This window comes from Gigantopelta aegis, chromosome 4 (genome assembly GCF_016097555.1).
Source record: "Gigantopelta aegis isolate Gae_Host chromosome 4, Gae_host_genome, whole genome shotgun sequence".
Classification (NCBI taxonomy): Eukaryota; Metazoa; Mollusca; class Gastropoda; order Neomphalida; family Peltospiridae; genus Gigantopelta; species Gigantopelta aegis.
In genome coordinates, this window is record NC_054702.1 from 40,588,971 (window position 1) to 40,661,059 (window position 72,089).

The 72,089-nt window shown below is 35.2% G+C and overlaps 5 protein-coding genes and 3 non-coding genes across 9 annotated transcripts in view; 5 read left to right on the forward strand and 3 right to left on the reverse strand.

The window, feature by feature from the left end:
* Positions 1–1,636: 1,636 nt before the first annotated feature.
* LOC121372052 (metal regulatory transcription factor 1-like) lies at positions 1,637–20,713 on the reverse strand. The gene is made up of 9 exons (XM_041498304.1): positions 20,406–20,713; positions 17,399–17,539; positions 15,228–15,307; positions 13,200–13,350; positions 9,922–10,053; positions 7,987–8,060; positions 7,130–7,245; positions 3,753–3,825; positions 1,637–3,437 (listed from the first exon to the last, which is right to left on the reverse strand). The coding sequence occupies exons 1-9, from the start codon at positions 20,642–20,644 to the stop codon at positions 2,608–2,610; spliced, it is 1,836 nt and encodes a 611-aa protein (XP_041354238.1). The 5' UTR covers positions 20,645–20,713; the 3' UTR covers positions 1,637–2,607.
* Positions 20,714–23,924: 3,211 nt separating this feature from the next.
* LOC121370554 (40S ribosomal protein S4-like) lies at positions 23,925–34,539 on the forward strand. 2 transcript variants are annotated; one of them, XM_041495858.1, is made up of 7 exons: positions 23,925–23,996; positions 24,460–24,540; positions 25,014–25,194; positions 26,100–26,197; positions 27,066–27,237; positions 32,950–33,079; positions 34,366–34,539. In XM_041495858.1, the coding sequence occupies exons 1-7, from the start codon at positions 23,994–23,996 to the stop codon at positions 34,490–34,492; spliced, it is 792 nt and encodes a 263-aa protein (XP_041351792.1). In that variant the 5' UTR covers positions 23,925–23,993; the 3' UTR covers positions 34,493–34,539. The 2 variants fall into 2 exon arrangements, with proteins under 2 accessions (XP_041351792.1, XP_041351793.1); XM_041495859.1 differs by lacking the exon at positions 23,925–23,996 and adding an exon at positions 24,023–24,056.
* On the forward strand, positions 27,574–27,707 carry LOC121372776. Its single transcript, XR_005957990.1, has one exon. It is a non-coding gene; the product is annotated as a small nucleolar RNA SNORA16B/SNORA16A family (small nucleolar RNA).
* Positions 30,590–30,723, forward strand: LOC121372777. Its single transcript, XR_005957991.1, has one exon. It is a non-coding gene; the product is annotated as a small nucleolar RNA SNORA16B/SNORA16A family (small nucleolar RNA).
* LOC121372778 lies at positions 31,596–31,729 on the forward strand. Its single transcript, XR_005957992.1, has one exon. It is a non-coding gene; the product is annotated as a small nucleolar RNA SNORA16B/SNORA16A family (small nucleolar RNA).
* Positions 34,540–34,626: 87 nt separating the features above from the next.
* On the reverse strand, positions 34,627–40,222 carry LOC121370550 (meiosis-specific protein MEI4-like). Its single transcript, XM_041495856.1, has 4 exons — positions 40,090–40,222; positions 38,759–38,980; positions 38,035–38,441; positions 34,627–35,669 (listed from the first exon to the last, which is right to left on the reverse strand). Exons 1-4 carry the CDS (start codon positions 40,124–40,126, stop codon positions 35,286–35,288), a joined length of 1,050 nt encoding a protein of 349 aa, XP_041351790.1. The 5' UTR covers positions 40,127–40,222; the 3' UTR covers positions 34,627–35,285.
* A 4-nt stretch (positions 40,223–40,226) lies between these two features.
* LOC121370551 (CUE domain-containing protein 2-B-like) lies at positions 40,227–55,828 on the forward strand. The gene is made up of 10 exons (XM_041495857.1): positions 40,227–40,376; positions 41,385–41,474; positions 43,327–43,404; positions 45,204–45,344; positions 46,436–46,497; positions 48,041–48,213; positions 51,433–51,621; positions 53,156–53,214; positions 54,041–54,101; positions 55,680–55,828. Exons 3-10 carry the CDS (start codon positions 43,328–43,330, stop codon positions 55,824–55,826), a joined length of 909 nt encoding a protein of 302 aa, XP_041351791.1. The 5' UTR covers positions 40,227–40,376; positions 41,385–41,474; position 43,327; the 3' UTR covers positions 55,827–55,828.
* A 15,947-nt stretch (positions 55,829–71,775) lies between these two features.
* Positions 71,776–72,089, reverse strand: part of LOC121372112 (pectin acetylesterase 5-like) — a 16,549-nt gene continuing 16,235 nt past the window's right edge. Inside the window, exon 7 of the mRNA XM_041498376.1 lies at positions 71,776–72,089. This exon is cut by the window's right edge and continues 1,252 nt beyond it. The gene's annotated coding sequence lies outside the window, so the exon portion shown is untranslated.

The window sequence follows — 72,089 nt, forward strand, 5'->3', positions numbered from 1 at the left end:
GGTTACCTAGGCAGGGATAGCTCTGCCACTCCCCAAATTCGCCAATCGCAAATTTTTAGAACAATTAGCAAATTTTATTTTAATTTGGCGAAGAAAAAATAAAAGTGTAATATTTGATATTTGATTAAAAAATAGCTATAGGTTTAGCTTTTTTTAAATAGATAATTTGGCGAAATTTTCTGATTACCCAGAGCTAGCCCTGGTAGGTGAAAAAACAAATTCCAGTCATCCAAGATTTTGAAATACTGTCTCCCATACTGTCAGGCATCACTTTTAATCCTTTTAAATGTTAACTATTAAATCCAGAGAACATGACAAACAAAATACAATGTTAAGTATGTCAAATACATTCTGGTGACAGGAGTGATTCTCAATTTTTAAATGTCAATATGACACAGAGCGCAGAAATAAATAATTGATATATATATATATATGTATATGACTAATAGTTTAAAAAACAACAAAAACAAATGGATCTATACATATCATACATATGTACATAAATTCATGCTGGTATATAAGTACCTATGCACGCATACTCACAATTCATGCCTAAAAACATCCACATCATCATAGTCTAAAACGATGTGCTAAATACACATACAAATTCACACCGTCTTTAGTACAAAACTAACCTAGAGATTGAGATGATGAAAATTAAATGCATGTGCACACAATCACAAACACATAATTATGAAAGTCTGCACATACAAAATTCATATTATTTTCAGTCCAACACTATGTCTAGAATGGGGAAATATTATGATGTTAGACAATAAAACACACCTGCAATTAGAAAACAAGGTAGTAGAGCTCTTACACAAGTCGGCCGTTTTGATTTGATCTCCCATCACTATCGCTCTTTACACATCAGTAAATAGATCTGCAGTTGGCAGTTCTGCAACACGGAACACACTGCATCTAACCAGTTTGTTAACACACAAATACAACACTGTTTTTTTTCTCTAGATCTTGTTCCGAATTCTGGTACCAGGAGCACACAATGAATGATTTGATGTTTACAAAAAAAACCCACCCAACACAATCGTACTTACATGTAATATGTTACTTTGTCCAAAAAACCTGACACAGATGGGCCTCATATCAGGAATATAATAATGAATGATTCAAGTATTACAATAAATGTGACATGTAAATTTGTCCAAGAAACTTGACATGGATGGATCTCGTATCAGGAATACATAAAGAATGATTCAAGCACTAATTTTATTCAACTCTAAATCCAAGTTGCTGCTATGTCTATAACACTAACATGCTTCAACAAAGGGTCCAAGCTGAAAGATCAACATTCAACAGAACCACTTCAGTTCTATTCAGTGGTCAAGTTAATCTATGACCTAACCCACTGCTAATTGCAAGAGAAATAAATGAATGTTTTTTTTAAACCTGTATCAAAATTATACTACAATACAATTAGTGGAACATTGTTTATTTTCAGATAGAAACAAATATTCTTTACACACAATATCGCGGAATTTAAAGTATCGCAGTAGTTCAATTTAATTTCTCAATAGAATGGAACTGCTTTTTGTTATTTAACTTCAATTTGTTATTTGGCTAGAACCCACCCACCCCCCCAAAAAAAAACTATTAAGAAACCAAAAACATGACCGAATCCAATGTCAGATCTAAAAAAAATAAAACCTAAATCATACTTGCAGTCTAGTCTAAGATAATGATGTCATGCATAGCTCTGCTAACAGAACTGCACAATGGATGGTTCAACCATTAGTTTATTTAACCGTAAATACACCATGTCTATGTTCTGCAGTGAGGAAGACGTGCACATAATTCAGTGATAGAAGTCTTAGTAGAGATGTGATGGGTCATAGGGATTTATATCCCTCAGTGGCCTTGTCAGATTTTTCCCATCCCAACCAGTGGGCCACAACAGACATATTGCAAGTCATGTATCTGTTCTGCCCAATCCTGAACGGAGGAGCCGTACAGGCCAGGCACCTGCACCCATGACAGGCGTGCACTACAACAGCTTGTTCTGAATGTGCACGTAAAACCCTACGATCTGTCCTTTCTGTGGTTAAGTTGACATAAAACATTCCTTGCTGCTATTTGATAGGAATAACCTACATATGTTAAAACTACCAACATGAATGATTCTAATGTCGGAGGCACACAGAGTGATTTGCAAAAAAAAAGCAATGACTTGGATAAAGCAACAACTACCGACTAAACACCCCCCAAATTTATATATATATATATATATATATATTTTTAAAAAACCTTTCAATAAGTCAAGGACATGGTCATGCAAGAGTCTGGTGTTAATGGAACCAGCTGAATGATTGGACCAATAAATACGGACTAGACCCCCCATAAATGTTTTTTAAAACCCCTCTCAACAAGCTAAGGAGATGGACATGCAAGAGTCTGGTGTTAATGGAACCAGTTGAATGACTGGAACAACAAATACAGACTAGACCCCCATACAAAATTTAAAACCCCTTTCAACAAGCCTAGGAGATGGACATGCAAGACTGGTGTTAATGGAACCAGCTGAATGATTGAACCAACAAATACCGACTAGACCCCCTCATAACATTTTTTTTAAAAGCCCTCTCAACAAGCCTATGAGACGGACATGCAAGAGTCTTGTGTGAGTGGAACGAGCTGAATGATTGGCCCACTCTCCGTTTGGTTGACGACGGGAACGAAGATCTGACTGAGCGGTACAGATGCGCTCTCCGCGACGGCTTCTATCTGCTGTGGCATCAGCTCCACCATCGGCGTCTGCGCGTTGATCTGGGCCTCGGCATGGATCACGGGGGCCTGGCTGTCTGCCTGGTTGGCAGCCTTCTGCAGCTCTGCCGTGTTGATCACTGGAACTGGAATCATCTGCTGCTGTTTTATATGCTGCTGCTGCTGCTGCTGCTGCTGTTGTTGCTCCATGCTGGCGAAAGACATTGGCATCACTCCTTGCTCCGTCATCGCAGGACTCAGGGCATCACTCTGACCACTGCTTCTGCTGCTGCTGTTAACAGCCGCCGGGTCCATCACAGTAGCACACTGAGATTCATCAGAACACACAGCATCACACTGCTGCCACTCCGAAGGTTCCGATTTGATGCTCAGACCGCACTCTCCCCCGCAGTCGCTCGCTTCCAGACTGACCGTACAGAGGGTTTCTCCCAGTCTCTCGCCCTCGAGGCTCTTTACGTCATCCAGCGGAGCCTTGTGTTCAGAGCCCAAAAGTGATGTGGTCCGAGATGAGCACAGATTTTCGTTCTGGTTGAAGAATGGGTTTGCCATGTCAGGAAGAAGAAGAACATGTTGGGGCAGTTGGTCAGAGACAGCTGTGCAGCTGCTGTTCTGTATCGTGGGGTGCATTTCGGAAGTAGGCAGAACTAAGGGCATCACAGGCTGGAAAAGGTCTTGCATTGACAGGGTGGGCATATCTTCTGCAAATAGAAAATTAAATATTGCATAACATCAAGCAAAATGTTGATATCACAATTGCAAAATGTTACAAATATTTTTACAATTCTCAGAAGTAAAGTGCAATGGAATCACTTCATTTCCACCCACAATCAATTTTGAGATTAAAATACCAAAAACAACCCTAGTTTAATGAGAAATTTTAGAAAACCTTTAATTGTGATCTTTTTATTCACTTTTGACCAATGAATATTTGATTTGATATAAACACAAATTACATTTAAATTTTTATTTTTGTATATAATTTATTGCCAACAATTAGCAATGTTTGTAATTACCTGAGACGGAATTGATTTCGGTGTTTTGACTGCCATTGATTTCAGAAAACATAGACTTCATGAGTTGCTGATTCTACAAAACATGAACATGTGGTATATCATTAAACAACAGAAATCTTCAACATACAGTACATGCACCATTAAAGCAAGCTTTATAGTTGGTCCCACACGGAACGCTTTTTTCATATTATGGAATTTACTACAAGCTATTTATTTCTGAGCTGTTTTCTCAATGGCACACAAACATAGCATTTTTTTGTTATTTCAAAAACACTTTTACTTATCTTCTTAAGTCAAACCAAACTGAAATTATTTACAAAAAACATTTTTGTAAGAGGATAGGATGGACTACTGAAATAAAGATTTAACTCGTGAAAACTGCAAGGGGCAGTATACCCATGAATGTGTTATTTTATACTTGTTTATGGAGCAGAACCATTATTAATTAATGAAAAAAAAAAAAAAAAAAAAAAAAAAAAAAAAAAAAAATAATATATATATATATATATACTAGTGGAAAAAAATAACTGTGTAACCTAAAAAATCTGATGAAAATAAAACCGCTCAATATTTTAGCCTGATGTTTTGTACATGTTACCAGTGAACGCACCGCCACACAATAGCTGGGTCAATGCCGTATTTGCACGTGCAGTTTTTGCTTCTGGGACATGAACATGTTTGAATTTTTTTCTCCCAAATATTTTACTTTTCAAGTTTTTGTCGATCAACTGTCGGGTCATTGCATGCCAACCGTGGGGTACAGAAAAGCAGGTATTTCTGTTGAAAATTGTGTAGCAGAAGTAATGCCCAAGGCTAAACGAAAATGACGCCTTCGCGCAATTGGCATGATCCAGGCTGGTATGCGCCATCACGCTGTCGCTACGCAATTTTGTACACAACAGTATTAGGCTTTAAGACGTTATAATATCAGAGACCAACAACGTGCAGGCCGTCCACGCGTGACGTCACGACATGCACCTCAGGAATCGATTCCAAACGGCAAGTCTGACAGCGCGGACCATTCCTGATTGCGTGCCATTAATCCCAGAACTGTACGGAATCGATTACGTGCATGGTATCCGTCCGCGACGCCCGGCTGTCCGTTCAGTTTTGCTAAGACGTCATCGTGTAGCACGTTTGGCTTGGTGTAGAAGACACTTGCACTTTTAATCGCCGTGACTGGTGGGTATACTGTTTACGGACGAGTCCAGGTTTTTGGACAGCAGTGACGGCCGTTCAAGAGTGTATCGTCGTGTTGAGAACGTTTTAGTGACGCTGTGTTTAGCGACGTGCATTTGGCGGAGGCAGTGTCATGGTTTGGGGTGGCATCACGTCAACTGGACGAACACCTCTTGTGGTCATCGATGCAATTTGAACGCTGTACGCTACCGTGACGACATTATTCAGGCTCACGTCATCCCATTTGTGCAAGGACAGTAACGTCACAATCACGCTTCAGCATGACAATGCTAGACCTCACGTCGCCCGGGTGGGTAATGGATTTTCTAGCACAGCAGAACATCGATGTGTTGCAGTGGCCTGCGGTCCTCACCCGATCTTGCACCAATCGAGCACGTCTGGGATGAGATGCAACGTCGTGTACGTGCACTGCCTAACCAGCCGCTGACGTTGAGAGCGCTTGGTCAGACGTTAGTACAGATCTGGAACGGCATTCCCCACGCATTCTTCAACAATTTGGTAGGCTCTATGAGGCGACGGTGCCAGGCCTGCATCGACGCAAACGGTGGCCATACGCGCTATTAACTTTGTGAACTGTTTTTTTTACCCCCCATGTCTTTCATCCCCAATACCGATGAAATGACGGATGCTGTGACATTTTAAATGAATTGACGTTTTGCTTAATTGCCTAATAAATAATGCTATATGATCACTTTATCGTTTCATGTCTTGAAATTATGTTTTTATCAACATGATAACCATACACAGTTACTTTTTTCCACTAGTATATATATATATATTCAGGCCATAAAATAATGAAGCTTGGGTCATTAAAAAACCAAAATCAATCTTCAATTTTTGTTCACCTGCAAGAATATTAAGTGATCATCATAGGACACATTGCAAGTCAAGTATATAAGTAAATATTTTAGCTTAATCAATTTTATCAACAGATATATGCATACATTTAATTATGTATCAAGAATACATAGGGAACCACCACATAATAAAACTATCTGACCTCTTCTGCTAAACGAGAAGGCTAACAGAAGTCTTTGTCACAAATATTTTATCAGGTAATTAATTTGCAGATGAATTATTGGTTTAATTGTGTGTTAGCTAATAGCTAATATATATTAATATTGACATGATGTAATCCCATGGTGATATTTATTTCATTTCAATTTATTTTCGTGCAATTAAGGTTCAAGCACGTGTCCTGGGAAAACACTTCAGCTATCTGGGCTGTCTGTCCAGGACAGTGGGTTAGTTGTTAGTTGGTTAGTAGTTAGTTAGTTAGAGAGAAGAGGGTGTAGTGGCTTTACACCTACCCACTGAGCCGGTATCGGATTGCGAACCCTGTACCTACCAGCCTGTAGTCCGATGGCTTAACCACTGCACCACTGAGACCGGTTAATGATATTACTTTGTATGCAAGATGAGCTTTAATAAATAAACGTACATTGAAGTAAAGTTATGTCACAGACATCATGGGTTTATATAAACAAATACAAGTAATAAATATAAACATGTGTATGTTAGTATTGTTATAAACAAATACAAAAAAGAAATATAAACATGTGTATGTTAGTATTGTTATAAACAAATACAAGAAACATGGCAGTATTGTTATAAACAAATATAACAAGCATTTTGAGAGTACTGCTAAAGCAATACATGTCCCCTATACTGGTCCCAACAATTTTTTTTTATCTCCTAAATCCAAGGGACATAACTCTGAAAAGTGGGTAAATCACCATGAAAGTTAAACTTGATATATCCAGGCATTGCAAAAGCCCAGAATTTTTTTTTTCACATCTCCTAAGTTCAAAGGCCATAACTCCGTTAAAAATGGGTAAATCATCATGAAAGTCAAACTTGATCTGTTACAGTATGTGATAAACCTATACACAAAATTTCAGCTCAATATCTAAAGATTTTCTGAAAAAAAGTCTGAAAACAAATTTTCACATCTCCTAAGTTCAAGGGCCATAACTTCGTCACAAATGAGTAAATCGTCATGAAAGTCGGAACTGATCTGTAACAGCTCAATATCTCAAAGCCTTGTGAAAAAACATCTGGAAAACATTCGTGGGACAGACGGACAGAAGGACGGAGATGAAACCTATAGTCCACTCCGGTTGGACCAGTCGGGGACTAATAAATAAATATAAATATGTGCATGATAGTGTTGTTACCTCGTAAACTGCGTCTGAGTTGTCTTTGCTGTGTCGATTTTTGTGAGACTTTAAGCTGTAGTTTGTAGAAAATGCTTTTGTACATCCTTCCTTGCTGCAGGCATAGGGCTTTTCTCCTGAAAATAAAGTCAGAAATATGAGACTACCTTTTTTACCTAGGTCTCCTGAAAATAAAATCAGAAATATTCGATAACCCCTTATCTATAGTCCGTCCTATCCTCCTACAAAATGTGTTTAATAAATAATTTCAGTTTGGTTTCACGTAAGAAGAAAAGTAAAAGTGTTTTGGAAGTAACGAAAAAACCAAACTATTTTTGTGTGTACTTTTGAAAACAATTGGCTCAAAAATAAATAACTTTCAGTATATTCCATAGTATGATAAAAGGCGTTCCCTGTGGGAAGGATTATAGGTCTTTCAGTTTTAAGTAAAACAGCTTGATAATACAGGGTATATTTTTTAATTAAAATAATTTTCTTCAAAAATAAAATAAACAGGTTTTTAAATTCTCATCTATTTTGTGAAAACTTGTGAAAGGTTAATGTTTGAAAATATTTTAATCTACATCTGTTTGGTATCTAACATAGTTATTTCCAATCTTGGTCGATAGAGATAACCTGCTGCCACCACACAGGCTACTCCTACTAAAAAAAACAGTAAAGGATCCTTTACATGCACTTTACCATTGACAGGACAGCACATACCATAACCTTTGATGTTACAGTTGCGGGGCACTGGTAGGGAACAATCCAGGCAAGTCCACTGAGAGTGATTGATCCTATGACCCATCACACCTCAGTAAAGTTCTCTACCACAGGGCTACATCACACCTAATAAAACAAGAGGTAATTGAACCAACCTGTGTGAGTCCGTGAATGAGTTTTTAGATGATGGCTAGCGGCAAATGCTTTCCCACAACCATCAGCTTTACACCTGAAAGTGAAAAAAACAAAAAACAGAAACGATCTCTGCATCAGTTGTGTTCATTATCTGTGAAATAACAAGACTAGACTAAGTGTAGTTTTGAGGATGTGCTATGAAACACAATATTCTGTAAGAAGGAAGGAAGGTAGGAAATGTTTTATTTAACAACGGACTCAACACATTTTATTTACGGTTATATGGCATCAGACATATGGTTAAGGACCACAAAGATATTGATCGAGGAAACCCACTGTCGCCACTTCATAGACTACTCTTTTCAATTAACAGCAAGGGATCTTTTATATGCACCATCCCACCGACAGGATAGTACATACCACGGCCTTTGTTACACCAGTTGTGGAGCACTGGCTGGAACGTGAAATAACCCAATGGGTCCACCGACGGGGATCGATCCTAGACTGACCGTGCATCAAGTGAATGCTTTACCACTGAGCTAACGTCCCGCCCCATTCTGTCAGAAAGACCAACAAAAAAAAAGGCCCACCATTAATAATGGTGTAAAAAGTTCAGCGTGACAAAAGATCTATACAGACTGAAGTTATCTACAATGTCTTCATTTTGCACACCACCATTCACATTTGCATTCAGTTCAATATAATTTCTAAGTCAAAATATATTCTTTGAAACATACACTTGTTCCAGCCAGTGCACCACAACTGGTATATCAAAGGCCGTGGTATGTACTACCCTGTCTGTGGGATGGTGCATATAAAAGATCCCTTGATGTTTATCGAAAATAGCCCATGGAGTGGTGTCACCGGGTTTCATCTCTCAATATTTGTGTGGCCCATAACCATGTCTGACGCCACTTAACCGTAAATAAAATGTGTTGAGTATGTCATTAAATAAATTATTTCCTTCCTGCTTCTTGAAACATACAGGGCTACCTGATTGCTATTTCTTTAAGTACATTCTCTTGATAGCTACCATGAAAATAATCAACAGGCTAATCATGAAAACCCTGAGTTATCTACCCTTATACCAGAGCACGGTCTCATTTTGCTGTTATGTAAACGGCAAAATATTACTTGCACACGATACCATATGTACTGAAAATGACACACAATTTCAAACTAATGGGTTATTTAAATACTACTGAGGCAACGAAGATTTAAAAAGGCATTTCAGTATTTAATATTATTTTTTAAATAAACAACAGTTACTATACTAAGCGAATACAACAAGTAACCACAGAACAAATGCTGTTGTGGTGCCTATAGGTACTCAAAATGATCTATACAGACTACGGGATGCTGACATGACTTTTTATAATTATTTTAAAAAGACACAGAAAATATAATTTTCAAATTTATCTCACATTGCTACATAAGCATGTTTTCCTTAAAATTAAGCTGTATATGAAGAAAAAAACTAAAACTCACAACCCCCAATAAATTAAAATAATTCCTTTAAACAGCATAATGTTTATATGAAAAAACATCTGGCAAATAGGATTACCAAAAGAAGGGTGAAAACTGATGAGATTTAAATTTTGGTTTGAGCTATACAGGAAAAATGTTTGGTTTAGCCAATTTTCAGCATTTTTTTGGCAATTATGAAAATGCAGTTAATTTGAAGATAATTTAATTAACCAAATGCTAAATGTTGTAGCCACATTGTATACAAAATAGCAATTGACTAATTTGGCTATGAACAGGATGAGCTCTAGCTATACCAGGGCCCGTGCTTATAAAACTTTTAAGAGTCCAGACTCAATCTCTAATGACATCACACGCGTACAGTTTGTATGGCATTGTCATGACATTACTGTCTCAGACTCTATTAGTCTCGAGTCTCGACTCTAAACGCTTTATAAGCACCAGGCGCGATCTATTATTAGAGAACCTACATGTAAGGTTTCTCTCCCGTGTGTGTTCTGATGTGTTTCCTCAGATCACTCAGTGTCGTGAAGAACTTGGTGCAGCCGTCACCATCACACTTGAATGTGTCTCCATTGTGAATCCTCTTGTGAGCTTTCAACCTGAAACATATTTTACAAATGCCAAGGTGAAAATTAATTTGAGAAGACAAGAAATTGGTATCCATAGCTTACATAGAAATTATTATTTGAGCTTGTGTGTGGTACTGATTTTACAAAAGGAGTGTAAGGAATTTTGTACTGCCCGAGTGAGAGTCTTACATGAATGTGAGTGTAATAATTGGAGAATAACTAACAAGCTATGAGGAATTACAGATTATCTGTCCTGAGTGAATTAATGTTTTACAACATTAATTCACGAGAGACAGATAATCCGTAATTCCTCGTAAAGAGTTGGTTATTCTCTTCATTACCCATTGTCAATCTTACCAGCCATAACAATATATTCATACGCGACATGACTGGTGTACACATAACAGTATCCACAGAAGAATAGTTCCAAAAACACTCAAAATAATAAAATAAAAACCAGGTTTTTTTTTAATATTGGTACATATAATAGTGTTTATTATTTTTGAAAATGATTACAGTAATATTGTCATATAAACACACAAGCATATGTATGTACACACACACACACACACTCACACAAACTCCACCCTAAAAAACAGTCATTTTGTGACATCAACCAAGAAACCGCCAGTCGTAAGCAGGGCACACAGTGCAAAAACATTTTAGTTTAAAACATTCAAATTTGTTCTTTTCAAATTGTTATTATGGAAGAAATAGTCGGCGTTATAAAAAACGAATACAGAAAATGTGATAACAACAAAAGAACCATTACAGTTAGAAAGGTATTGGTCGCAAGAAAAAAAGACAGAAACAACTCGAAAATAACAGAACAGTGCGTGACCCTTGACATGTCCTAGTTTGAGCCAGTTTTTTTGCACATGGCTTACATGTGATTGCACGCTGTACAATTTAATCGGAATCCAAATCGGACAGTATATGTCGCTGTTTAGCCGGATTTTTTGAAGTATTTTGACGTGCGTGATTAGTTTTCATCGTTGCTTTTGGCGTTGATGGTAATGTTGAAAACACCACCATAGATGGGAACTGAAAACAGACTGTGTATCATGTTGGATACCTCGTGTGTGTGGGATACCTCGTGTGTGTGGGACATCTCGCGTGTGTGCGACGTCACAGACATTGACACGTTTGATGCAGTTATTGCTGGTACAGAGTATGATGCATTTTCCATCGATGTTGGTGTTGAATTCATAAGAATTTTGCCGTGAATGTTTGTATCGTAATAAAATATGTATAGTCTGTAGTAACAGTTTGACAGATGAATGAAGGAAGGAAATGTTTTAGTTAACGATGCACTCAACACATTTTATTTACAGTTATATGGCACTGACAGATGAATGAAAGCATGAATGAACAAAAAGTAGTGCAGGCAGTATGTAATTGCCAATCAAATCTTGTCTTTATAAAGCCAGCCAATCAGTGGCTGTAGAAGCAATCTGCACACACATGCAGAGTCTGAGCTAGGTGTGTACTAGCTGTACATATAGATCACGTAATCAGATTCTATGGTTAGGCGGTAGCCGTGCAAGCTACGGCAGGCTTTCTGTCGGAGCGGGCAATTTGATAATCTTTTTGACAAAACCACCCTTTTTGGACTGAAACGTATTTCCTAACAATAGCTTGTTTCGAATTGCAGGTCTTTTTGTTTCGTGCTAGTATAGATTTACACCCCACCCCCATGTATTTATTTATTTTATTTGTTTATTTATTTATTTATTTTGTTTGTTTGTTTGCTTATTTGTTTATTTATCAATTTATTATTATGTGTTTTAACCATTATATCTTCTTTCTTCTTCTCCTATATTTCCCAGTCCTTTCCATTATATGCGTCATAGCAATTTGTTTTATTTTTTTACCAATCTTTAATTTATACAGAAACATTACAAATGCATTTATGTATCAAATTGTTATATATGACTATATAACATTATTATACAACAAATTAGATATATGTACTTGTATATAAATTATATTACTTAGATGTAAGGCCATGAATTCAAGGCTCCCCAACCTTGATATGGTCAAAATGGACTGGGGAAAATAAATATTAAAAAAAATAAAAATAATAATTTTAAAAAACCCCCAAAAAACCCCCCACCTTTATTGCCAAAAGCGGCTTGTCTGGTGCAGTAGGCAATACACAAGAAAATACAGTGCATGTGTGCTGCGTAGGGTTTTTATTAACTGACATAATATCTAACCTGCATAGTGTATTATAGATTTCACAGCCAGTGATACCAGTCATATGTCATCTGTATACTGGTTGACTATTATACAATTTTTACAAGTGATATCACAGCCATAATAACTAATATAATCTTACCTGTGTAGTGTATCATATGATTTTTCAGAGCCAGTGATATCACAGCCATAATAACTAATATAATCTTACCTGTGTAGTGTATCATATGATTTTTCACAGTCAGTGATATCACAGCCATAATATCTCACCTGGATAGTGTATTATATGATTTGTCATAGCCAGTGATATCACAGCCATAATAACTAATATAATCTTACCTGTATGGTGTATTATATGATTTTTCACAGTCAGTGATATCACAGCCATAATATCTCACCTGGATAGTGTATTATATGATTTGTCATAGCCAGTGATATCACAGCCATAATATCTCACCTGCATAATGTATTATATGATTTGTCACAGCTGGTGATATCACATCCATAATATCTCACCTGCATAGTGTATTATATGATTTTTCACAGCCGGTGATATCACAGCCATAATAACTAATATAATCTCACCTGTATAGTGTATTATATGATTTTTCACAGCCGGTGATATCACAGCCATAATAACTAATATAATCTCACCTGTATAGTGTATTATATGATTTTTCACAGCCGGCGATATCACAGCCATAATAACTAATATAATCTCACCTGCATAGTGTATTATATGATTTTTCACAGCCGGTGATATCACAGCCATAATAACTAATAAAATTATAATCTCACCTGCATAGTGTATTATATCATTTTTCACAGCCGGTGATATCACAGCCATAATAACTAATATAATCTCACCTGTATAGTGTATTATATGATTTTTCACAGCCGGTGATATCACAGCCATAACTAATATAATCTCACCTGTATAGTGTATTATATGATTTTTCACAGCCATAATATCTCACCTGTATAGTGTATTATATGATTTTTCACAGCCGGTGATATCACAGCCATACGGTTTTTCCTGCGTGTGGACTCGCACATGTATCTTCAGACTGTAGGAGGTCAAGAAAGATTTTCCACAGCCAGACTGATCACAAATGAATGTGTATTCACCTACAGATTAAAACACAATTAGGTATTTAGAATGGAAGAGATTTACAGTGAAATTATCATATTTTCTTTCCATGAATATAATTTATAGCACACTGTATCATGTCAGTCCTTCGTGTTTGAAACTTTCAGGTGAGTGATAAATAACTTACCTCATGAACTCGAGGCGAGCGATTTGTGTTCCATAGAAACACATCTTGAGTAAAGTGTGCACATACTGACAAAAAAACTTTTACAAAGCAGTATAATGATATTCAAACACTGTTACCAGGTGGAGTTAAAGCTGATTGTTTTCAACTAGTAGGAGGCGTGCTTTTACCATATTTTTAGGTGGATGATAAAAACCGCTTCAAAAAATTAAATTAAAGAGTGCTTAGGCTTGCAAGCATGATTGCACATCTTAGATGTGAAGGACTGTTATCTTTATTTGGTTTTCACAAATTTAAGTCACGTCTGACAAAAACTCTTGATCTCTGAAGTGTCTTGGAAAGTTGAGGTTTCTGTCAACTTATCTTCTTTTTCAGGTGGTGCTAAAATCCAGAGTTAAAACAAAATCCTGTAAAAATACTTCATCTCTGTATATTTCAATATATAGAGATTATTATACGAGCTTGTGTGTCATACTGATTTTACAAAACGAGTGTCAGGATTTTTGTATTGCCCGAGCGAGAGCGAGGGTAGTACATGAATCCTGACACGAGTTTTGTAAAATCAGTACGACTCACATGCGAGTGTAATAAGTTCTTTATTATCCATATTATTATTGTTGTTGTCTTTATGAATAACAAGACCCAACTCAAAAGGTTTCAGCCACAACTAGAAGGAGACGATGAAATGACGTCATATTTCAAATGCACAGTCTGAGCTTGGTCTGAGTAACGTCATGGAATGACGTCGCTTCCCATAATTATGTCATTACACTTGTTATTACACGTGTGCTTCATATGTTTATTATTAACTTGGTTATGTTGAACCATATGGATAATAAATAAATATATATATACTTTAATATCTTCATGTAGACCAAAAATATTACATCTCTTAACTTAACACAATTTTTATGCATCTGATCAAAAATAAAATAAAAACACAAAAATAAAACCCTGCTGATATATTGTACATTTGAGGTGTACCTACCAGTAGTTTAACCCCATAACTACCATTTGGTTTTGTAAAAAAAAAAAAAAAACAAAAAAACCTCCACTAAAATAAGCATGTACATTGTATATTAGTGAGAAAACAAGTCAGTATCATCAGACCTTGCTTTTTAAGGTGCGCAGGTGTGATAACACTCGTACAGCGCACTTAATTTCAATCTGACAAGTGTGAAAAACAGCACACATTACACTCAACAAATGACGCATGTAAAATAGATGGGTGTATTTACTTCCACTGTTTATAAAAATCAAGTTTTCATAGCTCATTTAGCTGATAGGAAGGTCCTTTTATTAAAACAATAAAAAATAATAATATGGCAGTGGCTTCCATGCAGTCGTTAAACTGGTACTTCTCGGTCTTGCACAAATCGGGAAATACTGGTTTAATAGACAATTTTGTAGACGTACCAGTCAAAATCCAATCGGAGCTATGCTGCCTATTTTATTTATTTTGGAGAGTGATTTTTCACCCGCCTTAGCATATTGAGGTGTGTAATTTTTCACTTGCCTATAATTTTAAAAAACCAAGGACTGTATCATTATACTGTTGATGGGTTATTAGTTTTACTGGCTTCTTCTAATACACTATGTTAGCATGTATACAACAAACGACACATAAATCAGCAACTAAGCCATCCTTAATGATTAAGACAATAAAGAATTTTAATTTTACTGAGTAAATGTAAAAAAAAAATTCCTGACATCAAACAAAAATTCAGTTACCTGTGTGTGTTTTCTGATGAGTTTTTAGATTGCCTGGAGTTGTGTAAGTTCGGTTGCAGTCATCGTAGTCACACTGAAACCTTTAAAAAAAAAGAAAAATAATAATAAAAAAACATTTAAGAACATAAATTTTGAACTAGAAGTCAACTAAGTATTTGTGATGGCATTTACTAGTCTCATAATGCCTCGCAATATCATTTAAACGTAATTTGCAGTTTCAACACTTACATGTAATATATAGCAATAGCGACTTTTCAACAAAGCTATTTTTAATAACATTAACAGTGCAACCAAGCAGCTACTGTAAATTATGAAGTATTAGCAACTGCATATTTCTGTAAAAGAAACTCATTGACAGACATACATGTATACAGGTACAATTCAGAGATTTGCATGTTACATACCAGTTAATACCTCCAGGGCTGGAACGTAACAATGGCACCAACAGCAATTGCTGTCGTTGAGATATTAATTACTGTAGGCCGGGAGCATCGCAGATGCAGGGGTTAAAAATTTACATTGCCCGACGCAAGAGGAATATGATGGTCGGACAACTGATATTTCAGATCTAACTTACCCGTGGGCAAGTAAACTTCAAAAATAATGATAGAAAATAAAAATATAAAAATCTCATTCATACCAATTAAATTTGATTACTTTCGCATGCAAATGAAGAATAAAAACATTTCTATCAACGAGCTTTGTCATCTTCTTACCCTGTGTCAAAGAATCAATCGTAAATGTCTACCTGTATTAACCATGTATGGAAAAAGCCGACAAGTTGCGATTATGTACGAATGAATTGAAATTAGAGTTACTTACCTTTGTTCTATAAATATATTAGAGCGCTATAGCTATCTGTGCCCATGGCGACCGCGTGGTTTGACTATTGATCTGTGACATTATCATCTATGTCTCAAAAGTCAATAACAAGTTATTTTAGCGGGGAAACTAAAAGGAAATCGGAGCACACCAGTGACAATTTGAGTGTTACGAAAAAGAACAAGAAATACGACGAAGGAAAACGTGAGCGAAAATTTCAAGAAATATGGAAAGACACTTTTCACTGGGTATAATATGACGAAAAAAAGAACGTTATTATATGCACAATATGCTCCAAATACCCAACAATATCGGCAAGAAATAAAATAGATTCGTTGACGGATGCTCGACATTCCGACTTGACTATTTAAAAAGTCACAATGTATCAGCAGTGCATAGAGAATGCCAGTCATATGATCGCTCGTCAAAAAAATTGGGTTGTACCATTCATAGTGACACATCTATATCTGAATCTACTAACTGGTTGAGCAAAACTATCTTTCAGCTTGTGATAAAACACCAAACACGATTTAGTTTAGTTGATTTAATGCTTTAGATTCATGCTATATACATGTACACTTAATATATAAAATAAATAATTACTCACTGGTATGTTATACATGCTTTATTGATTTATTCACTTAAATAAGCAAATTTCTGGTTGGGTAAGTGAAAAACTATTTCGGGCAAGTAAAAATGCCTATGGCAAGTGAGTTTTCAAATAATTTTTCAACCCCTAAGATGGCACTTTTATTGTCACTGGTTAAAGCTCCTCAATAATGGCAAACTGTATATTATATACCTGGTGTATATTTTCTCTCAATTTTTAACATTTGTGCTTTTGAAATATGTCTACATACAGAAAAAATAACCTTTCAGTCATGTTGATTTGCTGCAAAAGTCACTTAAAAAAACAAATCTGCCATAGGTAGGCTCAAAATTGCCATCGGTGGGTTGTTTCATCCATGGCAATATTTTTTAAAACATTCAGGAGTTCGAGCCCTGTACCTCCATATCAAAGGAGGTATGTATGTGTGTATAAAAGATCATTTGCTGCTATTTAATAAGAATACTATATGTTGCTGATTCTATTCAGTAAAAGAAGCTGTAACTCAACATATATATAGTGGCGGTAGCACAACCACTTTTACCCACCCATCTTTTAAAATGACAGAAAAAGAAAAACTCCTGAAAGTACATGTACAACGGGCCCAAAATCTACAGGTACTTAGGTATATATATATAGTTAAAACATACTGTTTAAATAGCCCTACCAGTCTGCAATTATCTCACACATACCTGTGTTTAATTTAGGTTTAAAACTGTATCCACTTGAAACAACTGTATACCTTTTAACGTGCATTGCTTTGGTTTCAGGATCCTGGGTCTCAATAGTTAATGTTGCATGGGTAAGATTTTTTGGCATCCGTCTGTTCCCTGGGTGAATCTGCATTAAAATCTGGTCTTCTGATATTGTATGTTCAATGTACCTGAAAAATAATGCCCAGTAAAACTACGAGCCATCTCTAGTATTTCTTCCGACAATTCATGCATGCGCTTAAAAGGAAATTTGTTATGCAAAATAAACAGGTTAAAACTAAAATCAAATATGAGCCTTATGTGTTGGAAAGATGCATGCCATGCCTGGTGCTTATAAAACATTTAAAGTCTTGACCCAAAACTCTAATAGAGTCTGCAACATGAACATCATAGCAACGCCATATAAATTGTATGCGTGTGACATCTGATGAATGTTAGAGATTAGTCTGTACTCTAAACGTTTTATAAGCTTGGGCCCTGGACCACCAACACATACTGACACTTTAAGAATGAAAAACGCATAATTTTTGAGTTAATAAAAAAACTTTATTATTCCTGCTAACTGGGGGCAGCCATTTTCTTTTGTTTTCAATGCGTCCGGTATTCAAGCTTCAGGCGAAGTGATGTTGGCTCCTACCAACTCCTGTATGCACAGTGTAAACAAATGCAGTCATTTACGACAAGTCATCAACCTGCCTTGTAAAACAACATAAATGACTTTTCATGATGATATAACAAATGATTTAACTAAATATATTTCAATTTGCATTAATAGAACTAAATGGAGCTATAGTATTTCAGGCCTATTGTTCGAACCAAATTATTAACAACTACAAAAAATTACTCACCTACCTTTAATTGCCATTAGATTTCCTCCAAAGTTTGTCTAGACAGAAATCGCAAAAAACAACAACTACAAATATACAGACTCCACACACGAGACTGCAACGATGTCGCCGATATCGTCTTTGCTGAGATTGCATAGGAAAAAATACATGTAGTTTTCTGCCGTCTGCCATGTTGCTTGTTTATGGAATACTCTTCATGAGGGGTGAAAGCCTCCAAAGTATGTGACACAATTAATATGAAATCAACGATCTCTTGTGGTATCATTAAAAAAAAAAAAATAATAATAATAATTAATATGATGTCATCACGTTTGCTTTTATATCATAACATGTTATGATGTTGTTAGATTTGTCCTATCCTTTCATCCCTCTTGAAGAATATTCCAAAAAAGTCAAAATGGCAGCTGGCACAAAATTACATGCTTTTTGTTCTATGCGCTCTCAGCGAAGTTGATATAGGTGACATAGTTATCATCTGGTATGTGCAATCTGTGTCATTGTAATGTTTTTTTCAAGATTTTTGTCTGGACAAACTTTGGAGGAAATCTAACGGCAATTAAAGGTAGGAGAGTAATTTTTCTTAGTTGTTAACAATTTGGTTCGGACAATATCTCTGCCACTCGCAAAATTTGCCAATTGCGAATTTTAAAAACAACTGGCAAATAAATTACATAACTGGGTTTTTGCCATTTTTAAAGTTTAAAATGTTGATTTGGCAAAATTTTCGGATCACCCAGAGCTAGCCCTGTATTTTACTCTGTTAAAAAATCCAAAGAAAAAATGCTTACTATTAGGCCTATTGGTAGGGTACGTTGGAGCAAAAACGACCACTTGTGATAACCAAAGTAATAATGTTCTTTATGAACAATACAGAGATCCGGATAGTAAGTAAAAGCACACTTACTACATCCCTCCGGACTAGTAGGGAGAGATGGTTACTTTCTGAGGGCAAGATATAGTGGGTTATAGCGAAAACGGAACCGTGCCAAAACGGCTCCAGGTGAAAAAACGGAACCAAATTGGACAAAACGGAACCTGTGTTGGCTAAAACGGTACCAAAATCTGTGGACAAAACGGAACCTGCGTTGGCTAAAACGGCACCAAAATCGATGGCTAAACCGGCACCGAAATCAAAACCTATTTATCTCGCATTCCCAATGGGAAAACAATATATGCTATTATAACATGATTGCTCATAGTTCATTTTTATGTGAATTAAATAAATGAAATTGTTTATATACATAAGTGTTGTTATTTTTGGGCTACATAGTATGGGCCTCGATTAGTGACGTCAAGCATCATCTTAGCACGTGCTCAAGCTAAAAATAACAGTTGTACTGAAGGCACTAATTTACTCTATTACCTTTTTAAACACAGCAACAACTAACAGATCTCATGAAGGAAGTCAGACGTAATAAAGTAAAATGATGTTTATTTATTTACAAAACAAGCAATCGACTGTTGTGTACTTAACCAAGCAAGCCCAGCAAGGCTGTACAGTGAACATCGTGAGCTTTGATGTTTTGTCTGCGACACTCCGGCTAGACGGAATCGGTGATGGGGATTAACAATTAGCAATACAGGTGTAATTCTAGTAACTTAAATGCTTGATAATCAACTGTCTACAGTAATAACAACTCAAAAGATTTGGTAAGTGTTAATTCCTATCGTAGCACAATCCACGGTTTCACATGTTGAATAATACGATTTTGACCGGCTTTATTCGGCAATAAACCTTAGTCATGATTTTTCATTTTTTTCTCTCTCTCTCTCTCTCTATTATGTGTGGTTCCGTTTTAGACAATACAGTGAGGTGCTGTTATAGCCACAATCGGTTCCGTTTTCGCTAACAAAAATGGTTCCGTTTTGGTAGTGGTTCCGTTTTAGCCTGATCCCGATATAGATGGGGCAACTTGGTTGTGGGGCAAGTTAGGACCCTGCTAGTTCATCAAGATTAACCTTGCGTGCAAGCACAACGGCAAGGTTTATCCTGCCTAGCCATTAAGCACTTCTGAACGGTTCCGTGGAATTTTGCTACCTTCCAAATGAAGGAATACTCGGCCTACATGTCATGTAGCATGGCTTAGTTATGGCAACCATTAAACTGATTTTTCACCTGTTTTTTTTGTTTTCTTCTTAATAAATTAATTGATTAGTATGTTGTTTTTGATAAGCACACTGCTATTACCCATGATTGGTGTTGTCACTGCCGTTATCGCCAGTGATTAGTGATAGTTCCGGGTTTCCGTCGTCGTCGACAAATGACCCAGTCTTATTATCTTCGGAATCCCCGGGTCCGAATCCTTGATCAACCGAGTCAATATAAACTTGAGTCACTCCACTTGCATCGGTGGAGTTATCATCATCAACTAATCTCATAATATCCTCCAAGGACATCGACTCTTTCTGGTTATCTTCGAAGTCCATGGTGCCTGACACACACTTCTCAAGGAAGTTCTAAGATTTTTCTCTAATTCTACTAAAAAACTAACATAACATTTGATAGGATAACTCTTGACGCAAATAGCCAACAACCTACGTTCTTACAAACAAGACAACAAAACCCCCGGTGTTGCGTTAAATACATCCCGTGAAACGTTTCTACCGGAAATGTTTAATTTATTAAAAACATTTTATAAAAGTCTCTACATTTTTAATCGCAGCTCGAATTGACGAATGACCTTGCGTTCAAATGAAGTACAATTATCGAAATTTAATGTCAGTTTTTGTTTTTTGTTTGTTTATGTAGTTGTTATATACCGTATAAATTGAAATAATAATTTTAGCTAAAAAAAAGAAAAGTAAAAGCAACCCCCCAACCCCACCCCACACACACACAGCCGCCCATGCCCCAATTCGCCCCAACCCCGCCAAAAATAAATAAATAATAATAATAAAATAAAAAGCACAAAAAATAACCCCCAAAACCCCCAACAAAAAACAAACCAACAACACAACATCGTAAAGTAGGCTATACATGGCATATCGTCAAAGAGATCGAACATGTATATGTGTATAAAGTATATATCAAAGGCTATGGTATGTGCTATCCTTTTTGTGGGATGGTACCTATAAAAGATCCCTTGCTACTAATAGCAAAATTTAGCGGGTTTCCCCTCTAATACTATATGTAAAAAATATCAATGTTTGATATCTTGTAGCCGCTAATTAATAAACTAATGTGCTCTAGTGGTTTCGTTAAATACAATTATTTTACTTTGTTTAGTTATTAGTGGTTAGTGAGAAAGACGTCGGTGTAGCGGTTGTCTTGCACCTACCCACTGAGTCGTTAAACTTGCTCTATGTGAGAGCCAGTACCGGGAAAATAACATGGTCTAAAGCTCTAGCCTAATCTGTCGTCACCCTGACACTGTACGAAGGCCTACAGGTCTAGACAGCTCCATGGTTATATCTTTATAGAAAATTTCGCTTATACAAACAAAATGTAGTAAACCCCTAAAGTCTAGAATGTTTACTAAAGTTTTGAGTCTTTGAAGTTTTATAAGCACCAAAGGTAACCCGATCTCAAATTTAAAAAAAAAATAAAAAAATAAAGAAATAAAGAAAAAGAAATAAAAACGAAGACGAACAAAACGTGGTTCTGTTTTGTATTCTTACGTGGGGTGGGACTGGGGTGGTGGTGGGGTGGGGTGCTGTTATATATTAATTTAATATTTATCTCGGAAGGAGGACAACCGCGTTTACAAACCATCCCCACACCATCCCCGTTGTGGCGCCCATAACGTTTAAAGTTTGTTTTGTTTAACAACACCACTAGAGCACATTGATTATTAATCATCAACTATTGGATGTCAAACATTTGATAATTGTGACATATATTCTTAGAGAGGAAACTATCAATTATTACAAGAATATTATTTTGACATATTAAAATAAAATATGCCAATTATGTTTTTAATTTACAGTTGACAAATTTGACAAAAAAGAAAGAAAGAAATGTTTTATTTAACGACACGCTCAACACATTGTATTTACGGTTATATGGAGTCAGACATATGGTTAAGGACCACACAGATATTGAGATAGGAAACCCGCTGTCGCCACTTCATGGGCTACCCTTTTCGATTAGCAGCAAGGGATCTTTTATTTGCACCATCCCACAGACAGGATAGCACATGCTGTGGTCTTTGATATACCAGTCGTGGGTCACTGGCTGGAACGAAAAATAGTTCAACGGGCCCACCGACGGGGATTGATCCCAAACCGACCGCGCATCAAGCGAGCGCTTTGCCACTGGGCTACGCCCGCCCCTTGGCGCCCATAAAGAAATATAAATGTACGCCTATACACGTGACAATTAAAAAAAAACAAAAAAACTTTAAAAAAGTTATCATGCAGCTATAATAATAAACATATTTGGACTTTTTCTTGATTTTAATAGCTTTTTATAATAGCTTTTTATTAACCCCTTTTCACTCATGAAATTTTAAAAAAATATATAATTCTTTGAATAAAACATTTGCGGTAAATTAAATTTTGCGATGATAAATACATTTTATAAAGAAGAAGAAATTTAAATGAAAGGAAGGTTTAACAACTGAACACATTAAAAAAACCCCACCCAAAAACATACAGCTATTTGCTATGTAGCCTACACGTAAGAGTAACATAATGCTTATTTCGAGAAAGAAAAAAAAGAAGAAGAAGAAACATACTTTTGCCGCCACACAGGCTTCTTCTTTAAAAAAAAGAAAGAAGCAATTAAGGAATCTTTTATATGCGTGTCCCCATAGACAAGACTACCACTGGCGTAGCCAGGATTTTATATTGGGGGAGGAGGAGGGAAACCCATGTCCGGGGTGGGGGGGGGGGACCAACACTATGTATGTATATATGTAAGTATTGATGTATGAATATCTATATATTGTATGTATGTCGAGGTTGACTGTTGCATACATAGATATTAACGCACTGGCGCAGGGAATAATTCAATCCTTTATGGCCCCACAAATTGTCCGATGCCGTTGCTGGGACTCGAACCTATCGCCCGCAACTTCGAAGACTTGTCACGATACCTTTTGAGCTATTGAGGCATCCATAAACAGGATGCTCTTTAACTCAACCACATGCATGGGGTCTATAAGTTACACGGTCGATCCCGCTCACGTGCATGAAACAGTGGGCAGACCTGGCACTGGCTAGTATATATTGATGTATGAATACTGTATCTACACTGTATATATTGTATGTATGTCGAGGTTGACTGTTACATACATAGGCTAGATATTAACGCACTGGCGCAGGGGATCATTAAATCCTTTATGGCCTCACAAATTGTCCCATGCCGTTGCTGGGACTCGAACCTATGGCACCGAATCGCCCGCAACTTTGATGCATGTATGTATGTATGTATGTATGTATGATTTTATAAAATTTATGGTTTTAAAAAAGTTTGAGTGTGTGTGTGTATGTGTGTGCGTTTATGTTTGTGTGGGTGGGTGCATGGCCATCATGGTCCCCCCGCTCCCTACGTCACTGGAGACTATATTTAACACGGCCTTTTAAGCGCGTGTGCTGGAAATTTGCAGGTGGAGTTGGTGGATTAATCTGTGGCGAGCGATGGTTTCAAGGGGTCGGGTCATGCACCACATTTAATTATTATTAACCCCAACCCTACTCCTCTGCACATACGCCTGCCTTTGAGAAGGGAGCAAAATTTCAGGTGAGAAGAATTTGGAGTAACATGTCATGGTAAACCTTTTTCACGTAACACCGGTTTTGAGCGAGTATCTTCCTTTTCCGGTAGCCGTCCAAGATGGTATGATGCTGTTTTAAAACATGATGTTAATCGGTGCAATCTTACGAACTATATAAAATGGTATGGTAGTAAAACTAACAGATATAATACCAAGATAAATAAGTAATAAAATCGTGATGCTATTTTAGTGTTTCTAACCGTATCCATGTGTGATTAAAATATTAGGTGTGCAGTGTTGAGATTATGCCTCTGCAGAAATAATGATATGGACCAGATTGCAAAACTTAGTTTTAGTAGTAATTAGATGGTCGTGATCCGATTCATAACAATGTCTCCTTGTTTCTTGTAAACAGTGTTTCTTTTCTGGTTATGTTTTAATTAACCGTAAAAGTTCACATTTGCTGTACAATACACTAACTTGACTACGGTGGAACATTGTCATTGGCATGATGTTTGATTAGGGGTCTATCTGGTTAAAAACACACATTGTTACATTTATTATTAATATGTTTAATATTTTTAGGGTTATCGAGGCAGAAGGAAGATTCTGAAGAGAGTAACTGCTCCAAAGTCATGGATGTTAGACAAATTGGGTGGAGTGTTCGTAAGTTTATATTTGACTAAAACTTTTTTTTGCATGAACCTGGTAACATTTGAAAGGTCATATGTCCTTTTTTGCTCCATTGGATTCTTTACTTAATAAACATTTATTGATTGGTTTTAATTCTTAAGTTATCATTATCATTATGTCCAACAGGTTAAAAACAAAATATATTGTAAATATTATTTTTACCTCATCTAAAGTGTCCATGATTCATCACGTCTTTTACCATCTATTCTTTGCGGGAAGTCCTAGTGGCATCCACATGTTGATTACTTTGTATAAATTATTTTCTAGCAAAAAGTTGCCACCATCCGTTTTCACATAATTTATTCTATGCCAAATTATTTTATCTATGTATAAACCACTTAATAAACATTCTTCCTATACTATCTACAATTATTTCCAACCAAAATGCCATGAGTTACACCCTTTAATTAACAGGATACATGCATATATTTTTTCTTCTATGACAGGCTCCTCGACCAAGTACCGGTCCACATAAACTGAGAGAGTCTCTGCCGTTGATGCTGCTTCTAAGGAATCGTTTGAAGTACGCACTCACGTATGATGAGGTGATAAAGATCGTCAACCAGCGGCTAATTAAAGTTGATGGCAAAGTCAGGACAGACAAGACTTATCCAACTGGATTTATGGGTTGGTTAAATAGAATTATATAATTAGTTTTCAGTAGTCTAAAGGTTAAGCAGGGCTCGCGGGGAACATTTTGTTGTCAAAATCTTGATTAGCAATATTTCTAGTCAGTTGAAAATTTATTAATTAACAATTACTGCTTAATGTTTTAAAATTGTTTAGCTATCTCTGAAACTTGCGTAGCAAATCACGATGCAATAATGAACACAATGTTCCTTGGCTCGACCTGTGCATTGCCAACTTGGCTAATTGCCATTTTTTGTATGCAGTGGCTACAACATTTAGTGTTTGGCTAATAAAATGTATATATTTTTTAATTTAACCAATTTTGAGTGATTATCAAGAAATGCTCCACAAATGTCACCAACACACCTCCTTTTATCACAAATTAGAGAAAATATTGAATTAAGTATTTATAACATCATTATTGAGTTTCAATCATGGCTGGATTAGCAACGGTCTAACCTATGACAGTTTATGCACTCCATAAAAACATTACTTGTGATAGATAAGACTTACTTTCATTATTTAAAGCCAGATATGCCAACCATTACACATATGGCGGAATCATTACAAATTTAAAGCATAGATTATGCTACCGGTCTTCCGAACAGCCCCGATGTTTGCTGATTGGGTATGGCCTTGGACTTGACTTTACCAAAATGTTGAAAAACGCGCTCCTGAGCCATCACTGATAACGTTCCTATTTTTGAAGGCCTGAATTCCTATGACACTCCAACTAGGGTTGGCATCTCTGTAAACCTATTGATCCATGTCAAATTCATGAAAAATAATTCCATTTGATTAATTTTTATAAATAGCTGTTCCATATTCATTACAGCAGCCATTATTTATCATTAATGCTATATAATGACTTTATAGTCTTAATTGATGTATATTATTTCTAGATGTTGTAACAATTGAAAAGACGTCTGAGAACTTCCGTATCCTGTACGATGTGAAGGGCCGTTTTATTGTGCACAGGATCAAGCCAGAGGAGGCGAAGGTATGAGTACTGCCTTGAAAAGAATAGTAAAAATGTATGTGATAATTTTAGGATAGCTTTTCCATATATCTTGGTCAGGAGATTGTACTATGGCAGGTTGGTTCATGTTTGAAAACTATTAAGTGTGTTATGCTTTAATTTGTGTCTTGTGTCTTTAATTCTTTGAGAGTGGACTACATGCACTATTGCTTATTTCTGTAAGATGGAAATTGGTTGTTGTTTATTTATAAAAGCAATATCTTTGGTTCATTTCCGCCATTTTTATGACACACGTCCCCTTTTTTCTTGGAATAAAAAGGCTTTGAATTTAAAGTTCATGGGCTGAATTTACAAAGCATGTTTAGTGTTTTCTCTCGCTTGTTTTAGCATGGTGTGGCACCATGCCTCAATAGTCTAGTGCCATCTTGCCTTAATAGGCACCATGCTGCCCTGAGATTAAAGAAGCCTTTTTCAGTAATTAATTCTAAAATTGCCTTTATAAAACACAAAAAAAGGTATTATTAATTAATAAAATATGCCTTTTATATCTTATGCCATTCATTTATTAAAGCAAGCACATAAATTACATTAATGTTTATTTTAATTAATTTTTGTCTTATTTTTAATTAAATAAAAGTGCCCCGGAAATGGTGAAAATGCCCCAAACATGTTTGGTCTACCATGCCGTGCCAAATTTCTAGGGAAATCACTAATGTTTCTCTTTCACATGTGTAACTACGTACATTTACAATTCTTAAAAAAACAGGCTCTGTAAATTCAGTATTATGTTTTGTAAAAGGTACAGAGGCCCAACAGGAAAACTACATGTCCACACACCAAAACATAAGATTGTTTTGTTTATCATATTTGGTAACTATTGTTTTTGCAGTACAAGCTGAGTCGAGTCCGACAAGTGCATGTTGGTCCGAAAGGTGTGCCTATGATTTACACCAGTGATGGTCGTACAGTTCGCTACCCAGATCCTCTCATCAAGGTCAATGACACTGTCATGGTCGACATAGCAACAGGGAAGATCAGAGATTTTGTCAAGTTCGACACTGGTATGTATAGCATGTATTCAGAGTACACCCATTTTTCAAAAATGGAAGTGCATGTAAATGTAATAAATTTGTTGTGCTCAGCAGGGCACAGTATTTCACGAGAACCGCTCTGTGTCGGTTACATGGCTTTAAAATTACGAGAACTGCCAATCGGTTATGTGGTGAACAGTTGCATCTAAAATTAAAAGTCTTACCTAAGTCAACCTCATGTTAACTGACTTCGGTTTCCTATGATTTTGAAATATTGTCCCCTGCAATGATAGTGATAGTTGGCCAGGTTAAGCTGTAATTCTTAGGTTATTATTTAGGAACCAGAATAATTTTCCTGGAACTATTATCAGGCATGATCGAAGCCATGCTGAAGACTTTGGTCTTTGTGTGGTCAAAAATATGCCAAGAGAATCATCTTGCATACGGTCGCTGTTTGATATCTAAGTTGTTTAACAGCATTACCAAATGTAAGGACATGATTTTACCCTCCCTACCCTTTGGCAGGATCCCGGGATGTGATGTTTTTACAGTAGGTTATGGAATATGCTGGGGTTTGTCTGTTTCCATATTATGTGTAAAGAAACACACTGAATAGATATTAAAGGTAAAATTAGTGATAATTTTAAGGATTAATATTTTATTCATGTAATTATTTCTGATTATGTAATCAAAAGTTGATAGGTTTCTGAAAACTGCTTATAAGCAATGATCGAATAAGAAATTACTGATTCCCCAACACAATTCTAGTGTTTAGCAACTTTGCAAGACTAGAATAAAAAAATAAATGGGTTATGGGCAAAAATAAATTTATGTAACACCTTTCTTTTTTGCATACTGTATAATACTTTATTTTCGCGTGTGAATGAAATTTGCGAAAATATATTCTACGTGAAAATAAAGGCCGACTAAAAAAAAAATAGTCTCGTTCAACTATAACTCATTAGTTTCTAATTATCGAGGCTAATAGTAACAATGCAATGTCCCTCCTGTCACGGAAAAAACCAACACAAAACAAAAAATCTGCTTAAAACTTTAAATCAAGAACACTATGCAAAGTACATACATGATAATAAAACAATACTAACATTAAAAAGCTTTATGCCGTTTTCAAGTTGACAAGTGCTAGCGATCAGTTCATCAGATAGTGACTACACGTGTTGAACGGCGGAAGTTACATATGTTAAAATGTGGAATTGAAAAAATCCGGACTAGGCTTATCACAAATATTATTGATAGATGTTCAGATTCAAAATGTTATTTTTATTTGTCACAAAGGCCTGCAAGTCTGAAGCCTGTTCGTATTAAATCTGTTTTTCCTTTCATAGCATCATGTGCTCGAATAAGCCACTGGGCAATGAATGGGTTTAATCGTACTCAGACGTAAGTCAACTTGTACTTTCTCCACTGAGGATTCTGAACTGCTATCCTGTTCTTCCATCTGGGACACTATTTCAGCCGAGAACCACTCCTGGAAACATCTTTTTAGTTCATCTTATAGTTTTTGTTGAATGTCAAGTCCAGAGGTATCTGATCGGTGCACGCAACCGGAACGAACACTACCTGAATGTGTGCTTTTTTCAGTTTGTCGAGCAATGCCTTACACTGATGTGCCTTGTACACGTCAAAGATAGCAATACATCGTTGATCATTTGCCATCTTGAGATTTTTTCTCATTTTGTTCATGTATGGAATTACAATTTCCTCAGAGAATTCCAACATGGAATTTTCATTACTCCAGTGTGTTCTGTGTGTGTAACATTCCATTCTTCCGGGAATTCTATACGTGGGTGACACTTGTCAGTTTTTCCGCCATATATCACTTGTGGTGGGAGGAGTTCTCCAGCCATCGAGACAGCCAGTAGGACGGTAATCTGGCGCTTGTCATCTTTCCACTGATGGTCACTTGTTTGGCACCTTTTTCCTCAAATGTCCTTAGGCAATTACTTTAACGAACTGCCATCATTAGTACTAGTAATCCGTGTCGTTTTTAAGTAAGATTCGTTTAAACTTCTAACAGTACTTTCATTCAGTTTTTTACCGAGATCCAACAGTAAATTTGCGAGCCGCTCTTGTTGCTCCGTGGTTGATTGCGTAACGGGCAATCTTAGCACGGGTTTGTTCGTCATATAGACCGTAAACGCCGCGTTTACGTTTTTTTGGGTTTACTTTACTACTAGTTTCTGCCTGTTCGGTGGCATTATTGGCAGCTTCAAAAGATATCGCTTGTTCTGCAGACAAACATTCTTTAGGATTTGGTAAACCCGATAATTTTGGTTTCTGAACTGTATTCAGCCACTTTAACAACGACATTTTAGAACTTTACCAATGCAGATACATTTTCGAAATGAATGTAAGCGCTACATTCATAATGCACGTTGTGACTTTACACTAAAGATTTTGCCTGTTAGCCAATCACAAATCATTTTTAATTATTATTTTGACGGCAATTACTAGGATTGTTACCAATCAAACTCAGTTACTGAGCTAGTAGCTTGTGCCTTCAAATTTCGTTTCGTTTTCGGGTTTCGGTTTTTACAACAATTATGAGGATTAAGGAAAAACTACGGTCAGCACCTTCTCTAAGTTTATGAGCTTGTAAACAATAAGTCTTGATTGGTTCAAGTAGGAAAACTGTTGTTTTATGGTTTTACTCATTACAGCAGATCTCTACTGTGTACAGTAGGCCTACTCGTGTGTGCATATTATGGTTTTACTCATTACAGCAGATCTCTACTGTGTACAGTAGGCCTACTCGTGTGTGCATTTTATGGTTTTACTCATTACAGCAGATCTCTACTGTGTACAGTAGGCCTACTCGTGTGTGCATATTATGGTTTTACTCATTACAGCAGATCTCTACTGTGTACAGTAGGCCTACTCGTGTGTGCATTTTATGGGGTTTGTTCTACAGATTAGCCTCACGACCGGTGAACCGGCAAAACTAAGTTCCGTTTTTAAATCAAAATTATTGATATCAGTACTACTACTACTATTTTTATTATTATTATTATTTTTTTAATTTTTTTTTTTAAGGGGTTGGGAGATTCGCGAAAATAAATGTTCGTGAATTGACTCATTTTCATTAAATCGCGAAAATAAAGTATTATACAGTAACTAATGTTCGTGTAAATTGGTCCCTAAACTCGCATGAACAAAATATAGGTTATGCAAAGTTAGGTTTGCCAAAGCAACTAGTGAATGAAATGATCTCACAATTTGTGTTCGTTTGATTTGGATTTGTATTTTGAATTGTATATTTTGGACATAACAACATTGATTGACCCAATACGAAGAATTCAATTGAAAATTGATTTATTGATATATTTTTTGGCATCAGAAATAATTTATAAAAAAAAAAAATTGCAGGCATGATCGAAGCCATACTCAAGACTTTTGTCTTTGTGTGGTCAAAAATGTGCCAAGAAAATAATCTTGCATACGGTCGCTGTTTGATATCTAGGTTGTTTAACAGCATTACCAAATGTATGGACATTCTTTACAATTGCTGGAAACACAGATGTAGATGATTCTAAATGGTTAAACATTTTGTTAATTTCAATGGAGAATAAGAAATCATTGTGAAACATCGGCTAATTCAACTTAAAAAATAATGGGCCAAATTTATGAAGCCTGTTTTTCTTAAATGCAGGTGTTTAAGCATTGTAAATGTATATATAACACCACAGTGAAAGATATCCCTGTGATATTTATGTGAAAAAACATCTTTCGAGAGGTGATGACCTCCGGTCACGTGAGCAACAGTGTCATACAGTACAACTTCCCATAAATGTTATGAGAAAAGTTTGCATGTTCTTTCAATTCATAATTTTAAATCTAAAAAATATTTGCTGTCCATTATTATAATTAATGTTAGCAGCATAATTTACCAAACTATATATTTTAATAATTTAGTTTAGCCTTGAATATGTTTAACTTTATAATATTGTTTGTGTAAACTTCATTGATAGATGTATGTGTAGGAATACAAAGTTTTATTGATACGTAACTAAATGAAGTGACCACAATATGACATCATTTTGCTAAATGATGTCATTTGGTAAGTGGAGTCCTTTTCCCAGTCTTTGATCTGCATTTTCATGTCTTGTTTGATTGTTTTGGAAGTCATTCTGTACGATTTATATTCATTAATGTGCAGTGTAATAAATAAAATATTATCCTTGTTCCCATGTGGGACCTTTATTTTATAACTTGTGTTTTGCTTGTGATGTACAATATAATATAAACGGTCTCACTCGTTAGTATTCTCTATGTAGTTACACATGTGTAAGTCTGAAACAGGCTTTGTAACTTCGGTCCAGAATGTTAGTGCATGTTTGGCAACAGAAATAATTTAAAATATAAAAAATTATAGGCATGATCGAAGCCATGCTGAAGACTTTGGTCTTTGTGTGGTCAAAAATGTGCCAAGAAAATAATCTTGCATACGGTCGCTGTTTGATATCTAGGTTGTTTAACAGCATTACCAAATGTATGGACATTCTTTACAATTGCTGCAAAGGCAGATGTAAACAAAAAATAATGGGCCAAATTACGAAGCCCGTTTTCCGTAACCACAGGTGTTTAAGCATAGTAAATGTATGTAGTTACATGTGTATAAGTCTCAACATGGGCTTGGTAAATTCTGCCCAGAATGAGCGGATGTAAACCTGAATTCTAAATGGTTGTAATTATTTTAACATGTTGGACATGTTTAACTGAAGGAAATCGAACATCACTAAGCAGTGTTCGAGATTAACAGTATCCTGATATCCCGGGGATACCAGAATTTAATTTTGGATACCAGACTTCAAGAACCCAGTATCCCACCGGGATACCATATAATGGGTTTGTTTTTGTGTTCTTGTTGTTTGGGGGGGGGGGGGGGGGTTAATCGGCGTTTTTATTTTTCACTGGAAACAATGAGTTGTCATTACTAGTGAAGTTGAGTAACAGTGTTGTCCACGTTTGTTAAGATGTTATTTATGAATTTCATTTAAGTGGGATGCTAAAGTATCAGGTGGGATACCAGATTTTGAAATATTAGTATCCAACTGGGATACTGCCCAAAATGTTTGATCTCGAACACTGCTAAGTCTTGAATAGGATATTCAACTTGCAGGAATTTATGTTTTATGAAGTAAAAACATGATACACAAGTTAACTTACAAAAAGTTCTATGGATTAATTTTCTGATTTGAAATATACAACTTACTGTTACTACCACACTATTTTTAAACTGCTGAATAAATTAAGACTGAATGAATGAATGAAATGTTTATGCGTTTTTCCAATGATTTATCCATACATTGAAAAAAAACAATTTCTTATTTTGAAAATGCAAACATAGGATCTGATGTAGCTGAACAGAATCCCAATTTGTTAACAAAAATGATTTAAAATATTGAGTGACTGGCATTAACGAAGTCATGCTTTAGAGTTTCATCTCTGTGTGTGGTCCAGAATATGCCAAGAATATAATCTTACATACGGTCGCTGTTTGATATATCAGTTGTCAACTAGCATTACCAAATGTAAGGACACACATTAACATTCATTGAACAGCAGGAATAAATAAAGATTTTAACAAGATGAAATTCTGTTAATTTTATGACTTCGGAATGTCAAACATAAAGATGGGGAGTGATACTTATATAGGTAAATGCAACAAATTTTTATTTTATTTTATTTATTTAATTACGGCTGTAATTGATATGTTTGCAGGAAATCTGTGCATGATAACTGGTGGCCACAATTTGGGGCGAGTTGGCATCATCACATCTAGAGAGAGACATCCTGGCTCATTTGACATTGTCCATGTCAAAGATGCCCTGGGGCATACATTTGCCACTCGGTATGTGTTTGATATGCAGAGTTTAAGCTTTGGTGAATGTATTTCATTATTAGTAAAACAGTCTTGTTTCAACCACTGAATTTTCTCAGTGTTTCGTTAATATTATATTTACATCATCAGGTTAAAACTAAACATAAAAACCAAGTACTGCAGCATTTAAAAGCAAGATAACAACTGTTAAGGTGAAAAGCTAAAAGTTAAAAGGGCAATCATACCACAAGATAAGCTGGCTGGAAGAAGTAACACAATGAAAGCTAATTAATGTTTGGGTCATACTCATCACCTTGGGCAGCATTATATTCAAGCGATATATCCCCAACGATTCAGCAATGTTAAATTTAGTGTTTTCATTATTAGAATTAAAAAAAGGCTTTTTGAAAGGAAAATAAATCCAGTTCTAATAGGAGCCTTTAAATATTTTTGTTTAGTTGACTAAAAATTAATATGGTGACAAATTCTTTGACCATATTTATTAGTTGCTATTATCTTGTTTGGTCAAGTTTATCACTGATTTCAATTTACCACTCCCCAAAAAATGTAGAAAAAGTATTGTTTAGCTTGACACTTGAAAGGATAGTTTTACAGGGCTAGCTCAGCCACTTACCAAATTTGCGAATTTTAGGAACTATTAGCAAATTTTATTTTAATTTGGCAAAAAAAAACAATCATGCATATTTGCACCCCCAAAGTTGGACTTTATGGCCTATGGATATGCAGGATATAGGCTGCACTGTTCACCAATTGTGAATTAAAGTTTAATTTGGCAAATATATTTCATTATTAATTTGCTAAATAGCATATTGCCTGTTCTCTGTAACCTTGAGTAGGAGTTATCATTTAACGGTTGAGTGAACCACAACTTAAGGGCCCTAGCAGTTGCTCATCACCACTGCAATAATGGGTTCGGTTCAGGTAGATACAGCCTCCAGGTCATACCAGCAGTTGTGTTGGGTGCAATCAATATAGAAAAATGCATATTTAACTCCTTTTTTGAATGTCTGACTGTTTGGCATGCTAGTCTCCAATTGTTTTACTTTCTTTAAACTTGTTTTAGTTGTGGATTTCTGTGCACAACCAGTTGGCATGGACTATTTCTATTTTATTTGGGGGGGGGGAGAGACACGTTTTAAGAATACTGGGCTTAAATATGTGTACAGATTTTTCATGTTTGACTTGTGGCCATTGAACTTAGGAAATAAGAATTTTTGTTGGGTCTGATGGAAGACGCGTGGCTGTTAATGGTACTCTCAGAATTCTTTTGTTACTGTTTTTTTTCTTCTTCACAGGATGAGCTATGTGTTTGTGATTGGAAAGGGCAACAAGCCTTGGATTTCACTTCCCCGTGGTAAAGGTGTCCGACTCACCATTGCCGAGGAGAGAGATAGACGTCTGGCTGCCAGAGCTAACCAATAGACATTTAAAGAGACTGACACATAAAAAAATAAATCCGTCAGAGAATTTGTTATGTATTTTGTTTTTGTTTGTCAGTGTGAGGGTTTTTTTTTTTTTTTGCTTTGTCAGGGCAGCGCAAAGGAACAAAAAAGTATTTGGAACTAGTTTTATTTATATGGATGGTCCTCAACCATGGACAAAATAAGTAACATTGTAAAAACAATAAATGATCCATTTCATTATCACAGTCTGTAACAGTTTTTAAAATATGACACTAGTAATATTATTTTATTTACATATACACAAAGCAAGAATTCACATTACAATTTTCTTCTAGAAAATGCTTGTAAATACATAGCCATTCTTTCTAAACAAACAATTGTTGCACATTGATTTATTAGCAGTTGGACGTCAAACATTTCGTAATTTTGACAGTCTTAGAGAGGAAACATTTTGCATTAGTAGCAAGGGATCTTTTATATACACTATTACATGGACAGAATAGCACATAACATACCAAGACTTGATATACCAGTCGTGTTGCACTGGCTGGAATGAGAAATCGCCCAACGAGTGATCCCAAACTGATTACAAATCAAACCACTACCACTGGACTACGTTCTGCCTATTGACAGATTTATGGCCTTGAACCTGCGAGATTGATGCTTTACTCTCATAATTGTTTGACACTGGGAAAAGAAAAACGTGTTCTTTGATATGTCTTGTTAAAACGGAGGTTGGGGATATATAACGATCCCTTGCTAACTGAAAAGTCCTGGGTTGTACAGCAACGATACCTGGAAAAAACATTTAATTATGTGGGCCTGATGACCATTTGCAACACCGCTCCAATTCTCCACACCGAATGTGCCACCAGTGGGTATTTTTCTGTTATGTGAAGAAGTGTGCTGTCTAGTCTCTGCTGGATGTTCTCCGACAGATAGTTTCCTCTAGGAGTTGTCAGCAGTACTTTACCACTGTGAAGGCACACCTCCAGCACAGCTATGATGTGATGCACGTTTTCGTACTGCTCTACGTTTATGGATTCCTCCCCACTGCAACATTGCCTCAAGGTGTTGCAGAATTCTTCAATCGCTTTCATTAGGTGGTCAAGAACAGTCTCAAAGAGACTGAATGATTGGGTCTCGGATAAACAGGTCAGCAGTATTTCTAAGTTTTTCTTGGTAGTTAATGATTCCTGTTGAAAAGAGAATGATAAAGTCAATACAGAATTCACATTTTATTGAAAGTTTGGAAGGCAATATTCAAGAACTTTTTATTGAAAATTACTATTCACAGGTTTCTGCATTCACCATATTGAAGTGACAACACTTTGTCTCATGTTTTCGTCAGTATTTATAACAGCCTATCCAACAATGTTTGAAATTTGGAATAAAATGACACTTTATTAGTAAAAACTTGACAATTACCAGTTGACAAATTTAGGAAATATGAGAAAATAAACGTAAGAAAGTAAATTAAAATATTTATCAGCAGAAATCTGCATTTCCAATATTTTTAAGATGTTTTTCTAAAATTCAAGCACTTTTAATGGATTTCGACAAATTCAAACACTTTTCAGGGGCATAGCGTGACCTGGGGTGGGTGGGTGTTCAAATATAAACCATGTGGACCCTTTTTCTATTTTGTTTTTGCACCACCAATAACTCCATATGTATAAACCTGTATGTTTTAGTTCTGAAAGCGGACCATCTGCTTCAGCAGGGGTGGGGTGTGTGTTTCATCCGAACCCCCATCCCCCCCCCCAGCCTACGCCCCTGCTTTTCATTATAACTGCTCAAATTCCAGCACACTTCAAATCTGTCCATTCTGATCCCATGATTAAAGTCTGCGTAGGAAATAACAGAAGCCATCCTTAAATATGTGGTCTCTATTTACAATATTATAACATTGTTTAAACACTTGATGCAAATAAACTACTCTGACTGCTTTTAACCATTGCTGAACACAGCAGTTGTTATACCATACAATCATAAAATATTGGTGACCTTAAAATTTAGCAAATTCTAAATAAGTGACATTAGCGTAGAAACTTTAAAAAAAAAAAGGAAGGAAGGAAATGTTTTATTTAACGATGCACTGAACAATTTTATTTACGGTTATATGGCATCAGACATATGGTTATGGACCACACATATTTAGAGGTGAAAGATGCTGTCGCCACTTCATGTGCTACTCTTTTTTGATTAGCAGCAAGGGATCTTTTATATGCAACATCCCAAAGACAGGGTAGTACATACCATGGCTTTGATATACCAGTCGTGGTGCATTTTACCACTAAGCTACGTCCCGCCCTAAAACATATAGCCATTGTTATGTGACAAAACATTCACACACAAGTTTTTCGGAACAGTCTGTTAAACGTGTATAAATTTAGCTTTTGAAATACTAGCATCTTGTATGCCCTTGATAAATTCACAAAAAATGTATTAGTTTTCCAACACTGAATTTAAAAACCCCCAACATATTTACAAATGACATCCCTAATATCAACTATCCGCCGAGACCCTGGCACAAGTACTCTGACAGCATTTGGACAGATATCCTGCTCTCTAACTGTCGGTAGACCAATCTATATCAATATTGCACAATCTCTGCCTTCAAACGATAGTCAAAGATCCCCTCTCTAATACAACAACAATCCTATGTTTGACATTAAATACCTTTACATCGATCATTCCCCCCCCCCCCCAGTTCCCTGATAAAAAATGTTTCATATAGTAAAGACTAATAAACATACTACAGGAAGAAACCCACCAGCAACTATGTATTTAACCGGAACATTATTGAAAGGGGGTGCTGTCTTGTTTCTTCCTGTAGTGTGTGTATTAGTAATATGTGAAACACATGTTATCGGAGAACTTAAAAAGGATCGATGTTACGGTGTTTAACATTGAACATAGAATTGTTGTTGCATTAAAGCGAGAATCTTTGATCACTCTTTGACCAGACTCCAAACCCTGAGTGAGTTCTCCACATGGCTCAATGGGTAGGTGTAAACCACTTGCACCGACCAGTGATCCATAATTGGTTCAACAAAGGCCATGGTTTGTGCTATCCTGCCTGTGGGAAGTGCAAATAAAAGATCCCTTGCTGCTAATCGAAAAGAGTAGCCCATGTAGTGGCGACAGCAGGTTTCCTCTCAAAATCTGTGTGGTCCTTAACCATATGACTGATGCCATATACCCGTAAATAAAATGTGTTGAGTGCGTCGTTAAATAAAACATTTCTTTCTTTCTTTCAATACTGATATATATTGTTCTCTGATGGTAAGAGAGTCTGATAACTGTCCAAGTGTTCATCTAGCGCTCTTACTGTCACAGGCCATAGAATTTCAAACTTCGTGGAAAACACTTTTTTTTGTTCTGTGCCATGTGATCATGGGAACCCATCAGAAAAAAACGTTTATATTATTTTTGTTGAATAGTTGTACTCAATGTAATAATCATGGGGAAGGGTTCCATGATTTTACCGACACAGTACCAGAAATCAATCATTACCGTGAAATCTGCGTCAGAGTACTCTGGCTACCGAGACCCTACCTTGTCTATCCCATTTGTAGACATCATCTTCTGTACAAGATCTTCGATAATCCCATTAATCTGATTATTCAGCTCGGTGTCTTGATTGAACTTGCCACTGTCCACAAGAGTGATGATGCACTGGAGTGACCATTTCATGTTTGTGATGGAGACCAGTGGTCGATCCGCTAAGAGCATCTCTCGAACCACTCTGACACATTGGTGCACTGTCTTCGATGTAACGCTGTCCAGCATTTGACCTTGTGGATTTTTGTTGGCCGTTCGCTGTATGTTTATGACACTTTGCAGAAATTGTGTGTTTTTATTCAGTTCATCGTATGGTAACGGCAGTGTGGATGAAGACTCGACTGTGTGACTTGAACTTGGTGGGGTGGGAAACAGTGGTTGACTTTCAGCCATATCAGAATCTTGAAAAAAAAGAAAGCACAAAAAAAAAGTAGAAACTAATACCGGGTAATAATCGTGCATAAATTAAAATAAAATAAAATATAGACAAATTTGTTTGATATAAATTAATATTTTAATAATTAAATTTTTGAATTCTATACAACTGTGTCACACACACACACACCTATTGTGTTTTCTCACTGATGTATTATGAACTCTACATGTGTCCCACCATTTCAAGATCAGATATTTGCAGAGCTCATGTAACCTACAAACCATGGGTCAATACACTGGATGAACTAGTAATTTTTTTTAAATCTACGTCATTTTATCATACTTAATTGGACACTAGTTGATTGTTGAGGATTTTTAAAAATCATCTGCTGTTTCAAATGAAGAAGTTCGCCTTCTGCCTTTTGATACTTGGTTTTCCACTGGTACTGTAAGTGCTGGTACATCTGTGCCAGTTTTTCTGCATATTCTCTCCCCTTCATGTGGGTGGGCGCACTTCGGATTACAGCTACTGCAACTGCCACTTTCATCCAGGCAGTGAAACTTTCTGCAAAACAAAACTGTCATGTATTCACTTAACTGATAGCGTGGGATTTAGCTCAGTTGGTTGAGTGCTCGCTTGAGGTGCTTGTGTCACAGGATTGAACCACCTCAGTGGATCCATTCCGCTGATTAGGTTTTTTTCTCATTCCACCCAGCGCACCACAACTGGAAAAAGGCTGTGGTATGTGTTTTCCTGTCTGTGGGAAAGGGCATATAAAATATCCCTTGCTGCATTAGAAAACGTGTAGTGGGTTTCCTCTGATGACTATGAGTCAGAATTACCAAATGTTTGACATCCAATAGCCGATGATTACTTAATCAATGTGCTCCAGTGGTGTCGTTAAAGAAAACAAACTTTAAATTCACTTGATAATTTAAAAAGTAGAAAGTGTTGATAAAGGAAGCGTAGCAATGGTACGTACATACATAGATCTATTTAATGACAATGGTTTTATTGTTTGGGATTTGTTTCAGCAATTTAAGCCTACTCCCAAATAAATAAATAAGACTCAAAAAACCAAACTATTAATTTTTTTGTAGGTGACTATATGAGCCAACAAAAACTCTGTAGTAATATATTATTTTAGTAGCCCTTGGTCCTTGCTAGTGAATGTTTGGTCATGATTAGTGAAAATGTATCACTATAATACATAGGGCACTAGCCAAATCCTCTGTGAGGGCTAGTGACTTTTTCTAACATTTGTAGAACACTGGTAATTGTTTTTAATAACACAACTAATAACTTATTGAATTTTGTACACCCAATTACATAACCTTGGGGGATGGTGGTGGAGTTGGGGGTGCTAAAGTAAAATACAGGCAGTCATTGCTGTTTTGTTCTTTAACGAATGATTTTCTTTACTACAAAACATTAATACTAAAATGCAATAATATTGGTCAAATTATATCATGACAGCATAATTGAGGGAAGGGAGCATTGAAGAACCTTACGTAAGTCTAATGAGGGTGTGTCTGCTCAGGTATACAAAACGTTAACTTAGAGGAAAACCCCCAAATTTTGAGTTACATAATTGTTGAACGGTTCCTGACAATGGCTTTCAAGCGTTAAGTTGTATAAGAATTACAGTTGTTTGAACCTCTCGTCAGGTGTACCTTGCATTTTGGTTGATGTTCGTTCATTGCTTTCCATTAGAAATGTAATTTTTCACCAATAAACGACTATAAACATTCATGTTAAGCGCCAACTTTTCTTCTATGGCCTACAAGGGAGACAACTCTCATAGTGCTTCCTGTATTTATGGCAGGTTCTGGCGGTAGTGGTTATGAAAGTGTTTACATGACACACTAGTGTAGATGCAATATCAACATTAATATGTTGTTCGTCTTCTATAATTAGCAGCACTAGTATAAGCAAACAACCGATAGTTTTTAATAAAAAGGTAACTAGCAAACTGCTATTACTAATGCACTTGTTAATATATTTTTGTTACAATCGAGGTTTAGCCAAAGCAATGGCAATGCCATAATGATAAGATCTCCGGCTCCGCCACTATAAATCATTTAACCAATAGGAAAAGAGTTCGACCCGTACCCCCTCTATATCAAAGGCTATAAGACTAACCGGAAAAATATCTGCCTCACCCCCCCCCCCCCCCCCCCCCGCGCCACCATCAAGGTAAAGGGATATTTTCATGGGGTTCATATGCTATATAAAATGAAAGAAGGAGGGTGGGTGGTGGTGGGCAGATATTTTGCCCCTCGGCGGCCCATGGGGTGGGACATAGCCCAGTGGTAAAGCACTCGCCTGATGCACAGTCAGTCTAGGATCGATCCCTGTTGATGGGGCCCATTAGGCTATTTCTCATTCCAGCCAGTGCACCACAACTGTCTGGTATACCAAAGGCTGTGATATTTGTTACCCTGTCGGTGGGATAGTGCATATTAAAGATCCCTTGCTACTAATGGAAAAATATATCAGATTTCCTTCTAAGACTATAAGTCAAAATTACCAAATGTTTGACATACAACAACTGATGATTAATAAATCAGTGTGCGCTAGTGGTGTCATTAAACAGTAAACATCACAATAATAAATAACTGGCCAAAATGTTTATCTTTATGAACTACCACCCCTGCTATTTGTGGACACTGACATTTCAATTCTGTTTCTTTGTGATCCTGATCCTAACCCTGCATCGACTTGTAATGTAATTGTCGATAAATTTAATTTTACAGGTTGTTTAAGCAGCCATTTTCATAGCTGGTGGGAGGAGCACAGGTCCTCACCTCTTAAGATTATAATTATGCATTGTCCACCACCCCCCGCCAGCCCCATTCAAATGATTTAATGATTCTGAGATCTGATTTGTGATGTGGGCGTTGATTAATATAAAAAAAATTCAATAAAATGGTGAAATTTAATAATCAGATTAACATCTATTTTTCAGGAAAAATATGTCTGTGTATGGAAATCATTTTGTTAGCGGCATTAGTACAGCTTCATTAACTACAGATATACAGTCTTAAAATGCAGACAAGTAAGTGTTTCTAGCACATCTATATACATTTATTTATTACAGGCATTTGCAGTTATGAAGTATGTAAATGTTCAAGTCAGTGTAATTTTTGGGTATGGCGCTATGGAATTGAATGCAACTACAGTGCAGCGGGCCTCCCCAGAAAGAAAATGGGTTACGTCTTAGGGTTAGGGTTAAGAAAATCATACAGTTATGATAAGAGTAATTAATTTTGTCAAAAGGTTAATTTAAAAAAAAAAAATCTATCAAGAAATTTGGGTATGGCGCCATACCCATTTTACCCTCTGGCAGAATCCCAACAACTATTTTTTATGATTAATTTTATTTCTTCACTTTTCAGACCTGAAAATTATGAAAATAATAGTCCATTGGTGGATCGCTCGCACATATTTTGTTTTGGATATAAACCATTTTTCATTCACACATTAAATTAAGGACATCATGGTCATGGTATTTAGTACAAACATGAAATGACATAATCAAATGGATTATGTGAATTTGTTTTTTCATGGGGTGGACCATAGCCCACTGGTAAAGTACTTGACTGGTGCACAGTTGTTTTCGGTTTGATCCCTGTTACCCATTGGGCTATATTTGCGTTCCATCCAGTGCACCACAACTGGTATATCAAAGGCCATGGTATGTACTACGCTGTCTGTGGGATGGTGCATATAAAAGATCCCTTGCTGCTAATCGAAAAGAGTAACCCATGAAGTGGCGACAGTAGGTTTCTTCTCTCAATATCTTTGTGGTCCTTAACCATATAACCGTAAATAAAATGTGTTAAGTGTGTCGTTAAATAAAACATTTCTTTCTTTCTTTCTTTCTTTCTTTCTTGATCTCTGTTAGTGGCCCATTCTGTTAGTGGTTAATTCTCATTCCAGCCAGAGCACCTCGACTGGTATATCAAAGGCTGTGGTGTGTGCTATCCTGCCTGTGAGATGATACATAATGTAACATATAAAAGATCCCTTGCTACTAATGGAAAAATATAGCAGGTTTCCATTCAGAGGCTATAGGTCAAAATTATAGTCCTTTGACATCTAATAGCCAATTATTAATAAATCAATGTGCTCTATTGGTGTCGTTAAACAATACAAACTTTTTAACCCATAGTTTGTAAATACAAATTCTGAATTCTGAAGAGATTTTTTAATTGTCTTGAACATATTTTTGTAGCACAGTTCTCTGGTTCCTACTATCCTGTTTGTACAATTTCTGTGGTGGAGTCTAGAATATTACCCATAAATACCTTTGCACTTTATATAATGACATTTTAAACTGATGTATAATAATTGTTACTAAATTATACACTAATATCCAGAGACGGAAGAAGATTCTTGCCTAAATGTTTTACAAGAAATTAGCAATAATTGTGAGTTTATGTATGGCTATAAATTATTATATACATGTGTAATTAAGGATTGTCTCTTATTTCTTTTATGTTCATCGGGGTATGAATACAAAAAATCGTCCACAAACGGAATCGCCCAAGCCGTTCTCACATAAGTTTGCGGATGATTGTTTTTGTTCATACCCAGATGAATGTAAAAGAAATAACAGACAATACTTATAATTGAATTTGAAACATACTTACAAATAATAACACTAAAAATTTATATTTTATTTAGAATAATTTGTTTGGTTAAAAACAATAATGCTCAATAAGACAAATTACCAATATAAAATGATGTCATCAGGTATGACGTTCCCTGACGACAATTTTTACATTCATCAAGAAATTAACAAACTCCCATTGCTACTACTGGACCAATGGAATAATGTTATATTGTAATGAATGTACCGTAATGGAAATTTAATTATATATTAATAAAAAATATTTCATTTTCAGAATGGCAAGTAGCGAGGATATTGTTAAGACAGCTTTATTAGACCTCCTGCGGAAACACTGCATAGATGAATCACTCAGGTAATATGAAATAAATGCATACATGTATGCACACACATTCATGTTCACACATAGATACGCTGCATCACACACATACACGAATACAGACACACCCATCCTAGATTTTAAAATTATTATTAAACTGTGCTTTTGAAATAGAAGGCATGTTTAATAACATCTCAGCACATTTCAAACTATTTGGTTCTTTAATTAGTGTCTAACATTATGGTTATTTAACATTTGATCTGGACTGTGAGACAGTGAGAAGAAGCTTAAGCTACAAATACTGACTAGGAACAAGATATCTTTTACAGGTCCTAATCTAGATTTGAAAAAGGAGGAGAAGTAACTTTTCCCTTCCTTGAAGAAAGGGGAGAAGTGCAATAAAAATATAGTGGAATTGTACATTTATCTCATATGTTTCATCATATTCTGTGTTCATTCGGAAAGGCTTCAAATTAGAAACTCGGTTTGAATCATAATATTTCGTTATCATATACTACTACTTCCGGTAATAAAATTTAAGCAAAACAATTAAATATTTTCATTAAAATGCAATTGTATTAAATAAACGATAATTAATATATAGGGAATAACTGGTTACTGTCTTAAGATATTGGCTTTATCCTGTGAAGGTTAGAATGGGGAATGCAGCGAGGCTCTGCCGAGCTAATTCGCCATTCGTCCTGAGCAATCCTACAGGGATATTCGGAAAATCATTATTTATTTCAGTTTTGTGTACGCAAATCGAGTATTGTCAACTAGCAAGGCTTTTGCCGTATGACGTCATACAAGATATATGACGTCATTATTTGTAATACGCTAGCTACATTCTGTTACATTAAAAAAGCGTTTCTAAATTCTAATTCATAAATAAATTTACAAGTTTTGTATTGTTATCACAAAACTAAAAGTTATTTGTATTTACTGTTATTCAACGAATGATTTAAAGAGTATATTTATTGAAAATCTACTCTGAAATACTCGAGTCGAGTCGGGCTTATGTCACGTGATCTATATTTTTGGTCAGTGACCAAAAATATAGAGATTTATCTAGTCATCATATCTTGCCAATGTATACAGTGATTGCTGGATAAATGTCATTGTTACGTTAACATAAAAGTAATAATGAGTGTTTTTGAGGCATTACTGAAATTAATTTGGCCGAGAACTACACAATGCTTGACTGTTCTCTGCAAACGGCCCAATATGTGTTCAGGTACAGTCTGGCTCCGAAGTAAAACCACGGTCCGACAAGGTGTTATGTGAGCTGTGACGCGACACAAGTCGATGTCTTGACATCGGTTGTGTGATTTTGTTTTTTAATTCGGATTAAATACAGAATGTTATGGCAACTTCGACTTCATATGGTACATCATTGCTAATATCTTGGTGACTTGAGCCAATGTTCGCCCCCCCCCCCCATTTCTCTGGCTAAAATATGGCCTGGTTTTATATGTCATTTCTCTTACAGTGTTACACATGCCACAACTTAATGGTAAGGACAAAAAGGATTCAATATAAATGTCTGGGTAATTATTCTATATCTTTTAGTATTTAAAAATATCCCTGATGCTATATGTTTAACATTATTTTTACTTGTTTCATCTCAAAAAGGATTAAATATAAATGTCAGGATAATTATTCTATATCCTTCAGTATTTAAAAATATCCCTGATGCTGTATGCTTAACATTATTTTTACTTGTTTCAGCTCAAAAAGGATTAAATATAAATGTGTGGATAATTATTCTATATATCTTTCAGTATTTAAAAAGATCCCTGATGCTGTATGTGTAACATTATTGTTACTTGTTTCAGCTCAATTGACGACATAGTCCTAAGCTACATTTTGAGTATTCTCGAGGACCTGGGACAGGACACTTGTAATGATGATGTTGATGTGGACCACTTCGTAGAGATGATCAGCGCCTATTTGCCAGGATTCAGAGAGATCAACAGGTTGCTGTTTATTTCCTACATATCTTTATAATAATTTGTACTGATGGAAAGAAATAAGAGAACACATGTTATTTGATACCAAAATTAATTCCTTACTAGTCGTAGACCTGTATAAAATACAGATATATAATGTGCAATTGACTGCCAGTACCATGCTACTGGCAGTCAATTACACACTTCCTGATACTGTGGATAAGGAATTTGGTTGAAGACAATATTTTTTGTTAGTGTTACTATTTTTCCAGGCCTTGAGATATTAACCTGTATATTATCATATACTGTTACAGATCATGTTTGACTTTCATGGCGATTTATTCCTTTTTGATGGAGTTATAGCCTTTGATATGAACATTTGTTTTCTGGACTTAGCAATACCTGAAAATATTGAGGTGAAATTTTGTATATAGCTTCATCATGAAGTTTAACTTTCATGGCAACTTACCCATTTTTGACAGATTTTTGACCCTTGAATTTAGGAGATATAAAAAATTGTTGGGTCAGTAGGGGACGTGAATTGCTTTAGCAGTACTCTCAAAATATTTGTTTAAAAATGTATATTTTTTTTTATGGAATTGAATTTTTTTTTTCATAGTGTTTTGCCAGCTCTATTCCTATTGAACTGGTCCAAACATTCATTGGATGGTTTGACTTGGCTTGGATAGGGTTTTAACGTGCTCATATACCTTTATGGTTTCGAACACGCCTATCCTGAGTCCGGCCTCCGATATGATCAGGGGTCTGTCTCGGGGCAGGAAGATGGTTTGAGCATTCTGCTGGAACGGGGGAGAATTGAAATACATTACAAAAAAGTAACACTATGAATGAGATACAAATGGGAGAACAAAATCTTAGTTTTGAGGATCAGATCACAGTAAATTCTTAAAAGAAAAGACAGTTCTGAGATTTTTTACTAAATATTTTTTTAAAAGGAAAGCGTACTAGATTAATTTGTCTTTTTCATTTCTAGATTGTTTATTTTGAATTCTTAATTTTTGTCCTGGTTCCACACATTTTGATCTGTCTGTGATAATACATACATTAACTAATATATTTCTCTTGTTTATTCTAATAGCCCTTGACTGTTCTTTCAGTTCTGAAGTTGTGGATTGGATGATTGGACTGGCTTCTCAACTTAGAGTTGCTAAGAGCCAAGGTAATTTGGTTGGTTCATTTTTTAGTTGCCATATTATCAGATGAGTTTTGTCTAAATTGGATTCAAGTGGGACTGACGAAATGCACGGGTAAACACAAGGCTGGACGGATGTCACTCAAACTACTGTCACTGAACAGGACTCTGTGATCATACAGGTTTACAAAGAAAGAAATATTTTATTTAACGGCGCACTCAACACATTTTATTTACAGTTATATGGCGTCAGACATATGGTTAAGGACCACACAGATATTGAGAGAGGAAACCCGCTGTCGCCACTTCATGGGCTACTCTTTTCGATTATATGCATCACCCCACAGACAGGGTAGTACATACCACGGCCTTTGATATACCAGTCGTGGTGCACTGACTGGAACGAGAAATAGCCCAATGGGCCCACTGACGGGGATCGATCCCACACCGACCGTGCATCGAGTGAGCACTGTACCACTGGGCTACGTCCCGCTCCACAGGTTTACAAAGAAAGCCAGATTACACAGAAGCTGGTTTGGACTGAAGTCCACTGTATTTTGTACATATATGTAAAGGAAAGGAATGTTTGTTTCGTGACACCTCAGCACATTGTAAACTAGGTTTATTTGGTGGAAACATGCTGCAGCTTCATAGGTTACATGAATCCACCAAGGAGGTTTGATCCTATGACCATAGCACCAGAGGTAAATGCTCTACCAACACAGCTAGTCCTGTCCCTGTATGTAAAAATGCTTTGTTCAGTTACATGATTTAATTTTACATAACCAGTAATGACAGTATCTCCAGCTAATAAATTAAGTTAAAATAAAATACATATATATATAAATATTTATTTTTATTGCAACTTGTTAATTAACAGTTTGATGCTTGGTAAAAATGACTAGATTAAATACTGTACCCAATGAACTGTATCAGTTCTAGTGTTGAACAATGAGAAAAACTAGTGCGGGTGTGGGTAAAATACCTAGTTCCTGATTAATTTTGAATAAAAATGTTCATGCTGCATGATCTAGGAGTGTATTTTGTTTAATTTTAGAATGTAAAAATTTACCATGAAACTGATTGGCAGTTCATGTAAATGTATATAGAGAATAACTAGTTAATGATGTCAGATAACTGCTTTATCCTGTGAAGGTAAGAATGGGAAAATTCCGCAAGGCTCTGCCTGAACAGGATAAAGCAGATATCCTACGTCATTAACTAGTTATTATCTTTATCCTGCAGACCATAAAAATTAAGGGAAACAGCTATTATTTCTGTTATTTCAGCCACATTGTACGATGACCTAGAGGTCAAATGAGCGATTTTGTAATGTTGTTATGCGTGTGACGTCACAAGAGTGACCTCAAAAGGAATATCTGCTAGTAGCAGGATATGTCTTTGCTTTATCCATCATCATATTCTGCCAATAGAAACGGTGGTAGCAGAATAAAAAGAGAATGATGGTTCGCGTAGAATTTGCTGCCTTCAGGTTGTATGTTTTTTTATGTGCACATTCAGAACAAGCTGTTGTAGCACATGCCTGTCACTGATCACTTGATGTTTTCAGGACCATCAGCTGATGGCAAGCACGACTCTTCTTCCTCTACATCTGATAAGAAATGCAATTCTACAGAACAAAAAAACGTGAACATCGGTTCAAGCAATGCACCCTGTAAGCAGTCTGGTCGACGGAGAACATCATCAAATTCTGAAGTGAGCACGAAGAAACCTCTTGTACATGTAAGTAATATCCAGTATTATTACCCATATGGTTAAAAATATCTTGGTACATATCAAAGTGATACGTCCCACTAGAACGCCAAGTGGGACGTAACACTATTGATGTCACGTAATGATGTCATCGATTGGCGTACTACAACCTTGTAGGAACGTCAACGAAATGAGATAGGTAATAAATTGGATATTAAACTCGCTATTTTTTCGTATTATGTTTATGTCCCTCGTGAAATAATTTTCATTGTCACTCGCTAAAACTCGTGACAGATGAAAATGATTTCACTCAGGACATAAACATGATACGAAATGAAAGCTCATTTAATATCCTATAATTATTACCCATATGGTTAAAAATATCTTGGTACATGTATATCAAAGTGATACATCCCACTAGAACGCCAAGTGGGATGTAACACTTCGTAACATCATCGATTGGCACACTACAATCTTACAGGAGCATCAACCAAACAAGTTGAGTGATATAAATTAACATTGATTATGGGTAATAAATAGGATATTAAACTGGCTACCATTGTGTATCATGTTGGTGCTGTGGAATTCTGATGTAGCAGTTAAATGCCAAAGAGAAAATGGTGTGCAGTTTTGATGAGGAGATTTGGGCGCAATTTTGAACGGTTGGCCGAAAGAGAAAGTTTCGGAGCTAACGTAGGTTTTAATGAGGCTCCCAAGTACTTTTATATAACATGATGTCACGTCAAATAATTCTTTCTTCTTTTTTTTGCATTAAAAACGTGTATATAACATTTCAGCTGAGAACAACTGATGGCTGAGAACAACTGATGGCTTCGATGTAACAAAATGTTGAATGAAGAACATTTGTAACCACAGTCAGCATTTGAAATTTGAAGATTGTGATTTTAGTTAGCTTCATTAAGAAATATAGTGTACTGTTTATCTTTTTTTATTTGTTTGTATTACTCGAGTAGCAAATTTAAAATGTGATCAGGGCTTCTAGAATTTTTACAATTTCCTCTAAAATTTACTAGCCATGATTAAAAATTCACTAGCCCTACTTTACATAATACAATTTTACTAATAATAGTAATAAGATATGTTATCTAAAGAGGGAGATAGCGATTGAAACACTAAGACTGGTGGGGTTGGGGGCAGGATATTTATATTTACAAAATAGACTTAAATGCAGCATTTGACAACTTTTGTTCACTAGCCGTCGGGCATGGCAATAGTAGTTATTTACTAGCCCAACATTGAATATCAGTAGCCATGGGAGTGGAGCTACCATACTCTAGAAGCTCTGGTGATAAAAAATAGTGTGCGGGTAAGTCGGGCATCTGCGATTTATTTTAGACGATTATGGAATTAATATGTAAGAGAATCATGAGTTTAATAGCAAGTGAGATATTCATACATACACATACATGTGTCTCTTCAAAAATAACCTGCAAATAATTAGGTGGTTTTAGAAGATGAATTTCTCTTTTACCTGCTAGATTTAAAATGTTGACTGGGTTTTGCTTTTCGCAAGCTGCTATTTCAAACCCTGCCATAACATGTCAATTTTAGAAAAAATGTGTTATGCTTCAAACAATAATAATTTCACGTATAAAGCACTGATTTATATCAACCTTATAAAGGGATTTAATCCATTTTGGGATATCAAGTGTGCTTGCACAAATAAATCAAACCAGGGATTTCTGTGGGTCCGAACATCGGCCACTTCCCAAAAGAAAGTGGCACTGAAAATTCCCAATTTCTGTACCAAAAATTCCCAATATATAATTATATTTAATCATGTCTGTTCCAATAGACTAATTTAACAGTGGTGTACTGCATCGTTCAGTGGCCTGAAAACATATCCTCAAGTATAATTTTCTCACACTTATCTCGCACTAAGTTTCCCAATTCCATCAGACATGGGACACTGGCGAAATACCCTGGATAAATCCCTCAATTTGTGTAGTTATATATAGAGGATAATAAATGAGTTACAAGTTATTATAAAATTTATGTCCCGAGTGAAATAATTTCAGTTGTCACAAGCTTTAGCGAGTGAAAAAATGAAAATTATTTTACGAGGGACATAAATTTGATAATAACTGATGCCGAGTTTGTTATTCTATTTATTACCTGAGCTATTTTTTCTCTAAAAGCCTTTATTTTTGATACACGTTCATGTACATGTATAAAAATGATATAAACCACTTTACGCACTGTTCTGCGTATTGCTACATGTATAACTTTGTAATTTAATCACATTCATAGACCATTTTCCAAAACAAAAGTTCTCTTTATTCTGGTACAAAATATATAATGAATTGCATTAAAATGACATTTTGTTATAAATTTAACACCAGACAGCCGTAAACGCAAACTCTTTAAACTACATGACATCATTGTGTGCGTTTGCCAAATCGTGATGACGTCATATTTAGTATCGACAAGGTATGGTATTGTTCGTTAGACCAAAGCATGATAATTTCTCAGTGAGAAATTATGATTTTTATTAAACCCCGTTATGACAATCTAATTAAAATTAGCTCCACTATTACATGTGGATCTAACACCAGCCAGTTGGAGCTCATGTCCACCAATCAAAACCTTACTTGCAGAATCCTGCCAGTGATTTAAAAATAATTTGAAAACATTCCGAATTATCCTGAGGGTATACGACATGTTTCGTGTGAATTACAAATGCCTTAAAACATGTTTTATTTTATAAAATAAATAATTTGTAATGTAAACTGAAGACTGATTTAGTTTTTTTTTTATATAAATAAATAAATAAATAATTTTTAATGTAAAATTGAAGACTGATAACTCACCCCGTACGTATTGGTATGGTTCGCTGTACTGCGGCCACTAAAATAGACTCGCCCGATATTTTTAGAACTTGTATGCTCCCAAATAACGTTATAAAAGGCGAAGTGTGATTGGTCAATATTTAAATTATTATTTACAGACAAAATGTTACCTGGACATTGGGGACTACACAGTGTTGTTAGTTTTAAATCACTGGCAGGATTCTGCAAGTAAGGTTTTGATTGGTGGACATGAGCTCCAACTGGCTGGTGTTAGATCCACATGTAATAGTGGAGCTAATTTTAATTAGATTGCCGTTATGAGTGCCTGCTGGGGTAATAAATCATTTTATTTTCCGAAAATTTTGAATTAATGAGTTTTGTGAAGACACACCTCAGTTGTGCCTCAAACCTATATACTAATGCCGAAAGCTGTTTTCAGCATGATGCAGATGGGAGCGTGTATGAAGAACAGATCTGTCAGTTGCTGGAGCTCTTTCCGGAATCGTGTGCTGTCGAGGTGTTACACTGCCTCCAGCTGACCAATGGCAACACAGACAGTGCTGCACAGCTCGTGTTACACAGACAGGAAACGGGAAGCTGTATCAAACCATCGGGCTCAGCAGCAAAGGTATTCTGCAATCATAAATATACTGATGTAAAGAAATAAGGGAACACATCAAATTGTGGACCAAATTTAATTCACAACTAGCGTAGTAATGTCTGTATTTCATACCAAGTTGTAATGTGGGACTGAATGTCTGTAGTGTTAAATGTGCTGCCTATATGTTCCCAGTCAACATCTGACAATGGGAATTGATTTTTGATGCAGTCATTATTTCTTGTTGCTATCTGTGTGATCCTTTATTTCTTTCCATTAGTATATGTTGGAATATTAAGTTTTCATATTCGTAATAATAGAAAGTTTTATGAGAAGTGGCCTTTGATAAGCAATAAAATGTCTGATATCTGTCATCCAATACAAACCTATAGTCCTTCCGACGGGGAACGCCTTTTTTCATACTATAGAAGTTGCTACACATTATTTATTTCTTAACCAAAGGTAAAGCGTTTGCTAGATGCACGGTCTGTCTAGGAATGATCCTCGTTGGTGGACCCATATGGCTTTTTCTCGTTACATATCAAAGGCCATGGTATGTACTATCCTGTCTTTGGGATAGTGCATATAAAAGATCCCTTGCTACTAATGAAAAAATGTAACGGGTTTTCTCTCTAAGACTATGTCAGAATTACCAAATATTTGACATCCAATAGCCGATGATTAATAAATCATTGTGCTCTAGTGGTGGTGTTAACCAAAACAAACTTTTATTTTTGAGCCGATTGTTTTCTAAATTGCACACAGAAATGTTTTTTGTTTTTTTTCTAAAACACTTACTTTTCTTATGTCAAACCAAACTGAAATTATTTTTGTAGGAAGGTGGGACTATAGTAACTTACTTTTTACTTGTTTTGAGAAAAACAGCAAACAGTCAAATTGTGCCTCATATCATTAAAAACTCAGTCTGGTTTATTGAAATAACAAGGGTATGTCTTAAACACTAATTAAAATAACTTTTATAAGGGATTTCAAATCAGTTAAAAAAAATATTTTGTGTAACAATTTGACTTGCTTATTTGAGGTACGGGGCGGGATTTAGCTCAGTCGGTTGAGTGCTCGCTTCAGGTGCTTGCCTCGCAGGATCGAACCAACTCGGTGGATCCATTCAGCTGATTGGGGTCCTTGTTCCAACCATTGCACCACAACTGGACAAAGGCCGTGGTATGTGCTTTCCTGTCTGTGGGAAAGTGCATATAAAAGATTCCATGCTTCATTAGGAAAAATGTAGCGGGTTTCCTCTGATGACTACGAGTCAGAATTACCATATGTTTGACATCCAATAGCCAATGATTAATTAATCAACGTGCTCCAGTAGTGTCATTAAACAAAACAAACTTACTTGAGGTACCACATTCGGATTTAATAATAAAGGTTAATGTAATAGAGTAATAATGAAGATTTCACCAAGTTACTTTGTTTTGTCACCAAGAAGACAAGTTAACTACAATTCAGACTACTAATTTATTGAAAAATAACTGGCATAACCTTGTAAATGTATAGTATTCTACTTTTGAGTTACTAGGTTTTGTCATTGTTTTTATAGCATCCACCACAAATGAAAATAATTGAAGATAAGAAATTAAAAGAAATGTTACTACACAAGTAAGTATTATTAATAGAACTGTTTCAAAAAAAAAAAATGTATTTTATAACCTGCCTAAAAGTTTCCATATGTATTATAGTATATAGTGAATTAAAATTTAGAGGAACATGTGTTTTACTCAAAAGATTCAACAGTGATATTTTAAAAATATGTACGTACAACAAACAGTGAGCAGTAATGTATGAATAAGTAAATACGATCTTGGGGGAAATCCCAAAATTTTTTCGACATGTTAATACTGGTTATACTGTCTCAGATGGATTTGATTAGCCTAACAAATGTCTCATTATATGCAAATTAAATAAGAATTGATGTTTCACTTCTGTCTGAAACTTTAATAAACATTATCACCTCTGGATTCTTTATGATAAGAACATTTATTTTAGTATAAAGTATTAAAGTGACAGATCCTAGTTTTAAAACACTACATAAATGTTTTCCACTATTAGAGCCATTTATGATAACTGAAATCAAACATGACTTACATGTATATTTTATTGTTTAGATTATCCATTTCCAAACATCTGAAGTGTTTCTGGTCATCCGAGTGTTTCTAATATCACAAAATGCATTTTCCTTATTTTTAAAAAACACGTGCATCTGAGAAATACTGGTTATGTGGTGGAGTTGTAGTCTATTTTTACGGATATTACCCTGTTTCAACGTCAGACTCTTGTTTCATTCTGTTGTAACTTTATCCAAATACAGGTTTGTAGTTTTAACGAAACTTAGTGTCTATATTTACTGGTTGAAACTAGACTGATAATTTAAAACTTGTTTTTGTCTGCAGTAAAATTTTAATCTTATGCTAATTTGTTGGGTCAGATACGGCTTTGTGGATACCGATGAAGACAAGAAGACGCACATTCCTCCTCCACTCAGACAGGTGAGAAATTCACATGGTCAACTGGCATTGTTAGATTGTGGGATTAAAATCATATTTTTTAATGACAATAAACCTCAATTTTATTTCTATTGAATGGGTATTAGACATTTTTGGCCTGCTTCCATCAGAAAACCGTTCAAGCTTGCCTGTCGTGAGCACCACCTTTGACTTGATTAAATTTTAGAGCACAGCTGAATTTCTAGTTCAATGGGAGCTTCATATTTGGTCACGTGAAGTACATTTATATCCTGATAAAGTACTTCAGACATTCACTTTATAAGCGGTATTGCTGCACGAGATTTTGGCTCTGCTCTAAGACAGTTAGAGGACGAGTAACAATACTTTATCGGAGTATAAAGGTAGTGTCGCACGAGAAAAAGCTCGGCTAACGCCTTGCCTTTGTCTCGTGCGACACTACCTTTATACGCCGATAAAGTATTGTTACTCGTCCTCTAACTATTACATAAACATAACATATAGTTAATATAGTTAGCTCCCTTGTTGCCTTATGTGACCATTGGTTGGTTTTAATCTTACATATGGAAGGATAAGAGAAATGTGCTTTCAGTCTGGTGAAAGTGCATACAATAGATACTATGCTTGTAATCGGTAGGAGTAGCCTATGTGGCAGGGTCTGGTTTTCTGGCTTATGTTGGACATCAAATAGTTATAGCTTAGAACTGCTTCAGTGGTGTAATACTTAAACCATCAGACTTACAGCTGGTAGGTACTGTGTTTGCTACCTGGTATCAGCTCCCAAGCGAAGTGACTTTTAATGACTCATTAGGGAGATATTACGCCACGGCACTGACCTCTCTCACAAACCATTAACCTCTGTTCTGGACAGAGAGCCCAGAAAGCTGAGACGTGTGTCCAAAACAGCATGACTGAACCTTAATTGGATATCAGCACAAAAATAAATGGAAATAAAATGTAGTTTTGGAATGTGCTGAGATGTCATTGAAGCAATATTTGTTTCTTTTCCTCTACGGGGTTTTAGTCAAACCAATAGACATTGGTTTTTGTGTTTTTTATCTACAGCCTAATTTCCCACTGACAACCATGATCTGTGATTCAAGTGAAAAATGACCACATAGTCAGTCTGCCCCATCCTACAAAAATGTTTTTTTTTGTAAATAATTTTAGTTGGGTTTGACATAAGAAGAAAAGTAAAAGTGTTTTGGAAATAACAACAATTTTTTTTGTGCAATTTAGAAATTAATCGGCTCAGAAATAAATAACTTGTAGTAAATTCCGTAGTATGAAAAAAGCATCCCCGGTGGGAAGGACTATAGATTTTTATAGCTGATGCAGGTATTAATTAAAAACATTGAGCACATACACATGTAGTATTACATAACTGAGTCCTAAAAAATGTGGACAACTTTATTTTGATTCATACCTGTTTGTACCAAAAAAATCTAAGTGGTAGATTTTTGCTTCAGTTGAGAATACTGACTGAACCATTAACATCAAAATTGGGCCTTATTCCTTAACTATAGGATCTCATGTCACAAGTCATCAGCAGAAGTATAAAAGAGAAGTCTCAATGTTGATTAATGATGTTGGCTTTTTCAGGATACAAAGAAAATGGTTCGTTACCTTGGGAACCAGGTTGTCAGCACCAAAGGTGAACGCTACACAGAGCTGAAAAAGCCTGAAAGTGAGGAGATGAAGAAAACCTATGTATCTCTAAAACCAGCACGCAAATACAAATTCCATTGAAATTGTATTTTATTACTTTTACTTGGCCGTCAGTTCATGGTAGCAGTCAGAAATACAACAGTTACTACAGAAGCTGTGCAAAATCATGCAACTGCATTAAATTTTAAAATTATTATTAGGTATTTTAATTTATTATTATTTTGTATTGAACAGACATCACAAAATGATCGTGCTTATAAAACGTTTTCAGTCTAGACTCAAGATTAATAGCGTCTGAGACTTTAATGTCATGACAACGCCATACAAATTGTATGCATTGTATGCACTTCTATAAAGATGGAGTCTGGACTCTAAACATTTTTATAAGCACGGGCCCTGGGGTCTAATTCACTGAACTCTCGCGACTTTGCAATTTCGCTGTGCCATATAAAACAGACATACACGGACGATGCAGTGTTGCTTAGAAAACTTAAGAAAGCTTTGTGAAATACATATAGGCCCAAGAACTTTAAGTGCTGATTACTTGATTGTGTTTCTTAAAAATGTTATGAACATCTGTGTGCGGTAGATTTAACTAAATTTTATCTTCCAAAATCGAAAATTACCCGTGAGACACTATTGTGAACTTTGTGCTTGGATTTTCTCAAAATGTAAGGTTGCATGAATTTAAGCATTGTGTGATACCAAATGTGCTTTTACTAAAGATGTATATACTTCGTAGATATGTGAGAAATTATCTTATGGCCTAATTCTAGATCGCAGATCCAGAGATAAAAGTTCTCTGGACAGTTTTTAAAGCTGGTCTTATATTACTTAAGTTATACACAAACTCATGAGTTAGGATGGTTAATGGTTGTGTACCTAGTTAGATTAGATTTTTTTCATAAACTGACATCTCATGGACCACGAGTTTTGTTAATGTACTCTTCAATTGTGTATTTTACATCTATTTTAAAGCTGGATTTAAAGGCTATATATTACTGATTCAGTTCATGGATTTTGGCAACACAGGTCTCTAAGATTTAAATATCTGCGTGACCCATTTATCGGTTCTGCAGAAATAAATCCAGGTAACCCATTTCCTTTTTGCGTAACCTGTTATATCCAAGTAAATGGTGATCCAAATTTCGCGAGAACAAAAAATAGGTTATGCAAAATTAGATAAGAGCGAGAAGCCTGCAACATAGTTGATTGTATATGAAAATTACATTTTACAAAGTAGATTGGATTTGATCTGAAATATTGAAAAATTATCTTTATTTATGTGTATAGTTTAAGTTTTTAAAAGAACGATTCAGCTTTTATTTTTAAATGAGTTTTACATCACTGAAATATTTCAAGTGTTTAATCAAACATCTTGATTAGATTCTGATATCTGATAAAAAAAAAAAATGTGGCAAATCTTGGGTTGCCGGATTTGAAATTCTGCTCTAATTAAAGTTGTGATCAAAATTGTAAATGGTGAATGTCATTAAATATTGGTCAAGATTAAAATTAGGTTATACAGTAATGTGATTTTTATAAACTTTTTTTTAATAAGATTTCAGCTTTTAGAATAAACTAAATTTGTATTACTAGTATGTAGCCTGAATTTGATTTTAAATGCTTAAAATGTACCTTTGTTCGGCAAGGTATAGACGTATAAGCGTTTTCGGGGCGAGATTTAACTCAGTTGGTTGAGTGCTCGCTTAGGTGCTTGTGTCAGAGGATTGAACCACTTCGGTGGATCCATTCAACTAATTTGTTTTTTTTCTCGTTCCAACCAGTACACCATAACTGGTCCAAGGCCATGGTATGTGCTTTTCTGTCTGTGGAAAAGTGCATATAAAAGATCCCCTGCTGCATTAGGAAAAATGTAGTGGGTTTTTTTCTGATGACTACACATGTATGTGTCAGAATTACCAAATATTTGACATCAAATAGCTGATGATTAATTAATCAATGTGCTCTAGTGGTGTCGTTAAACAAAACAAACTTTAATTTTAAGCTTTTTAAAGATCGTTTCAACTTAAGCAGCATTCTCATTATGTGATTTTCCGCACCAACTTGTGACATGCTATTTATTGCAGAAAATAAGCCATTCTACTCTGTACAACTCCGACACGACTTCTCGTATAAAACTAACGTCATTCCGATTTAGGTGTTATTATAGTACGATTTGATAACGTGTGACAAGTCGGTTAACTAATCCCATAATGAAAACGTCCCTTTAAGAATTTCCTCCTGAATCAAAGTATGACCGATGATGACTTACATTTCTTTTTCTTTTCTTTATTTTATTTTTGTGCTTACATCCAATTAAGGTTCAAGCACACTGTGTTGGGCACACACCTCAGCTATCTGGGCTGTTTGTCCAGGACAGTGGGTTAGTTGTTAATGGTTAGTGAGAGAGAAGACGATGTAGTGGCCTTATACCTACCCACTGCGTCATTAAAACTCGCTCTGGGTGGGAGCCGGTACCGGGCTGCGAACCCTGTACCTACCAGACTTATGTCCGATGGCTTAACCACGACACCACCGAGGCCGGTTGACGTACATTGAGTAATTCAAAACTGTTACTGTTATGTTTTATACTTTTGGTTTAAATTTTTCTTTACTGATCATGTTTACTTGCAGATTTAATCAAACTTACTTTTATTGGTTGTTATTGGTTGTTTTTTAATTGTTTTTTTCCCTGACCACTTGAATGTCATTGCAAACATACTGCTTGTCTGTTTTAAATGAATGATTGTGAAAAAAAAAATAAGTTGTTTAAAAACAGTTAAAATTACACAAACTGTTTATATTATGGGTTTTTCTGAAAATCTAAAATAGAGTTGATATGCAGCCTGACAGTGTTATTCACCCCTCAAGCAAACTGCAGTTAAGACTCACACAGGGGTTCAAACTTTTCAAAACTTTTACTGTGTACCTGACAAGTGCCAATCATCTATGTGTACGTACTTGACCCATTAATATTTTCCCATTTGACCTTAATATTAATTTTATAAATTAGCAAATTTTCACTTATGTTTTGCTTTAAATTTGTTTCATAAAACAAAAAAATTTAAAATGCTGTATCAACTTAAATATGAACATCAAGTGTTGCACTTGCCCGTGGTCATATACATTTAACTCAATAACTTGTTTGACATTAATATTTTACTTGTCATGGCATCGGACAGTGGGAATTGTGAACTCTGGTCACAGGATCAAATGTACACACCCACAAATGTAAGACTACTTGACCACAGACTACCTAGTGTAGTTGGGAAGGCCTACATGGTCCATACATAATTTATTGGGTTTGCTTTAAGCTTTTGATCAATTGCAGTGTGTGCTATGAAAATTTGTATTCCACATGTTTTTAACATAATATTGTGTGTTCATTCTTTTTTATTTGTTTTTTTACCTGTGATTTTGTAGCATTTTTAATATACAATATTGCACATTTTAGTATTACTGTTGGCTTTATTAAAAAAATTTAATTATTAGTTTGGTTGTGGTTGCATACCTTAAATCTCTTTTGCATGTATTTCAATGAATTAACTGAGTAGTTAATAGTCTAAAACTCCTTAAATGGTTAAGAAGAGGATTTGATTTTTTTCGAGGGGGGGGGGGGGGGGGGGGCAACTGCTCACCTTGCCCCCACTAGCTACGGCCCTTAAAATACAATATTACTGAGAGAACAAAACTATCTTTTTCTCCCTAAAAGTAGAGTTCCTTGGTAACCGACATGCAAAACTCAATATAGGTTAACCACAAATATTTAGAGTTATCTGCCCTTAATATACAGTATTTTGCTTCTTCTACTTGTCACCTGGCAAGTGCTAATCATGTACATGTATATACTTAATCTATAAATATTTTCCTTCTTGCCCCACCTTAATGTTAATTTTGTAAATTTTTAAGCAATTCACTTGTGATTTACTTTAAATTTCAGCGGTTTAAATCTTATTAATTTGGCACAACAGGGACTTTTGTCTTTTCTGAGCACAGGAAAGTTGTTTTAGTTCAGTACTGTTATTAACAGCTGCAGGAGAGTTGTCAATATTCAAAAATGCTTTTCAAGTTATTTTAATATAATTAAACTTGTCTGTGGCTTTGAGGTGAAATAATTTGAGGTCAGCATGTAACAGTGATGCGTGATTATTTGGGACAAATAAATTTTGGGCACAACGTTTACATCCTCGACTTTGATGCAATCTAAAGCCCTGAATTTGTTTCTTAAAAACTCTAAAACAAATGCTGTATCAGCTCATATTTTTACATATGTTTTTTGTAGCATTTTTGATATACAGTATTGCGCGTTTTAGTATTAGCCTACTTAAATGTTTGCTGGTTAGTTTTTCTCCTCTATAGTTTTCTTAGTGTTAGTCTGTCATTTAAGTCATATTTTATACATACCGGTAAATGATTACCAAGAATGATTCCACCACCAATCACTTTTTCATATATTTCAATGCAATTTCTATGACACAATAAATTTTATAAAAAAAACAGTATTGAGAACTATAAAACTCATTGTTTTAAGAAAGTACAGTTGCTTGGAAACTGACATGCAAAAACTCAATATAGATTGAACACAAAAACTGAGCACTTAAAATACAGTATTTTGGATTTTATTGTTGACTAAAAAGGATATTTCTTAGTTTAATTCCATTTCTATTATTTAAGTGTCATATTTAAACAGAAATGTTATTTAAAAAAACTGATTGGTTGTGTCATTTTGATTTTTGTCTTAATATTTTTCAAAATGTACTCACTTCGTGATGAGTATTGTTTTGTTTTTTTAAATCATTTTGATCTTTTAAAATAATAATTAGACATTAAAATTATTATTTTTGTTTTAATATTTTGCAAAATGTACTCACTTCGTGATTATTGTTTTGATCTTTTTAAAATAATAATTAGACATTAAAAATATCTTCGATACTTTTATTTTATTTAAAGAGAAATGCTTAAAATTTTAATATCAATGTGTTGAATGTACTATTAACTCATATTCCAGTAATTGTTTTAACTGGCTATTTGATTTTTAGCATACCTTAAATGGCAGGATCATATCACAGTTAACCTACTAAATGGCAAAACTAAATTATTACCTGAAATCTATATACATGTATTTAGTCAGAAATGTATTCCATTCAACTAACTACATATTGTAAATCAAGAAATGTTTGCGAGCATAAAATATTAGCAAATTTTACGAGGCCAAACAAAATGCTAATTTTCATGATGCTAAATTTCAAGAGATATAATTTAAATACATGTAGTTTATTCCAAAAAAACATTTGTGAGATTGTTTTGTTGATGATTAATTGAACATGAACCATTGATTAAATTATAATTATGGCAAACAACAATAGTTAGTTATATTGCACATAAGTCAAAATATATCAAACCTATTTTTACAGCCAATCCTATAATTTGAGCTTGATTTTTAAAAATATCTGAAATGCTGGCCTCGCTAAAAGTTTTATGTATCTAATATGTCACTTTTTTTTTTTTTTTGCTAAAGTTTAAAATCACTAATATTTTATGATTTACAGTTAATATAGTCGTATATTCCACTATCCAGGGCCCAATTTCACAAAACATCATAAGCTTAGGTTTACACGTAAACGTTAATCTACGACTTATATACAATACTTATTACTATCATAGTACAACAAATATACATGTAGTTTTAAGTACACATATTTCATTTTCTTTTGTCATTAAAATGTTCCATCTTCCGTAATGATGTAATTTTCCAGGTGAAATAAATGTCAAACACGTGTAAATGTATGCCCGGTATAATTACTAGTCGCGGACGTAAACTTACGATTTTTAGTGAAATTGGCCACAGTATTTTGGTATAGAATCGAAGTATGGCATGTAGCAAACAAATAAATAAATAAATAAAAATAAAATAAAAATTATTTTATTTTTAGCTGAGACAAGTTTTCTTTTAAATGTTTTCTGAAGGGGAACATACACAGAGTATATTTCAAGTCTGAAAATCTTTGTAACTACGTTTAGTAGATAATCCGTTACTCTTCTCTGCCTTTAATAATGTGAACAAGCTACCTCTTCTCGGAAATCTTACTATTAATTTCATAACGTGCACTGTGATTTTGTACTATTGTAATTTGTATATAATATATTCATCTAGAGGTTAGAGACCGTTTTATAATATATTTTTAAAATATGCTATGGAAAGATTCCAAACTTGTGTTGTTAAAACAGGCCTGTTAAGTCTTATGCCGGTGTAGTTTTTGTGTTCATTTTGGTTTTTAATGATAAGTTTTCACTGTAATTGTTGTTATGTAATGTTATGTCTGATGAGAGACAATAAATTTTTATTAAACAATGATTATAATAATGATTGTTTTTTTCCTCATTTTTAATAATATGTATGACGGGTACCTATCTGATGACATTTTAATATAAATGTATCGAACTGAGGCATAATATGTTGTTAAAAATAATTGTTAAAAATAATTCTTTATAAACGTTTACTCGGGGAAAAAAAAAAGTTTTTCGAGGCAAACAGTCATTCATTTCAGCTACCGGTTGAACAACTAAATTCATGCAGACTGCCAATTGGTTATGTGGTGAAAAACTACATTCTTAAGTTAAAAGTTTTGTTTTGTTTAACAACACCACTAGAGCACATTGATTTATTAATCATCGGCTATTGGATGTCAAACATTTGGTAATTTAGACATATAGTCTTAGAGAGGAAACCTGTTACATGTTTTCATTAGCAAGAGATCTTTTATATGCACCATCCCAAAGACTAGATAGCACATACCACGGCCTTTGATATACCAGTCGTGGTGCATTGACTGGGAGTAGAAATGGCCCAATGGGTCCACTGACGGGAAACGATCGCAAACTGACTGCTCATCAAGCGGGCACTTTACCATTGGCCTATGTCTCGCAGCCCCAACTACATTCCAAAATTAGACATTGCAAATTTCAGGATCACCAGAAAGTTTTTCAATAAATTTATTTTTATATGGATGTTGATCATCACTTCATATTTGCATATACGTGAACATGTATCTTAGTTGGATACCCAATAGCCGATGTATTTTTTGTACTTCGAACTGGCCTCGGTGGCGTAGTGGTTAGGCCATCGGTCTACAGGCTGGTAGGTACTGGGTTCAGATCCCAGTCGAGGCATGGGATTTTTAATCCAGATACTGACTCCAAACCCTGAGTGAGTGCTCCGCAAGGCTCAGTGGGTAGGTGTAAACCACTTGCACTGACCAGTGATCCATAACTGGTTCAACAAAGGCCATGGTTTGTGCCATCCTGCCTGTGGGAAGCGCAAATAAAAGATCCCTTGCTGCTAATCGGAAAGAGTAGCCCATGTAGTGGCGGCAGCGGGTTTCCTCTCAAAATCTGTGTGGTCCTTAACCATATGTCTGACGCCATATAACCGTAAATAAAATGTGTTGAGTGTGTCGTTAAATAAAACATTTCTTTCTTTTTTCTTTCTTGTGCTTCGATTTTCGTTAAACATTCATTCAATCCAAAGATTTTAAACACTGATTTTGGAGCATTTTGTGCACAATACATTATTACCGGTAGTCAAATTGAAAAATACTGCGTCACTTGCAAAATTAGTTTAAAATACATTTGGAATATTAATGTTGTACACAATATCAAAGTTGATGATGTCGGATATTTCAATTACAAAAGTGCATGATGCAGCTTTGTGGACGAATAACCCCCCCCCCCCCCCCACAAAAACCTCCACATACAATATCCAACTTCAACTGACAGCAGCACATTGTGTAATGTAATCATACATGTAGGTAGTTGCAACACTATTTTTTAATTTTTTTTAAATTGCTCTACTACTACTTTGAGCTACTTGTACATTTTATGATTAACAGCATGGGATGTTTAGTATGTGTTACCCATACACTGGCAATGTGCAACTCAGTGCTAGTGCTTGCTTCGACGCTATGGTTTGTTGGATACCAATATTCCAATATTTTGTTTTCTCCCAACTGGTGTTGGGGGCGAGACGTAGCCCAGTAGTAAAGCACTCGCTTGATGCATGGTCAGTTTGGGATTGATCCCCGTCAGTGAGCCCATTGGGCTTTCTTGCTCCAGCCAGTGCACCATGACTGGTACATCAAAGGCCATGGTATGTGCTATCTTGTCTATGGGATGATGCATATAAAAGATCCCTTGCACCTAATCGAAAAAGAGCAGCCCATGAAGTAGCGATAGTGGGTTTCCTCTCTGAATATCTGTGTGGTCCTTGACCATATGTCCGACACCATATAGCCGTAAATAAAATGTGTTGAGTGTATCGTTAAATAAAACATTTCCTTTCCCAACTGGTGCTTAACTGATTCATGTATATCTAAGGTCGTGGAATGTATGATAATTAAAATTTGCGTAAATTATTTACGAGTTGTGCCAAACAAAACAGCAGGCAACCCATTTCCTATTGCATAACCTGTGTATGTATACAGCATGTACATAATGTCTTGGTGTATGAAAATTGAAAAATAGGTTATTCAAAAGTGACTGGATCACATTGATTAATTAATCATTGGCTTTTGGTATGAAATATTTGATTATTCACTCTTTGTAAATCAGGGGACAATATTTCAAAATCTAAGCCTTCTAAGGTAACTGGAAGTAAGTTCACGTGAGTTTTACTAATAGGTAACCGATTGCTCGGTTAAGTGAATATTGTTCTTGTAACCGACGAGTTAGACCTACCTAAACCTAAAACACTTGAACTATGGTTCTATGCTATTTTAAAACAAACTGATTTTCATTTTCATTACTAATATATGGTACTTTTAATTTTAAAATGCAATTGTTCACCACATAACCGATTGATGGTTCTCATGTTGCGTAGCCGACACATGAACAGAACACCGGTTCTCATGAAATATTGTGCTATGTAAATGTAGCTTTTAGAGAAAACTTGCTATATTTTTTTCATTAGCAGCAAGGCATCTTTTATATACTTTCACACAGACAGGACAGCACATACCACAGCATTTGATATGTCAGCTGTGGGGTAGTGGTTGAGATGTAAAAATAACCCATTCAGAGAGTAAGTTCACCGAGCATCTCAGGCTAGCAGTGTTTGAAATAAGCACTTGTCTGTTTGTCCCGACAAGTGAAAATCTATTTGGACAAGCAAAATATGCCTTGGTGATTGTCCAGTGGACAAGTAAAACATTTCAGTGCAGTTTCATTTTGAGCACTCGCAAACATCATCCTGGCACTTGAATACAACAGACAATTTATTTGGACAAGTGAAAATATTGGAAGACAAATAGATTTCTAGATCTAGATCGAGGGAGGGGGAGAGGGAGGGGGGGAGAGAGAGAGAGAGAGAGAGAGAGAGAGAGAGAGAGAGAGAGAGAGAGAGAGAGAGAGAGAGAGAGAGAGAGGGAGAGAGGGAGAGGGGGGGGGGAAGAGAAGATGGAAAAATTGGCATAGACAGACTTTGGAATTGGAGAATGATAGAAGAGATAGAGAAATTGGCATAGACAGACATACTTTGGGTTTCGATCAAGGGAGTCAATCCAACAACCTGTATGACTGTAGATGTATGCTCTACCACTGTCCTACATACATAATGTTGGCATGCACAGCAACATCATTAAAACATTTTGCTTATTTCTATCACTGGCTAGTGCACTACAGAATGAACTAAATCCCACCCCCTTGTAATTTTCAAAGGCTTGTATGTGCTGTCCTGTCTAGACTACACATTTCATACCTGTGTATATAATAAATATGTAACTAGGAAAAATTAATACAAATACACAAATATAGTAGAATTGATTTATTTACATGTAGTTGACTTCATTAATATTTTCTCAATGAAAATATCACCAAACACATTTAAATATCTCAGTTCTAGCTCTACTTAACATGTAATATGATAACGAACATTAACCAAAAATCACAGAACAAAGAAAAGAAAAAGATTATTAAACAGTTTTAAAACAAACTATTAGTAATTAACTTCCAGTTTGGCAAGAAAATTATTTTAAAACCAAACACAAAATTCACTGGTCATTGTAATTTAACCAAATAGTCACCCCATATGACTAATACATGGTATATTATGATTTACTACTGGTATTAAATTTGTAAACAATGAACTTTGCAATAGATCATTCTGACAACTTGTCTACGTTATTGTTTATTCATATTTTTTTCATCACTATCAATACTGTTTCTAAAAGTGATGTGAAATGCCTCACCGGTGTCTTAGTTGTGAACGTTCTGTAAAGGTGGGGTTTTTTTGGGGGAGAGGGTGTGTTAATGAAGTTTAAGTTTGTTTTATTTGCCTTACCATTGTACTAAAAACATCTTCATGTATATAGAGGTTATTACCAGAGTGTTTTTTGGGATCATCAATATCATATATTAGGAATAAAAATTATATTATGTGAGCCTCTGGCGACTTTAATTCCAATCCGCCATTACTAGATATTCAAATGACGTAAGAATATGTGGCGCGGTGTATTTTTGAATGGAAATGACGTCAAACTCGAATGACGTCATTTTGGATGTCATTACATCAAAATAAAGTTATGCCTAACATTTTTAGTTTTCTGAATGCTGGACAGCTGGGTGTGTGTGTGTGTGTGTGTGTGTGTGTGTGTCTTCATGTAAATGAGTGAGAATTTTACTGAGGATGCTGGGTATTTAAAAGAGAAATAACTCCACCTCTAAAAATGTAGCGGGTTTCCTCTCTAAGACTATGTCAGAATTACCAAATGTTTGACATCCAATAGCCGATGATTAATAAACCAATATGCTCTAGTGGAGTCATTAAACAAAACAAATTTTAACTTTTCCCACCCTTTGATGATGGTCTAGGTCTTATACAGACTCCCTTGATGATCTGAAAAGTACCCCCCCCCCCCCCAACAATAAAGCCGTAAATGCATTTTGCCATGGACAACTAAACTACTAAATGATCCAGTGAAGTATTTATTGTCAGGATAATTCTTTATTCAAACAACTGCATGTACATGTAGTGTTATCAGGCCTAGTGCTTATAAAATATTTAGAGTCGAGACTTGAGACTATTAAGAGTCTGAAACAGTGATGTCATGGAATCGCCATACAAATTGTATAGGTGTTATGTCATAAGAGATTGAGTCTGGATTCTAAAATGTTTTATAAGCACCAGATTCCACATGTTACCAATATGTTGGTATATAGTGAATACATGATTAAGTGTGCATGCCAAGGATATTGATGTGGATATTTTTTTTTTGGCTGTGGATCAACAAACATGTTGACCAGTATGGTAACACTGTAACAGCTGCTGATACCCCAGTGAATGTGTTTTGTTGTTTTGTCAAACATTATTAAACACAGACCTTGTAAGCCATGGCACTATGCCTTTATATATATAAAAAAACTTTAGCATAAAATCAATAAATGCAATTTTTAATATCTGTTGTCAGACACATACAGCCTCATGTGTTATACTATTTACATTATCGACAAGTACAGTTGACTTGTACTAAACTCCAGTGAAAATGCACCACTTAATTTTTAGTTGTTACTGTTATCATATGTATGAGGTTGCTATAAAACACAATAATAACCCTAAGGCCAAACAAAATAAACTTCTGGTTTCTGGTCAGCATGTGCGTCGATTTTGACCCTCGCTCGTCAACTTTAAAAAAAAAAAAAAAAAAAAAAAAAAAAATCCTACGGTATGTTAATTTTTTGCCGGGCTTTTCTTGCTATAATGTAAAACCGCACTTGGAGACAAAATGCCACCACGCATGAACTAGGACGTGCATTCTGATTTCAATTTAAATATGCCCCTTATTTTGTTATCAAATATACCCGCATTTGTTTTTGCAATTTCATATTTTAAATAATTTACATAACCAACCCCCCCACAAAAAAACAAAAAAACCAAAAAAAAACCCCCAAAAACAAAAACAAAACCCAACCACACTGCTGGACTAATTCTGGAACTTTGGTCTGACCAGAGACCAACTTGTTTTTTTGCCTAACCCATGTATACAATTTTTGGATTATTTACTGCTTACCAGAATACATCCAGTTACAGACATCAGTTACATGTAATATTATTTCTTCTCATGAACATTTTACAACTACAAATCTTACTGGTGTATTTTCAGGGCAATTCAATACAGTCCGACTTTTATTATCAATAATTGTGACAAAAATAATTTACTCATGTGACACATTTTGTTATTAAATCTATATACAAAATACTGTAGATTTAGGCCAGTTTTACCCTGTTATCATTTACAGAAAATTATGATACAAATTGGGAGGAACATATCTCGCAACTTCATAGTTGACTATTCATGAGAGAAGCAAAAACATCCACTCTGGAATCCTAACGTATCTAACATGTTCGATATGTTTCGCACCCACTCTTTGTATGATAAATCATCTCCAGCAGGTACTCATGTATTATTCTTTCTCCTGCAACCACCGTTTCTACTGACAGAATATGACGGATACAGCTACTAGCAGAATATGACTTTTAACATCACTCAAGTGACGTCACATGCATAGCTACTACATTACAAAATCACTAATTTGATCTCTAGATCATCATACAATGTGGCTGAAATAACAGAAATAATAGCTTTTCCCCTTAATGTTTATGGTCTGCAGGATAAAGATAGTAACTAGTTAATGATGTCGGATATCTGCTTTATCCTGTTAAGGCTGAATGAGAAATTTCGCTCAGTAAAGCCTCGCAGAATTTCCCATTCTTACCATCACAGGATAAGGCAGGTATCCGACATCATTAACTAATTATTCTCTATCTATAATCTACCTTTCATACTCATACCTTGTACCTTTACACAACACATTACTGTTTTGGTAATGTATTCAAGTCATGAAATAAACAGGGATGAAAAGACACTGGACAAAATAATTATCAGAAATCTTTGTAAGGTTTTAAATGCAGGATTTAGTGTGAGCATTTCATAAAAAAACAAAAAACAAGGAGAGAAACAAATTTCGAGCTGCATTAAAATTTGGAATTCTTTAAAAATGTGGAACATTTTCATCTAAAAATAAACAAGCAAAAGCAATATATACCCCTACCAAACCTTACAATTTCAACCCTTACAATTTTTGTTTTCATACATGTACTTCATGTTCTCAATATCTTCTAAAATTGCAAAACAAAAGTCCGGAAAATAAATTTTCACATCTCCTAAGTTCAAGGGCCATAACTCTGTCAAAAATGAGTAAATCACCATGAAAGTCAAACTTGATCTGTACAGTACAAATAATTTCAGGTCAATATTTCAAGGCTTTCTGAAAAACGTCTGGAAAATAAATTTTCATATCATATCTCCTACGTTTAAGGGCCATAACTCTGTAAAAAAAATGAAGTAAAACTTGATCTGTAAAAATACATGATAAAGCTATAAACAAACTTTCAATATCTCGAGGCATTCTAAAAAAAAAAATCTGGAAAACTATACATGGGACAGACAAAAGGACGGAGATGTAACCTATAGTCCCCTCTGGTTAATTTGGTCCCCTTCATACCTGGTCCGCTGAGACGAGTTACCATGATGACATCCCTACTCAAGCTGTTGCAGTATACATGTTTTCTGTCCGACATAAATAAATATACATAAGAGCATATTAAATAACAGTCACATACACACACACATATCTATACTACATGTTTAAACACTTTTATTAATAGTTCTAGAACCAAATACTGTAAACAATGATAAAAAAAACAAAAAATCCAATTTACTGGTAAAGCAAAATTATATGAAAATATATAACTGTACATTTGCACAAAAATGCATATCACAATCAATTTAATATGTTTTTTTAGTGTTTTTTTTAAAGTTACAGAGTATAAATTATACTTTAAATCACCTCTTTGGTTTGATGAATTCAGGGGTGGATGCATGACCGTTATTTGGGAGGAGATCTGTGCAAATAGAACATACATTATATCCAGCCAACTAATATATGACCACACACACACACCAAAACAAAATACATCTACTATATTCACCTGTTAAACAGAGGACTTTCACGACACTGAAGTTCGGGAGGCATGGTGGAATGTACCTCAAGCACCAACCCACTTCTAATGTTTGTAGTTGGTCAAACTTCATTTTTATTTGCTAATATATATATATTTATTTCTTAGGTATCAAATTAATTGAAGCCAGAATCTAATTTGGGCTACTACAAACATCAGGATGACTGGAAAGGTATTGAATATATCCAGAGATATTCTAAACAAGACATGTTTACATAATCATTAAAAAGGCTCTATAAACATGTTACTATAATGGCAAACTCAGGATTGTCTCTTTTGGTTTAATGTCTAAACAAGTTATTATTTTGTCTCAGACAACAATATTATAATATATACAGTGATATTGTAAACAAAACATATTATAATCCATAAAAAGGTTCTATAAACATGTTACTATAACCACAAAACAATGACCAATTTGAAAAAAAAGAGATCAATATTTTCTCGTTGTGAACATAATTAAATCTCATTTAGGCAGATCACTGGATTAGAGTTAGAATTCATTTCTGAATAATTGAACAAATTCCCAGACTTCGTGTACTTATACACTGTAAAGAAGCATAATCAATCAAATGTTTTGTGGACCTAATAAATTATCTTTAAAAAACCTGTGTTTATGTAAAAATTGTCTTAAATTTCCTTTAGGGAAAAATGGTAGGAAATCACATAACATACTATTTTATACTAAATTTGAAACTGTTAGTATATAAATTTCCTTCAAATGAGAAACAATTATAATTACAAAGAATACAAATAATCTGTTTCGAAATATACATAATACATAATATATCATTTTCTTGTCCCTAGTATCATAAATTTTTAGTAATGATGTAATTTTTTGAATTTATCGAAAGACTTTATTAATTTTCTAGTGACATCATCCAGTCAGAAAGTACAAGATAAGTGAAAATCTCATGTGATTTGTTAAGACTGAAGAACTGAAGCTATTGTTACTATTCGTTGAGGACCTTTTAACATGAGATATTATATTTGGCACTCGTTATAAATTACAGGATGTTTGTTCGTTCGTTTGTTCGCCACCAACAAGCAATTTTAAATTATTGTGACCGCGTATAAACTTGGAACTGGAATATTTTTGTTTCAACATTACCCCTAATATCTTAACTATCAAGCCAATATTCCATATGTGCGTTTTTTTTCATGGAACACCCAACACCGACACATCAAAAAAAGAAGAAAACTTGTGTCTATGATTAACAATAGCATTGTTTTCATGAGTGGTGCAGTTTGTGGTAGTTAGTTCCATGCACATTCTATCATTTTTGATATAAATATTATTTCTTCTTACACACACATCTGTGAGAAAACATCACTCTTTATTTTTCATAACACACACTAATAACACACATACTTGTGACAATTTAAATACATATTTTTGGCTGCTTCTAGGTGATGACCCGGCCACCACAGCCATACCAGCTAATGAAAAAAAAGCAAAATCAAACAAAATGTAAGTTAACCTGAAACTGATTTCTCTTCGACACCAGGGCATTATAAACCTAGTATTTAAGGATACGTAAGAAACAGAACACTACATTCTTATCCATTAGTTTGTTTGTTTTGTTTAACAACACCACTAGAGCACATTGATTTATTAATCATTGGCTATTTAATGTCAAACATTTGGTTATTCTGACATATAGTCTTAGAGAAGGAACCAGCTACATTTTTCCATTAGTAGCAAGGGATCTTTTATATACACCATCCCACAGACAGGATAGCACATACTACGGCCTTTGATATACCAGTTGTGGTGCACTGGCTGGATCATGTCCATTAGATACCATTTATCTTATAACTGGTTGTTTTAAAACATCTGACTTACTTTTATTATTTAAATTTATGCACCATCCCACAGACAGGATAGCACATACTACAGCCTTTGATAAACCAGTCGTGGTGCACTGGCTGGATCATGTCCATTAGATACCATTTATCTTATAACTTGCTGTTTTAAAAATGTATCTGACTTACTTTTATTATTTCAATATGTTTTGAAGCAACTCGCAAGATAAATGGTATCCAACACTTGTGTAGTATTCTCTGTCTACATGTATAGACCTACATCACACAAATTCGACAAATGTTTCAATGGCAGAGCCAATGTAATATTGTATTCTGCTGTCGGGAAGTTTCAGAGATTGCTACACGATTCTGTAGTGTTAAATAATAGTTGCTAAAAAAAATTCAACCCGAAAGCAAATTTTTATAATTATAAGTTTTAAAACAAAATGTTTTTATGTCATATT

Coding starts and splice junctions, on each gene's coding strand:
- LOC121372052 (XM_041498304.1), bottom strand. CDS start 20,644: ATGGACTTCGAAGATAACCAGAAAGAGTCGATGTCCTTGGAGGATATT. Junction 15,308..17,398: donor AAAGCAATGCACGTTAAAAG/GTATACAGTTGT, acceptor TTTTTTTTAAAG/GTTTCAGTGTGACTACGATG. Junction 10,054..13,199: donor TCATATAATACACTATACAG/GTGAGATATTAT, acceptor AATATGTTTCAG/GTTGAAAGCTCACAAGAGGA.
- LOC121370554 (XM_041495858.1), top strand. Junction 25,195..26,099: donor TTATCCAACTGGATTTATGG/GTTGGTTAAATA, acceptor TATTATTTCTAG/ATGTTGTAACAATTGAAAAG. Junction 26,198..27,065: donor TCAAGCCAGAGGAGGCGAAG/GTATGAGTACTG, acceptor TTGTTTTTGCAG/TACAAGCTGAGTCGAGTCCG.
- LOC121370551 (XM_041495857.1), top strand. CDS start 43,328: ATGGCAAGTAGCGAGGATATTGTTAAGACAGCTTTATTAGACCTCCTG. Junction 46,498..48,040: donor TAGAGTTGCTAAGAGCCAAG/GTAATTTGGTTG, acceptor TGATGTTTTCAG/GACCATCAGCTGATGGCAAG. Junction 48,214..51,432: donor CGAAGAAACCTCTTGTACAT/GTAAGTAATATC, acceptor AGCTGTTTTCAG/CATGATGCAGATGGGAGCGT.
- LOC121370550 (XM_041495856.1), bottom strand. CDS start 40,126: ATGGAAAGCAATGAACGAACATCAACCAAAATGCAAG. Junction 38,442..38,758: donor ATCAACTAGTGTCCAATTAA/GTATGATAAAAT, acceptor TTTTTTTTCAAG/ATTCTGATATGGCTGAAAGT. Junction 35,670..38,034: donor CTACAAATGGGATAGACAAG/GTAGGGTCTCGG, acceptor TCTTTTCAACAG/GAATCATTAACTACCAAGAA.